The sequence below is a fragment of the Symphodus melops genome (assembly GCF_947650265.1).
Source record: "Symphodus melops genome assembly, chromosome: 2".
Lineage (NCBI taxonomy): Eukaryota > Metazoa > Chordata > Actinopteri > Labriformes > Labridae > Symphodus > Symphodus melops.
The window spans coordinates 17,927,929-18,000,017 of NC_136692.1; the positions used below are offsets into that span (position 1 = coordinate 17,927,929).

Below are 72,089 nucleotides of genomic sequence, written 5' to 3' on the forward strand. Positions count from 1 at the left end.
TTAAGATGAATGATTGAACTCCTCAGTGACTGTTTAAGTTGTTAAAACCCAGATGTTAGGTGGTGGAGTTTCTGGTGTAAATGTCCAATGATGAAAATCGTGAGTGGACTGGATGTTTTAAGGATTTTAGTTCAGATAACAGAACACACATGGCTGACATTTTTCATGTTAATTGTGTTGATTATATTCTGTTCGAAGGTATAAAACATAAATTGCTTTTTGGGTATATTTATAAAATGCTAGAAAAAAGATGCTACCTTCCCTTGAAAGTCCAAGAAATATACGTTTCAGAATTTGCAAACATTATTTCCTTTTCAGCTTAAAACATACACTGAAGAAGAGTCACACTGAGACCTTGTTCACATTGCACCTCCAAATCTTATTTTTTAGCTCATCCAGATTGTATGTGGTTTGATTTTTTTTTTTTTTTTTTTTTTTTTTTTTTTCTTCCCGGTCTGAACACAAAAAGCCACATGAGATCAGATTTTTACAAATCTGATTCAAACCACCTCAAGTGGTTTCGAACAGATCCATGTAAAAAACAAGAGAAAGCAAAGTCAAAATTTATTTTTTACAAACCCATAAAAGGATTAGACAGTTTAGTGTTGCTGTGAACTCTATTCAAATTATTAACATATTTGTTAAAGTGCATTTAAAGATGATTAAAACAAAGTGAGGCTGTTCATGATGATGAAACAGGATAGTCAACTTTAAATTTGAGATTTCTCCTGACGAAATGTGTTAGACTCTGAAAAGCATCTAAACTGCATCAAACTCAATGAGATTCTTTGATGATTTGATGCTCTTCAATAATGCACCAACTTATTGTTGACTTATTTTGTGCTGCAACATTTACAGTTTTTATTTTATGTGATAGTCTAAATTCAGGAGGTTTCCTGCAGTAAGAGCAGCAAAAGCAGGTCTTATTTGTTGGAGGCAGTCTAACCATTGTGGTAACATACAGTATGAGCTAATGTTAGCTATGCTATTTGAAATACAGTTTGATTGTTTTTTTTTTAAGGAGGCTTAATTATGAGCTTTAGCATCACGTCAAGGAAATTTTCATTTTTATATGGTCAGACAAAAAGGATGGATTAGAGGTCACATGTTCAGGCTAAATTTAAAAACTCATGCAACGTGTTATTAGGACACTGTTACGTCCCTTATTTAAGTATCAAATAATGTATTTAAATTAGACAGAACAGTATGATAACTGTAATAAGTCATTTGAGAAATAAATTATTTGATGTGTATTTTAATTATAGTTTGACCCACCGGTTAACATGAAGAGGTAGGGGGAGCTCCTGATGTTTTGGCTTTACTTTTTGGGAGGTTTCATGATGTCCATTTTTTTTTTTTTTTTTTTTTTTTTTCAACAGAACGTAATTAAAAAGTTGTTGATCTAGTGGCACTGCAGAATGCACACTGGACTAAAAGTGGTCTAACTGCACAATGTTGCTCTGAGGCAAACTACAATTTTAGTTTATAAACAAAAGTGTCTCTATGAAATAAGCTTCTTTACATATTCATGCGCATCACAGATATTTTTTAGAAAAAGTTATTTAACTGTAAACATGTTAAAAAGTCAACTTTATCTTACCTTCTGCTAGCAGTGTGTCCTAGCTGGCTATGGTCCCAAAAAGGACGATCCAGACCCCAGACAGAAGGTCAAACCCACGCCCACCTCAAATTTAATTGGTCACAGACTTGTCATCAGAGTTGTTATGTGGTGTTTTATAATAAATAAAACATTTCAAGGGGGCAGTGTGTGAGCCAAAATAGTGGTTTGTTGCCTGAGGGCAACGCCATGCCATGGAGGGTTAACAACCCTAGTTTATTATTCATCATCTTTTTCAATCCCTCTGTAGAATACTTTGACTTATTTCACTAATTTTATGGACATTATCTTTATTAAAAGTGAAAATGTGAAAAAGAGGGGAAAAAAAGTGCTTTTCTTCTTGATTTATCTCAAAACAGAAGTGTAGAAGAGTAACCGGGCATGGCCTTCCTTCTGTATTTCTGTATCATTATCCTCAATTTGTAAGCCACAATTAATATTAGTATATTTAGTTTTAGCCACTACAACACAAATGTTTTTTCTATACCAAAAAATAAGCAAATAAACAAAAACCAAGAGCAAAAACAAAAACAAAAAAAACAAGTTTTTTGAATTTGAAGCAAATTCAAATTTTTATTACTTTGCTTGTTTTTTTTTCTTTTTTGAATGAACAAACCAAATAGCATTACACCGCTATTGGGTCTCTTTTGGCTTCTAGTTGTAGTTTTATACCTAATTTAGTCTCGTAATCTAATTCTTTTAAAATCTAACAAGCTCTGTTAAACCCACTGATTAATAGAAGTTTGAACAACACATTTATTTTGTTCAGGAGTTAGTTAAGACCAACACAATACACACTTGACTTGTATTAATAAAAAGCATGAAAATTAGCACACGATCTTTATTAATGGTTTTAAAGCACAGCACTCAATGTCTTCATGATTATATACATCAGTAACTTTGAATACCATATAAAAATGTCCATATCCCCAAAACTAGCTATGGACTTCTTTGTTTTAATTCACTGCATACAACCCCAATGAATTTTCATTTTTAATTTGCTGTATGAAAACGTTTGAAAAAGTGTAATTTTGTTGAATACAAGACATAAATTCCTCTGGTTCCTTTAGGCTTAATAAGTTTCTCAATGTTCGTGAACATATATATATATATATATATATATATATATATATGTATATATATGTATATATATATATATATATATATATATATGTATATATGTATATATGTGTGTATATATACTGTATATATATATGTATATGTATATATATATATACATCGATGGTGCTGACTCAAACTAATGGATAATGATAAAATATTTTAGTTTTGTGTGGTGATAAGATTAGTTTAGTTTCAAACAATCAAACGTGATCCTTGATTAAGTTTGGAATATGTCCATCTAAAATACCCTGCCAAGGCAGCCCACTCAGTTACACGAGAGCACAATTGTTCCAGTTATTGTTTAACTTCTTAAATCCAACTGCACAATGTTTTTATGAAGTTATTCCTTCTCGATATGATCTTTAGGACAGGTCTAAATAAGGGCATGGAGCCTCAGGGGGTTTGGCCATGGCTCTTCTCTGAAAAATACCACTTCATTCTGACTGCATTCATAGCACATTTCACTCAGAACGAAAAGCAGACCACAGCATCTGTAAGAAAACTTTTTCCATCAAAGCAGGTAGGATTTATACTTGATTTTGTACATACATTAGTTTAAAAAAAAAGAAGAAAAAAAAGGTGGGATTCTTACATTATTTATAATTTAACACATCAAGCAAAAAATCATCATGTCTAGAAAAACTGAGTAAATAAGTTGAATAGGGCTTGATTTATCAGTTTTAATTATGGCATGTGGATTTTAAAATAGCACTCAGCAAATAAAATATTCCAATTTCTAGGTATCATTGAGTTTTTTGTTCTGTTCAGACCCAAGTATGAATAGCAGATAGATGTGAACTCTTGACTTTGCCTCAAAAGTATATATTTTTCTTGCTATACAAAAGTCTAACTTTTTCCTGACTTCTTAAAGTGTTTTTAAAATCTTTTCAACTGAAAGAAGTCTTAAATCGCTATGTTAACTAGCGATTCAAGTTACCAAGCAGGATAATGACGCTGTGAATGTCCCTAAATTTCCCAAGATTGACATGAGTCAGACTGCTGTGAATATTTCCTCTTGGAGGCAACAACTGTATTGTAGCTGTATTGACTTGTTGAGCTTAGTTGTTAATGTTTAACATGTTCAGATGTGTCCTTGTTTTCAAGTGGCTGAATAGTCAAAATGCTCTTTGGCATGATTTAGTTTTGATTTCCTGTCTTTTTTAGTTCTCATTTTTTCCCTAGTGTGTTTCCTTGTATCCTTGTGTCCTTCTGTTGTCTGTACGTTTGTTTCCTGTGTTACTTGTTTTTTAAGGTTCCAAATTTGGTGTTAAGTGTGGTGGTGTTTAGCGGAAATATTTTATTATTAAAATGTTTCAAGGTAATAAGAGACTCTGCAGTAGTATTTTTATAACAAAAAAAAAAGAAAAATGCAAGAATACGTTCCATATTTAAAGATGAATAGTTCATGATTTACAAGGGGAAAAAAGGTACCTCTGTGAGATGAGATAAGATAAACTATGTCAGCTGAGACCCCATCTTGTGAATTTTACAAGTTTTTACGCATACTTAAAACGGCGGTTGCTAAGAAGTGGCTAAATGAGACTACAGTGGTTGTCGGAGACGTTAAACGTCATCCCACCGGGAACTCTCTCACTAATCCTCCTTACAGCCTCTAGTGCTCTTGCTAATATTAGGTTATTAAACAACTTATTAAGCTACAGTTTTGTTAGCTTGTCAAAACTGCTAATTAGATTGATGAAACATAACTGTTGTGACGTCAAAATCAACTGTTCACAGTTTAGTTCTCTAAAGCATAACATTAGCTTTTTACTTCTCTTAGCTGCAGTAACGCTTTAGATTTCATAAAGGTGGTGTTCATATGGAAAGATTATCCAGCTGAACAAAACAGCTACGGATCAGAAACATGTTTGCCACATAACTTATTTTTTGCAAGGATCCAACATCCTATGCAAACATCCCACAGGCGAATTGTTGTTCAAATCCATGGCAAAGTTACTTTTCGGTTGGCCTACAAAAATACGATATCACTTTTCCCGTCTATTTTCCCTGATTATTATCCTTGTTGAAAACAGATGGCTTTTCTCTCCTGGATGGCTGTAATGCTGGCTTTGTTGCTGCCTGTTGAAAACAGTTTGGCTGCGGTGGATCAGAACAAACTTGCAGAAATAGTAGGGGAGATCATAAAAAGGTGAATACTTTATACAGATGTATATTGGATGTCAGAATTTTATCACATTCTCATAATAAAGACATACAGGTGGGACCACCTTAGTTCTCACAAAACACATCAGAACACAGATCTTGACATCTTGAATGGCCAGTACACCCCCCCTTCTCTCTCTCTCTCTCTCTCTCTCTCTCTCTCTCTCTCTCTCTAACCCGAACCCTTACCAGAAATGTCTTCTGATCCATTTATGCACATTGTGTGAGTGATTTGTTGAAATCTAAATCTAACTTTGTGTTCAGCATGTACATTTTTATAAAGTGATGGATTCATTTGAAAACATGTAGACTTCTGTTCTTGAGTTGTTTTATATAATCAACCGTAATCTAGAATGACTGTGATTATGTTACATACACATAATCAAAGTAAGTTTTACTGAAAGAGTTTCATGCATAGAAGGGTGGGACATTGACAGACACACAGTCACCAAGGTTACTGACTCTCAACTACCTGCTGCACGCTGAAAGAGAGAAAAATGCTGCTGTCACAGAAGCAGAGTACTGAGTTGCCACTGCACAAATTGGTCAGTGGATTGGTCCATAGTAAAGTAGCCTTTGTATTCAGATTTCAATTTTTTCGAATATCTTCTAATAAAGAGACTAAACTTGAATTCAAGTAAATATATATGCAGCTGTATTTTTTTGTTAATAATCTCTGTGTGTTATAGTTTGTCCTTCCATCTTTTAATCCCTCTAAACCAGATCAAATGATAAAACATAGCAGTAACACACTGTATTTTTCTGCAGGTACCAACCAAGCTACATGGGTCCAAACGGTAAAATGTAAGTTAAGAAAACAAAATGTAAGTGTATCATAAAGCACTTCAGAATAAAAGATTGCATTTATTTACTCATTTATACAGAAATGCATGCATGGCTGTAGCTCAGTTTGTAGAGTTGGTAATCTCTTAAAATGTCCAATGTGTACATGGGCATGACACTTAACCCCAAGTTGCTCCTACTGCTTTGTGTGGCATATACGTTTATATGTTTTTTCTTTCGCACCAATACACCATGACAAATTCCTCATATATGTAAATGTACTTGGCAATAAAACCGATTTGGATTCTGAGCTGATGTGTCAACAGCTATTTCAACATCAGCTTCTTTGGTAATGTACAATAACTGTACACCCCTTTCTCAGCAGCCCCACAAAGATGGACAATCCTAAAGGAATATGTGACTTGCACATAAGTCTTTGAGTAACACACACTTTACTGTGAAGTGCTGTTTGGGATGATTTTCACAACTTTGCTGTGGCCTTTTTTGTATTAAAGATCTTGTGTATGTGCTCCTTATAGAACTGTGGATTTGTTCTGATGTGGAAATATGTATAGTTTAACTTTATAATTTTAATTACCAATAAAGTGCATGTCAGGTAATTTTATGGCGTAATAAAAAAGTATATAACTAGTAGTGTAACTAATTACGTTCAACAATGAGTAACTAAGTAATGTAATGTAATGCATTACTTTTGTAAAAAGTAACTAGTAATATGTAATGCATTACATTTTTTTTAGTAAATACCCCAACACTGGCTACGGCATATAGTCTGACACAGCACATGAGTGGACCAGAATGGCATATGCCGAGGCATATTCCACTCATATTGGGCATATGCCATGGCACATGAATGAACCAATGGCATGTGCTGGCCTGACAAAGCACATGAGTGGAACAGACTGGTAAGTGTGTTTCGATCTCGGTCATTCTGTCTCAATTTATGTGCAATATGAAGCTATGAGTTAACCAAAGTGTGATTGCATTAGTCTACTAACAACATTGCTTTTATAATATTAATAGAAAATCTGCTTTTTTAATTTTTAATGGCTGAAGGGGTTGCACAATTAATGTTTGAACAAGTTGCAATATTGAAAATGACTGCAAATGTTCAGTCGTCCACACGTTTGTGTTGAGTTAAGTTTAATTAGATTTAAATGTTAGCAGAGGTGCATGAAGCGTCTTACAGGATTTACTTTTCATACAGTGTTGGTAGGTCTGGGGGCTTGACACTGAAGTCAGATGAATAGACTTGATAAAACATTTTTTATGTATTTAGTTTAATTTTGAGGACATAGTATGCTGTTGAAAAAGGTAAATCGCAATATACTTTGCAATATAATGTATCACAGTTCTCATCATCGCCAACCCTGTTTTAGTTGATAAAAAGCATTTGCATTCATATTTAAAGTTTATAATTATACCTGGTTTTGTATTTTTATCTTTGTTCTTTGACAGGAGATATCCCATGTTCAGTGTGGCTGTCAGCATCCCATACAACAAGGAAAGTAAAATGTATGATATCAGTCAAGTCAAGGACTCTGGTGACGATGTGCTGGGAACAATTCTAAAATGTGACGTCTACATCAGCTCCAGGGTGGTTGCAGCCACAGTTCTGAGATGGCCCAACGTTGTGGATCAGTGTCCTAATGAACCTGTGCAGTGGCCGGATGTTCTGAAAAGATGTGGTGGGAGAAAAAATCTGACATGGTTAGAAGTAAAGAACATGTGCTATAAGGAAGTTAAAGATGGTAGAGCTGATCATGTAGAGTACCGAATTCTTCAACACTGCAATGCCTTCAAAAGTTGGAACAAAAATGATTTGTTAGTTTTCTATGTTCTTGCTTCACCATGTGATAAACGATGCACAAGCCAATCGAGTCAATGGAGCATTCTCGAAAGAATTAAGGTGATTCAGAACTGGACTAACTATGCTGTTGTGTTTTCAAATGTATTCAAACCTCGTAATGGGTACAATATACCTGAGAACAACCGAAGAGAAGCCCTTGAGCGGCTTGGTAGGTCAATTGATCTGAACAACATCTTTCGCTGCAGAGGACATAGTACAATGAAGTGTACGAGCTGCTGTTGTAATAATAATACAGTGGCACGCTATTGTTTTTCAGACGACTTGTTGTTCACTTCAGCATAGCAGCATGGACTTCCTCAAACAAAGTGTTGACAGTAATATTGGAAGAGTTCAGGAAAGCAGAGGAGGGGGCAAGGGCAGTAGAAGGCATGGCTGGGGGAACATTTCAAATACTGACAAAGATGACAGTGTAACCTTCTCACACAGTGGCAATGAGGTCAGTAATACAGATGAGAAGGTCATAGCAGAGCAGACTTGGTTTTTCCTTAAACATCCCAAGAAACCTTTATTTTAATCATTTTGAATTCATTTAGTTCTTATTTATTTAGAGATTCATTATTGGTGGTGGTGGTGGGGGGGGGGGGGGAGCGAGGCGGGGGAGCAGACGCGAAACCGGGTCGCCTGCTTGAGGACCACGGGGAACATCCGCACTGCCACTGCGCTACCAGTGGCATAACAACGATCTAAACAATGATTAATGCTTCAAATATTTATGGCAATACGCTTATAAATATGAAAAAAGCAAACTGAAAAAAGTGATCTGTATGTAGAAATTTGACTCTATGTGCATTCAGATTTAATGGCTTTTTAAGCATTGTACTATTGAGGGTTAAATTATCATTAAATAGTGTTATTTCATTAATTTAGGGTTTTAATCATAACTTTTTTTTATGATCTGCCTTTTTCATATTTAAGTGTGTCTCTTTTTTTATATCTGTGTTACAGAGTAGTACAGAAATGGTTTTTGTGTAATCCTTATTTCAGGAGTTTTGTGCAAATGTCAACAAGGCTGTAGGTTAAGATTTCTGGACTCAATTTAGTAAAAATAAAGATGAACATGGATGTTTGAGGCACTTGAAACTCTCTCTCTCTCTCTCTCTCTCTCTCTCTCTCTCTCTATATATATATATATATATATATATATATATATATACACACACACACAAAACACTAAACTTGTCTTACAATCAATCATTACTTATCAAAATCTTGCCCTAACTAAAACTGTGTCGAGATATTGTACCCTAAATGTTTAAAAAAGAAAGTAAAAGCACTAATAAGGGTAGAAAAAGTCAACTTGAGGTCCAAAAATGAGCTGTAGGGTGTCTAATACTGAAAATTGTACTTCCGAACCCCTATTTCTGACAGACACATCTAAGAATAATGAATCATGGTGCGGTGGTGGAAGATTGACGATTTTGGAGATAGATCCTGGCGCTATATTCGTTTTTCTCTGCCTGCAGTTTCTAAAACAGGTACAATCATTTCTGTTTTGTAAAATGCAAGCTGTCTGTTTTTAGTTTAAAATAATATTTGTGATGACAGTGAAATATAACGTCATAAATATGGATACAAATTATTGTTAAATAATTGGTTCCTACTTGTAAAAATTTTTTTTGTCAACGACCTCAAAAAAGCCATAGGGAAAATGTTTTCCCTTTGAATTTGTCTTTGAAAACTTCCATTAAGTTTTGTGTAAAAATGCAGAGTATTACTAACCATATATTACAATTAAAGTTGCTCTAATAGGCTACATATCAGATAGATAGATAGATAGATAGATAGATAGATAGATAGATAGATAGATAGATAGATAGATAGAAAAAACTGGAAAAATCAGCACTATACGACCTCCATACTATGATCAAACTACAATTCCCAGGGTCCTGTTCGAGACCGAACTTCACGTGATATGATCCATGCGCGTCACCTGACCCTAGTTACAAGGAAGAATGGCAGATGTTGAAGCAACCAAATCTTTGAGCGGACTGTTGAATGGGATAGCTCAAAATGTTTATTATAACAACCCTGAGATCACAGAGGAGCTGCTGAAAAATGAATTATTCCCCGAAATGTTGCAGGAGGAGTTCAAGGCGTTACATGAGAAAATGAAAGTCCTCCTAAAGGTAAGAGAACAGCTTCATCGTTGATGTTACAGAGCATGAATATCAGCCTTATAGTTTCTGAAACACTTAGGTTTGTTTATTGGTGCAGTCATAAATATATGCGATTATAACTGGCTATATTGACTCTAGGGTTTAACATTTAGCAGAAGCTAAAGCCAGTGTCTTACTGTGACAGAGCAACAAGAACTGTAAAACCCAATCTGTTAAAATCATCAGTAATCATTAGGCCATTAAAATATATACAACAGTAAGCTTGGATTAACTAATGAAAGGACAAAGCTACATTACCTTACAGTTAAATGCATCCATAACTGCCAAAAGAAAAAATGTAACAAGGAAGTTAGAAGGGAAGGGCGATATTTGTAAATATAAGGGTCGTGCAAAGGTAAAACTGTCGTAAAGAGTACAAAAGATGTAAATAACAGACTAGATGTTGTCAAATTAAAAATTTGTGTCACAACAAGAGGTTGCCGGAAGTGAAGGTTAAATCAACAGTTTGTACAGATGTTTAAAAGTATGAATATGTTTTGCTTAGTTAATGTTTTCAGGTGATGGATCAGATATTCTGTGTTTTGTAGGTAAATCCACAAGACTGTCCTTTATATTAACAATCATGCTAACTGATTTTTTTAAATTAGTTGGACCGTTCCTGTGCCTCTCACCTGTTGTCAGCAGGGGGCAGCACCTGTTATTACTGCAGTTCCAGTATTGTTGCTGTGCTGTGGCCTGCACAGAGAGATCAACGTTCAATCAGACATTTACATTTATTTGCATAGAAAATTCAAAACACATTAGTGGTTCAGGTTTTTAAATGATTTACAAATTGAACCCTTGTAAGTTGGATTTTGTTTCCCATAGATAGCATTCAATTCAGAAAACATCAGCAGATCAACCATAGAAACAGCTTTGTGTTTTTTATATTTAAATAATAAATCCTCTTTGGATTTTGAGTTGTTTTATTTACAGCATGAAAGGTACTCCATTGAACATTTTCAAATTGGTCAATGTCATTTCTGTTTCAGACAAAAGTCAGGAGGGTAGCTAGTTTTTGATTTTCACACACAACACAGAACACAACTATAGAACAAAAGTAAAAAGATGTCTCATGTTTATCATTTTTATACAAATAACTCAGTTGTACAGACATACTGCAGATCGAATATATACTAGACCAGTGGTGTCCAAACTTTTTTTCTTGCGGGCCAAAATTGTCGCGTTAGAATCGCTCACGGGCCACAGGGTTTTTTTGTTTGTTTTTTTTAAATATTGGAAGGAACTTTTTGTATTTTGACCTCTTCAAAAAATAATTTAAATACACAATAACTAATTGCAGTGGGAAACTGTTGTGTTCTAATTTTTTGGAAAGAATAGTCAGGCTTTTATAGGTCTCCCTCGCTAACATGAAGAAAAAAAGAACGAAATATGCCATCTGATGAGGCCTGGGGCCAAAATCTTCTGATTCTTTGATTTGAAGTCAAGGGCCACAAAAAATCCACTCAAGGGCCACAAATGGCCCCCGGGCCGCACTTTGGACACCCCTGTACTAGACTATCTGTGTGATTTTTTAATATGAAACCATTTCTTTGAGGTCTCAGTTACTTATTATACTTGACATATACACACAGCCCCACGAGAACTATCACCAATAATTCTATTCTTTTCCAAAAATTAAAAAAAACACACACAATGCACATTTTTTGTTTAAAGTATGTTTAAAGATGGCTGTAGAATAGCAGCACAGACTATCCTGAAGTAAATACATACATGTAGAGAGAAAAAATGTGTCCACAGAAGAAAAGGAAACTTGATCTTCTGACTTTAAGTGTGTGTTTAAAATGATTGCACATGACATGAATACATTCTTAAGTAATTAGGAAAGGCAACAGATGGCTGGTTTGACAGCAGACCTGCAGAGATCCCGCTTTGTGGTACACATTCTTAGCTGTTCCTCCTCTCTTTCATCACTAAGTCAATTGCAACGGCCGACATGGACCATGCCCAGCTAGAGGCCTTTCTCACTGCGCAGACTAAGAGGCAGGGTGGTGGCGGGGTGACTGCTGAACAGGCTGCAGCCCTCTCTCGTTTCTGGAAGAGTCAACGTGTCCGGGTGAGGGAGAGTCTGGTGGCTCAGAGCCGCTGGGAGCCCGGCCTCAGGGGCCTCTCTTGGAGAGTGGACCTCCAGACTGCAGCAAGCCGGGGGGAAGCAGTGCACAGCGGCCCGGTCGCTCTGATGGAGCTGGAGCTGGGCAGAGCTGGAGAGGTGAGACCAACAGCCAGTGCTTTCTCTGACAGTCCTTCAGATTCATAGTCTCACATGTCAATGATGGAAATGAACAGTACAAACTAAGTCATCTAATGCAGCATTTAGAGTGAGCATCATCCTTTAAAACACACATGCATTAAGACATTTTACAATAAATCGCCATTTTTGTAAAATGTTGCTGAGAATTTCACATCTTGGTTTGCGTCCATCTATAGTTTTTTAAGAGCTGCTAAATGCTGTGATTCATCTCCGTATAGTAGACCTACTAAAACTTGATAATGAACCACACTCAGACAGTTTCTGAAGGTGATTACATGAATACATTATATTATTATCAGTATAAATCATATTTACACCTGACTTGAAAACTCTCTATTTTAAATAATAAATCAGGAATATGACCTACTAGCCAACTAAACGATAAAACGTTATCACCCATGCAAGCACCTAAAATAAGTGTTTGTAAAATCATCGATGATGCTGCAATATGCTGTGTGATAATGTAAATGAAATCTTCCTGAACATGCAGCCTGTGTGACCTTATACTGTTTTGAATGCATTGACATTAACTGGTTGTTGGGAAACATCATTTCAGTGTGTTAGGAGGTCTGTGACCGGATTACTGGTCTGTTTTGGTAAGTTCCTGTCCTATGAGAAGGCTAAATTTAGTCTATCTGGGTCTTGGACGAAAAAAAAAGTTTCAGAGCCAGTGGATACCAGTTATGAGCTTTTATTACTGTTAATGAGTGACCTTGATTTCAAAATCAAATCTATTTGTGCAGAAAAGGAAACCCATCAGAGGTGATGGTTTTACATTTGTAACCACCAGGAAATAATGTGTTCAGGTGCTATAACAAATTATAATAACTTTATTTATAAAGCGCTTTCGTTCAAACTGCTGTACAGGTACTAAAAACAACTAAAAAACATTCACACAATGAAGTTTTTTCTTGCCACGCTAAGACAGATTAAGCTGGGCTCTTGTAATTTAGCAATAACTAAGGTCCTTTACCTGCTTTTTGTAAAGTGTCTCGAGATAGCATCTGTTATGAATTGACACTATACAAATAAAGATTAATTGATTGATTGAATAAAAACAAATCAAGACGTATAGAACAAAGTAAACGACAAGTCTTCCTGGACATTTTGGGGATGGTTTGAGTTGTTGTTATTAGTCTTTCTTCTTTTCGTCTTATCCTGTACCAAATCCAAATGAAAATATTTTCAATCATTAGATGATGCTGGGTATTGCGTAGAGTCTCTATATAAGACCTCAACTTGATTTCCCTTCATGCACCTGGTTGGAATTCTGAAGAAAACCAAACAGTGGAACAGAAACAGGTGCAGATTTGATTGATGAGGTAATGTTAGCTGTGTTAGCATTACGATTAGCAGGCTGACAGAAAGGCATATCCTTCTTCACTTTAAGCAAGTTAACCAGAGCCAGCCATCACCATGAACCTCTGTGCATCACCTCTGTGAACAGTGAGGACAGCATGACAGCCAACATACACCCAATCTACTTGTAATATGTGAACATTTAGTTAGCCAAATAAATAAAAGATCTTTGGGCCCTCTGAGGATTGAGCCACTTTTGGAGACGGCCTCAATTAGCCTCTTGAGGGACTGCAGTTTGAGTTTCCAAGTACCGTAAATTCCGTACTATTGAGCGCACCTGGATATAAGCCGCACCGGCTAAAAATAAGTAAATAAATGTATTTGTACATATATAAGCCGCACTTGATTATAAGCCGCAGGTGTCCACGCTATAACAAGAGCTATTTACACAGACGTAGGCTACCGGTAACATCCGCAAATACTGTAGCGTCAGAGAGCAACACATAACTTGCCGCAACAATCCAACTCTCTCCCCCAGCGTTCTCTCATACAGCCACTCAACACGTTCTCGCTGGTGCATTCACTGACTCTCCACATAATCGGAACTATGAACACATTATCAACTACTGACTTTACAACATGAACCGTTACAATACGAAGCCTAGCCGACGGTGTCTGTAACACGGCTGATGAAAAAGATGACCGTAATATATTTCACAAGAAAAAGTCCATCCATTCACTGCCTCAGAATGACTTCATTACTCACTTCCTCAGTCTCTGTTGTCGCTGTCAGTGTCATCTTAACGTGCAGCAGCTCTGTTAGCTTCTTTGACAGCCAGGTCGATCGCCTTTAACTTGAAAGCTGCATCATATGTATTTCTCCGTGTGTTTTCCATCATGAGGGTGCGTGCATGAAGCGCAAAATGACTGATATTAAGATCCGACGTGACGAAGTCAAATGTTTTTGCGGCACAAGCTCATTGTCCCCCCATAAAAAATCCATGCATTAGCCGCACCGGAGTAGAAGCCGCAGTGCTCGAAGTGTGAGAAAAAAGTAGCGGCTTATAGTCCGGAATTTACGGTAATGCAATCTACAAAAGCCAAGAAAACCCAAAGAAAATGCTCATTTTAACAGCAAAAAAAAAGTCTACAGACTGGTTGAAAAAACAGATCCTGGTATCAATAGCTCAGTTCTTTATTGGGAAACTCTGAACAAGTTTGTTTTAAAACTCGTCCATTTTGAGAGCTTTTCATAAATTTGCATAATTATTAGCATGGTGGAGTTCAGTGACAGGAGGCTTAATGCCCGCATCAGCTCTGTGCTTACATTGGTTAAAAACTTGATGGAGATAGTGTTTCCAATACAGCTCTATTATTATTATTGGGCTTCACAACACCTCCTTAGAATCCAGTGGGTGACATCACAGAGACGACTGTCCCTGTTTTATACAGACTATGCATTGAGTGTAGTCACTGGAATTCACCAGTTTTAGATCTTTTTGTTGTCGTTGCATTAATCCTGTCAAAGTGCATATATATATATATATATATATATACTTTATGTTGCACAGTCTGGCCACTGCTTTCACTGACTGTAAATAGTTTAAGAACTTGATGATGGGAAGAAAATATGTGAATTTTATTTCTGACTGCTGTGGAAGATTAATTGGTCTGAAAATAGTTCAACTCTAATCTGAATGTTTAGAGATGAATGTTGTTATTTCATTTTCTTTGGGTAAATGATTTAAAGATTATTTATTATTTGGTCTGTAAAATGCTATGGACCCAGATGGCCAGAGTTTTATCCTTTTTTTTCTCCATTGTGGTCTGACACAACATCAGGGATTATGTGTGTAGATAGATATTTTGAGCATGTTGACCACTCGTAGTCCTCTGTATATAGCTCAGAGGTGAGCTTCACTCTCTCTGTCTGTAGCTTTAATCAATGCTGCTGAAGTCACCACACTCTTGGGAGGCTGTCCTGTCTTCAGTGCTCATCCTGACTGTCTTTGGGCTGGTTTGTTTATTATCTACCTTTATCGTCTCTCCATCTTGGGTTAAAGACTCTGCAATCCTGCTTTAACCTGTGGAAAAGAACATTTTACCTGCAGCAATTTTTGTGTTTCCATGCCTCCATTGCTTATTGATGAAAACATGGTGAACTGACAATGGTTGTTTTATACCTTCTTTCTTTTTTTAAATAGCTGTAGTTTGAATATTGTCAATGGAAACTCTGTAAGCAGAGGGGGCGTCAGGGTGTGTCATACAAGTTCAAAAGGGAAGAATGATATTTTCTACATTCTGAAACATATATTATAAAATGCATATAGGTTCTTATTTTGGTATCAGAGGAAAACCCTCAATTGAAATCATTATTTTACTATCGCTACTACTTGATATTAAATGTTTTGCTTCCTTTTCCCGATGATATAGTGTTAACAAAAATGACCTGCCCACTCACTGACTGCTGTGAAGATTCACGCAGCTTTCAACGTTTTATCGTTATTTTACAAACCCTCAAATAAGGGACTGTTATTTATCTTTACCTGGTGTAAAATGACTTCTAACTTTCTACATTTCATGTTTACATGTTTGAAAGGATTGACGATGGCCATTCAGCCACACTGGGATTACTGCTGCTGTGAACCCATTTCATGCAGGTGGAATCCAACTACAAGGAAATGTACAGGGATAATATACAAAACAATTCAAATAATAAGATATGAAAAAAAATCTTTTCAGACTTTGAATAGGCATGATGTGCCTGCCTCTGATTCAAATTAGAATGAGATTTATAAAAATCTGCATGTAATGTGATAGTTTCAAGTAATTCTTACTTAATAAAACTTAAATATCTCCTTCTGTTCTCTCTGTTTCTGTCAGGACTCAGAGTTTTTGTGTCTGGAGTTCGACGAGGCCAAAGTGAACCAGGTACTGAAGAAGATGACCAACATCCAGAAGAGCATAGACAGCGTGGTTCAGCGCTCATAAAAAACGGAGTAACATTTTATCACAGTCAGCAGAGAGACAGTGAGGTGTGACTCTGGCTGAGACAACTCAGTCGTTAACTGTGACTTAAGGGGTGTTTCCTTTCTGATTCCTGTTTGTCCTGACTTACAGCATTGAGGCATGTTCGGATCTGCATAAGTCCCGAACTGATCCAACAGACTCGGACAGAATAAACTATACAAGATATAGTTTACATTATTTCAACATGTTTCAGATGTTTGAGGTCTGGGCTGCTCTACAGTTGTGTTATATCTGGGGGATCCTTTACAGTCACTCTCTCTGATGGGATTAATGTTCCTCTCTGTTCATAGCAGCAAAAATACAGTACTTGTATTTCAAGAGAGAGCAAGGGTGACATAAATGACAAACGGACTGAACATTTTTAAGTCAAAACGAAATGCAAGCAGCCTAATGTTTCAGTGTAAACCAGCTATGATGGTATAACTATTAAAAGTATTTTTTTTTGGGGGGGGGGGGATTGTATATAAGTATATATTGCAAACAATTCATGGAATTCAAGAATTAAAATTAATTGATCAGTTTTTTATGTGTAAATCTAGAAGTTGTTTTGATCTATAAAATGTCAAGGAAAATTTTCCCTAAGTAAAAGGTCCATTTTGTTTTGTCTGTAGGACGTCCAAAAACAGGAAGCTTAACTTGATCAAGAAACAATTATACGTCTTTCATCATTCACTCCTTAATAAAAATTACTTTCATTTTTAACTAATAGTTGGTATTTTTTTACACGAGTTGGAGTAAGCTAACTGAAGCTAATATAATTGTACATTTTGATTGCCAGTTTTAGTATTTCAACAGTACTGCAGATGGCTTTTAGATTAAAACTTGACATGCACACAGTTTTTGGTTGGGTCTGTAATCAGAGAGGAGGCTACATTCATTCAAAACTGGGAGATGATGAGATTTCTGGTTCAGGTCACAAATCTTCCTCTGGTGCGGGAGGATTATACAAGCCAACACAAGCCAATGCTTGCACATTGTTGTGATCTCATGTATTGTATACAGCATTCCTTCACAATCGGTGCCATTTGGATCTAAAGCAATGTTGAGATTGAGGCAAACTGCAAAATTTGATGTTTGCCTTGATTTATTTTATTACACATTAAAATACTGGAACACAGTTAATCTTGTTGTTTTACAGCCATACATGCAACAGTAAGTAAATGTCTTGAACCCCATCATGTAAACATGATTTTTGTTATTTGAGAGAGCTAAGTTCAGGGTTTGGGCATCTTTCTGTCTGTTATGAATTGTAATAGTTGTACAGTTGTGTGAACTGTGATTTCAAACATCTGTGAGATGGACAACATCATAAAATCTTATGGTAAACTGCAGAATGTAATTAAATATCTCTTTGTCATAAATAAACGAAATGAATAGGCTTTGAATCCTGTTGATCCTGTTTAAGTCCGCATGAGACGTCGGTTAACAGCTATCAGGCATGTCGAGGCCCAGCAGGGTGGGGAAGTTCTCAAACAGCTTAGATAAAAGCCTCCACATATGAACTAGTAGTACTGAGTTTGTGTTTGTCTTGATTGTAAACTAAACCCAGATTTTGCTTGTGTGCTATAAAATAACTATTATAAAGATAACTGAAGCATGAAAGTGTTTAATTTAATGTTGAATTCTGATTTATTCTCAGTCAATGTGTCTGACACAATCTGAACCGGACAGGCTGCTGAACTAACCAACAGAGCAAAAGATCTAAATCTGTTGTACTTCTAGCCAAAGCAAAATAGACAAAAATGAGGCTGAAAAATGTAACAGTGAGTACTAAGTATAAAAATGTGTTAATTCCTGTTAAGAAAATAAAATCAAGTCATCTGATCAAAGGTAGAACAGCAGCTCCCCTGAATTAACTTATTTTCAATGGATTCTTGTGATCACAAAGATAGATAATTTAAATGCCATTCCAGTTACAAAAATGCACCATATATTTTATAAGAAGCAGAAACCTTTACTTTTTCTTTCTGCAGAGCCTCTTGAATCTATTACAAGAAGCTTCATCAAGTGTTTCGTCTTCTTACAGTAATACATGAATTGGAAAAGACAGGAGTTGTTGCTCTAACGCTGTTTTGTCCTTTTTATTGCGAGTATAAAGAATTGCGTTGCAACAAAAATACAAAAACGATATGTTTGTTAATTTGAAAGAAACGTAATTTGTTTAGTTTTTTAAATGCTATTATGTGTGGCTGTGGTCTATGCCTTGTCTGTAAAGCACTTTGCGGGTGGAGAGAAAAGGGTGTTCATGGGACCAAAATAACACAGTTGAGACGTGTAGAAGTCCCATACTTTGACCTGAGGGAGGAGTCATTGCGCACGCATCATAGGAGAGACGCACACTATAACAGTTGGGACCTTTCTCTACACAGTGAACATACAATATGTTCAGGAGGGTGATTTAAGGACTGATTAGGACTTAGTTTATACAGTTTATATCTAAATAAACTCGCGCGCAGGTGTACAGAAAAAAACGTCACCCAGAGCAGCAGACGAAAGGTGTTGTAGCTCAGGTGAAGTGCTGCAGCAGCTTGATTTCACAAGGACGCCTGGAAGAGTTGATCTGAGAGGTGAGTGTGCAGCAAAATGACCTGACTCAGCTTCAGCCATACACGATCTACTTTTATTCGCACTTAATTTGGACTTCAAAGGTTACTCAACAGACTCTTCTGCTAAACAAATCCAAAAGTTTGACTGTTGACAGGCTACAGAAAAAACGTAACCTGCGGACACTGACCCATTTTGGATGATAAGAACATTTATTCACAAGTTTGAAGTTGTTCAGCTTAAGGTTTTTGAGTAGAGATGCCACTGAACTATCAAAGAAAAATAACTTTCACGACTTGCATCACAAACTAATTCTGCAGTAGTTATAATTCCAGTCATTAGATTCAAGATTTGAATAATTTTGTATATATTTCATAATGTCAAAATACTTACATTACATACATACATTGCACATTACTGTATAGGCCCAATAAATAATTCTGGAGTTGAAGATGTAAGTTAAGTACAAGTGTACCTGAAAAAACCTTGACAGATGAGATGGTTGCTTAAGTAATAATGTTTTTGACCAGGATAATGTCTGTGTAACTAAAAGTTAAGTCAATAGTTGGAACTGCTTATTTATAAAAAAAAAAAAGGTGCAGCAATGTTAAGCTTTATTTACAGAGAAATTCGTTTTGTGTTTTTTTCTTTTTAAATAAGTTTATCTCACATACTGTAAACAAAAACGATCTTTTAATGACAGAAATGATTGCACTTTATTTAAGTGCACAATATTTTGTACATGAAACATAAAACAATCATGAACAGTCAAGTCCTGAAATGTATGAGTAATCTAATGAAAGGATACTGATACAGTACGAATTTCTGTGAATACGTTAAGTTTAGGTAAACTTTTGTAGAGGTGACTTTTATGTCAGCAGGCTACGATCTATTCTGAGAAGACCATATTTAAGGAGAAGCATGTCATATGAAGTATTTCAAAAGCATAATGTATGGCCTCAGATGACAGTAGAATGAGGGATTGTTCTTCAAATAGAGGTTTGACATTCAAAGAGTAAAGGTGATGTGATTCTCCAATTTTTGACACCTGTTGTATTGTATATAATGGCTCCACTATGATCATGAAATTGTCTATCTTTCTTGTTTCTTTTCTTGTCTTGTCTGTTAGATTAGGACTACGGCCATGATGTGCTGCGTTAATATTATCCAGTCTGTTGATAGATTCAGCCTTAGGGACATTTATGGTATTCAACCCATCAGATACAATATGAGAGTATTAAAAAGGAGCTTTTTTCACTCGGGAGCTTTTTTCACTCGCTTCAAGTTAAAAGCTCCTGTGAAGAACTTTAGTTTTTTGTCAATTTGGGCGCTCCCTGTAGACAAAGTTGTACATCTTATTTATTTGCTTATCTTGTCCTGTATATAGGTTGCCGTTTTTGTATGTATTTTTCTTCTATAGTCAAATGTAAATGAAAGTGCGAGATGAGTGATTTCATATTTTTGCTGAAGGGTGAACTGAACAAGTCAATTTTGAATCGGTATGAACAAGAAGGTAAGAGAAGCTCATTCTGTATACAATGAAGGACAGCTCACTTTCTCGGATATCGAGAGTTGCCAAGCACTGTGTCAAGCACTGTGAGAATGCGTTTTCAGGACATTTCCTTGGTAACAAATACACTTGCAAAGCTATTTAGCCCTGATAAAATTTCTTTAAAGGTGAAATAGGCTGTACGCATGCTGTGTTCATTAAAAAAAAAAAAACAATTAAAAAACGGTTGCGACAACTTTTACTTTTGTGCAATCTCTAGCTCATCCTCTCCCACCCTTTCTGCCTCTGCCTCTAACTCCCCCTCTCTTCCTTTGTCTCCGGTTTCTTTGCACCTGTGTGTAAAGACCCTGTTTGTATTGTAAATCAGAGAGTATTCTAAAGTCCCAAACCTTTCAGAATAACTGAAACCACCTCTGTATCGGTAAGGCAAACAGCCTCTTGAGTGAGATGATTTTTATGTATCTCACACCTGTTTGCTCAGAACTGATCCATATGGTATTTTTAAAGTGAATAATGACTGCAAAAAGGGATGATAGTTCTACTGAAAAAGAGTAGTTCAAGGTGGAGAAAAAAATCAAGTAAATGAGAAAAATAGTTATTTTCTAGGACTATGAACTTAATTAAAAAATTAAAATTGTGAACTATGAACAAGACTTTGTTCACTTTTATCTATTAATAAACTGAACTTTGAGCTAGCTCACTTACTGTGAATAATTACTCTTTTTTTTCCAGTGTGACTTAAATCGCCTTGTCTGATACTTACCTTGAGGCAGAGGTTACAAGCATTTACATATATTAAAATAAATATTGGAAATGGGAAATGGTGATGAAATTGGAAATGGTGATGATCTAGTTTGCTTAGGTAGGTAACAAAGGAGCATCAGTTTTCATGTCAATCTGTGTCATCACCAGACATTTTTTACAGTGCGATAAAGTGCTTTTACTCTTTGGAGGAACGAAGGACCCTTGCAGACCGATTCATCTCCAGCCTACCTTAATAGTTTGATTCAGTAAAAGTACCAAAAAGTACTGTTGAGGCCAGAAAGTGTTAAAAAGTCACTCATCTCAAAGTTGTCATGAAATGTCACATTTTGTGCAAATCAAACATTGAATATTGAAGTAGTACTGGCTGTGAACAATAGGAGGTGCTTTGACCAACACCAAGTGATACATGTAGATTTGTTGAAGTACACATTGATGAAACGTTAATGCATTTTACATTTAGATAGAAATAAAAAAATATATTTGACAGTCACTGCATCTTTACACTAGGTGGAGCACTATGAATTAGAAAAAATGCAGTGTGTCGGACAGAATATGGTAATGCTGGCACTGACATTATTTTTCAAATGTGGTGTGAAATACTTGCTTTAGTACATTATTTTTAAAACTTAATCAAAATGGCTGACTTCCTGTTGGGATTACAGTTTGTTTTCAGTTTTGCAGGGGGCGCCACTGAGCCCTTAATACTAGAGATACAGCAGCTACCAGAAACGTAATTAAAAAGGACTCGGAGCACAATAATTATCCAGGAATGTGTTAATCTCTGCAGGCTGTAAAGAAAGCAGGTTTAAAGATGGATTAAGAAAAAAACATTCTGCTCAAAGTCTTTCTGAACATTTGAAAGAAGCTTTCAGACTTCAGAACAGCATGTTGAGTTCAAATGAGGGATCTTCTCTCAGCATAATCTGAAAAACTTGATGTGGTTAAAGTACTTCTGAGTAAAATGACACAGGTGTGCGTGAACATAAATTGACCTTAAAGCTGTCAATTTACACCCACTTTAGCAAACAGACATCAATGTTTGCTCAGGTTGTTTGTCTTTTAATTGAATCTCAAGACATCCAATAACTAATATCCTCTTTTGGATTAAAGGAACAAAGGATTTATTTTTACTATTTTCTGTCCATTATTCGCAATTCTCTACGCTGCTGGGCTCTCTATAGCCTTAGCAAAATGATTTGGGTGCCCCACTGAACTGAAGTTCTTTAGGATTATTTTACGTTTGTTTTTTAACCATTAAATGATGCACATTTTTCAGTATTGTTCATGAAGAAGACTGCTTAAAACTGCAGAGCACCGTTTATCTTTACATGTTGTGTCCAAAGTTTATCCCTGTTATCCTTGAACAGAACTGACGACATTAGATAGCCGTGCTCTGTCCCATAAACATCCTACTGATAAGTACATGACCTGACAGGACCTGGTATGACAGCTATAAACCCTCTTTTTTTATGAATATATGGTCTGGCTCAATGACAGACAGTGTAGGGCAGCCTAATATAAGTAAACATATGCAATATGTGGTAAAAATGTTCAATTACTAAATAATGTTAGGAAGCATAGTAAATGAAAAGGATTTAAGCTACAGCTCGGTTTTATTTCTATCTGCTTTTCTTTATTTCGTTCACATCTATGTCCCTCCTGCATCCAAAGCAACTTTATAATGTATTTATTTTTACCACTAAATTGGCAACACTAAATCTGAGGCTGCCTGACAGCTATCTTGAGCTTTATCTTTCTGTATTAAAATGATGGGAAACCATGGATTTCATCCCCAGGCCTCAATGAAACGAGTAAACAAGTGAAAAACAAAAGTCAGTTTACTTGAAAAATGTAATGTATGTGCTGTGATAAATGCATACTTTTGCCCTTTGTGAGCCCTAAAACAGAACTATGATTTGCAATTTTGCCTGATCAGAGGTGGGAATATGTGGACTGTGCTCAGCAAACGGCTTGTAGCTTCCTTTGCATCACAAGGAACATATTTTCTTATGTTAGTATTGGGGCGTTGTGTGTAGGTGTGTGTGTATTTACAACCCAATATTGACCAACCAAGTCCAAAAAAAAGATCTTCCCCATTGCTATTGTGATGTGTTTATTGCAATATCTTATATCGTAATAACAGTGAAATTGTCATTAATTGTGCAGCCCTAACAGGCAGAAAAATGTTTAGCTCTCTAAAAACGTGACAAATTGATGCTCCTGTTTAATTGATTTGGTCCTTTTTTGGTTAAATTGTCAATGTGTTGAACTCCAGATGGCTGCGGCAGAAACAACATCCTGGTTCTTCTTGAAGACGTCTTTCTCCTGCTCTCAGCTCCTCTATGAGGCCTAGTGAGGTCTGGGAGTCTACCAGGCCAAACTGACCTCATCATCACACCTGTCACAGGTAATACATGAGTGCAAACACATGAAAAGGTGGCCTAATAACAAATAAAACAGTTGACATGCATTCATTTGACTAAGGGAAGACATATTAGAAAAACTATACACCCTTTAAAATGAGAATGTCATTTTAAACAGTTTCAGTTAAGTTACTGCTAAACCTTTTTGCAGGTTTATCTATAGATTCAAACATCACACATTTGTTTCTTGGATTACTGTTTTTAAGATTTTAGTTTAGGCTTTGTGTCTATCGCCATCTTTTTGGGGGGCTATGTAGTGACCATACTTTAAAAAGAGTAGTTCAAGCACGTAGGGGGTTAACAAAGGCTAAGATATTAAAGCTTTACATTCAGTAGCCAAGGTTACAACATTAACTTGCTAACTAGATGGCTAACAGTTGGTTTCCACCACAGATTTGTGGTGGTGACCAACTTCAGTTTTTTTATTTTTTAGATAAATATGCTGAGAGGACTTGTGAAAGGAGGCAACCTTACTCCTTGCTTGCCCACATGTCCCAAACTATGCTACAAGTTCATTACAGGAATCATCACATCAGGTGGGAAAGGCTAACACCAATCCTGACCAAATGCATTGGCTGCCTCAAATACATCAATGAGTCACAAAAAAAGAAACACGAAACAAGCCAGGTATGGTGAACACAGACACATTTACCTGCTAATTAGTTCCAACAAATAAGTACAATAATATTCGATTCTGACTGATCGTAAAAACTGGAGCTCAGACTTCTTGGACTGTCTGTTGGTACAATAAACCATGCAGCAACACAGATAATGTCTTTAACGTTCACATGAAAAGAATATCTGAATGGTTCCAACAACAACAAACACAGCCCAGGTGTGAAATTGAGTCTGATTAGCTCAGGTGACACCTGCCAGACTAACTTTAAGCCTTAATAATAATTTATGTAAGTTTAACAGATGGTTTATACAAAAATTGAATAAATTGATAAATGAGCTACAGTTATTAAAATAGTTTGTTCCAGGCTTAAACGTGTTTATTTCTGCTTTTAAAGTTTGACATTTTACAATGGGGATCTATTGGGATTGTCTTAAGGAACTTCACTTGCTGGCACTTCTAGACTTGGTTTTATATTCAAAACTTAAAGTTGCCACTTGGTCTATGATTGTAAACAGACCCCAATTAATGTTTTAATAGTTATTACGAGCACCATACCAACCTGAGGTACAATTTAACACTGAGTCAGCGTACCTGCTTACCTGCCAAGCTGATCAAAGTACACATTTTACATGAGTTCATGACGACATTTTCTCCGCCACCTTCAGTGAAAGCCAAGTAAACAACATCACACACAATTTCTCCATATCATCAACCTGATGTTGTCAAGATGGCTTTTGCTCTTCTGTGTGCACATTCAATAAGCAATGACCAGCACTGCTGCCAGTAAACTAGTGTCATGTGCACTGCTAAATTGGAAATGTGTGATTCCCATTTGCTGAAGAGGAGGAGGGGATGAGGAGGAATGTTCACGACCCATTTCTGCAGGATTAGAGATTTTTTGTTTTAAAAAATGCAGCCTGCCTGAGCTCTGAAACTGTGGGGGAAAAAAGAAATCAGGGTTGAACTAGCTGTTTTTATGCTTATAAATTTCCCTTTATATCTCTGCTAAGTTGTACTTGGAGGTTATGGTTCTGCATTATTAAGCCTGGGTCTTTACTTGTGTTTTTTTTTTACCTGTGTTCTCCCTGTAGGTGCAAAGGGTGTGGAAATATGCTTTTGTTCCGAAAAAAAGTAAGCATTCTCTGTGTCACGATAACCCTCAACATCTTCATATGCCTCTTGGTTGTAATCTCGTGGAACCCCAGGCGTGACGGAAGTGACCGCCAGAAGATCCGTATCCCATCAAAGAAGTTTTGGCACCGGCAGGTTCTGAGCAAATCTTTCTGGAACCGGGAGCAACAGCGCCTGGACTTTTTTTACAACCCCATCATAAACTCTGTGCTCTCCGAAGGAGACTCTCTCGTCGAGCTGCCTGATTGGCTGAATGATACAGGGCCACTCAATCCTTGTGAGCCAGATACCAGAGTCCCCGTGCAAATCTTGGACTACAACTCCCTGCCACAGCGCTTCCAGGATTTTCTGTTGCATATGCGCTGCAGGAAATACCCCATTCTGATAAACCAGCCACATGTGTGTGATAAGAAACCCTTCCTGCTTCTCGTTGTCAAGTCTCTGATCCCAAACTTTGACCGGCGGCAGGCAATTAGAGAAACATGGGGCCGGGCAGGGGTCTTAGCCAACCAGACTGTGGCTACCATCTTCCTGCTGGGCAACACCTTATCTTCTGACCATTTCCCAGACTTACTTGGGATGCTGCATCATGAGGCGGCGCTCCACAAAGACCTCCTCCAGTGGGACTACAGGGACACCTTCTTTAACCTCACGTTGAAGGAGGTCCTTTTCCTGGAGTGGTTCAGCCAAAACTGTCCCCATGCCCAGTTCATACTAAAGGGGGACGACGATGTATTTGTGAACACTTTACGGATTATTGAGCTCCTGCAAAACATTTCACAGAGCAGAGCTAAGGATCTGTTCATAGGGGACGTAATCAGTAACGCAGGTCCACATAGGAACCGGAAGTTAAAGTATTTTATACCAGAGAGTGTGTTCACAGGGCAATATCCGCCCTACGCAGGAGGAGGAGGTTATCTGTACTCCGGAGAGGTAGCTCTCCAGCTTTATAATGTGTCTCAACAGGTTGTATTGCATCCCATAGATGACGTCTACACTGGGATGTGTCTAAAGAAGCTTGGTTTAGTTCCTGAGAAGCACTCAGGCTTCAGGACGTTTGGCATTGATCAGAAATACAAAGACAACCCCTGTGTGTACCGGAGCCTGATGTTGGTTCACAGCCTGACGCCTCAGGAGATGCTGAGGATATGGTATTGGATTATCCATCCTGAGCTGCACTGCCAGTGAACACCTGGATTCACATTTTATTTAGGTTAAATATAGGTGTTTTCCTGACTCCAAATTAATTCTGATGCAATCAATTCAGTTGAATCAGATTTTGCTGTCAGTCAACAAAATGAAGGTTTTATTGTAATCTGCTGTTTTTTTATCCTTGACCTGTTTAGATATCCCTTGAAAACCTACAAATTGCATCATTGAACAGGACGAAGGGTTTGAGTCTGCTGAGGTCAGGAACTTAAGTTAAAAGAAATAAGCAGCTCATCTTACAAACTTACAACCCTGCCAAAGACTGTAGAGGAAACGCGGATTGTAAACAGGAAAATGCTTCATACAGTGTTTTTAACTGTTTTAATTCACCTGTTACAAAACAAAGTACCTTTTAGAATAATGAACACTGGAGGATGTTCTGAGATTTGTAAAGTTTAAAGTCTGTCCTGTGTTTGAAAGATTATTTTGATGATTTATCAACTGTATTTTATTTTCATCTTGATTCAATGCATCTTTTTTTCTCTTCCTCTTTCTGTATTACTTAAGAAATAGAAAACAGTGGATGAATATGAACTCGGAAACTGGAGTTTTGAAGAGTTTTTGAGTTATTTCTGAAACTTCAGCCCTGTATCTGCACAGTTTGACTAATATGTGCTGAAAAGGAAGAAATGTTCACTTTTTGAAGCTAGTAACAACAGTTGCATTACTCTTTTAAAAGGCACTAGCCTACATTGCTAAAAACAGTAATATAATCATGCGGAAAACAGAATTGCACTGACTGGCTAATATGGTTGTGTTATAGAGTATGACAGCAATATTGTGTTTTAACAGAACTGCTATATAAAACTCAAGTCCATTACCATTAGAAATTGACATCAAATAAGATGTATAGATTTGTCAATAAATACTTGCCCACAGTAAGGGTGAGACAACTACACAATAATGCACTTAATTCTTAGCAGCTTCAGGTATAACAGGTACCATCATACATTAATTACACTTCCAATTTATAAATTCTTCATTTTGTTGTCACAAGAAACAAACAACGAAATTATATTCCTGACACATGTACACTTTTTCATTTTGAATCCTACATTTTTGTCAGTGTGTTTGTGTAACTCAGGCTGAGTTTTACATTCCACTTGAGCTGCTCAGCTATCGAGATAGCAGAATGCACAGGGACAGCCTTTATATTGTATTCATATTGATGTGATATAAGCATCAGCCTGTTACTATTGTCATACAGGCAGCTGTGCCCTAATGCACCTCTTCCCTTTCCAGTGTCACAAATGTGCAGCCTTTTAACTAGACAGGGAAACTCAGCAAGAGTTTGGCTTTTGAACTCCATTAGTCACTTGTTTTCAACTTAGGTTGCTTTTGAAACACACAACAAGCACAAAGTTTACTTTTCGAAACAGTAAATCAGCGTTTTCTTTGCATGAAGGTATTTAACAGAACGAGGAAGGAAAGCTGTTATAAAGTGGTGCTGCCAGCTTCATTTTTCTTTCTCCTTACTCTGCCTATGATGAGCTTACCCTGATATCCTTACACAACCAACTAACAAAGGCAACAACAAGTACAAGACACAGAGTTGGGCAATCATGGAATCACTATGCTAAGTACATTCTACTAAATGATGTGTATCAGACAGGATTGAGAAGTTGGTACAAATGGAGACTGAGTGATAATATTTGGGTATATGCTGCAGCCTATTCTTGCGTATACCTTCCATTAAACCCCATGATGCAGTATACCTTCAAGCTTTAGCTTTGGGATTAGTGTGATTTGCCTGTAGTTAAATCAATCAACTGAGGTTTACAATGCTGTACTCTCCTTTTATTGTCACCATCTTACAACACAAATATTAGGATAACCTCTGATCCAGACCTACATTAATACACTCGCTGTGTAAACAGACTTCCAGCTCCCAATGACACAGTTTCTGTGCAGAACTTCAGAAAACAGGATTTTCTCCTTTGAAAGTGTCCATTAAACTGTAACTGTCATGAATTGTGTCTGTTTTGTTTTTGAAGCTAAAATGAGGTTGAAGCCGGGTTATCAGGGTGCTTTTGTATGTGGGCATGTATATATATATATATATATATATATATAAAATTGAGTATGGCTCACATGAAGCAGATTGAAATTATTTAGAAGCCTTGGCTCAGTGTCCAATTGAAGTTTTGATAAAAATTAAACAACTTTTATTCTAGGTTGATTCTTATGTTATTAAAAGAGACTAAATGAGGAAGATTTTTTTATAACGCTACATCCATCAGATATTCATCAAAAACAGACCTTTTCTACATTAACAGAGATGTAGATGACCTATTGTTGAAATTATCAATATATTTGTTTAATTTGTTATTTTTTACAGCAATATTTAATGTATGTAAAAAAAAAAAAAGGTATATTTTGTGGGGTTTAAGCTAAACAAAGTGTACTATTGAAGATAAAACAGTGACCTCTGGTGGACAAATCTGATACCTACAGCCAGTGAAAAGAAACTCAATCAGTTAATTGATGAAGTTCAGCTGCTCACAGAAAAACGACAACACAGTTTATCTGAACCTGTGACGATTAACTAGACTTTCGCTCTTTAACTCAATTAAAAAAACTTAAACCCACAACATTGTGAAATGCAACAAAAGAAAAACTGTAGCTTTAAAAGCGAGCTGCTCATATTCCTGCTGATTTTTTGGAAACACTGTAATTCCCAGGTAAGAATTTAAAGAACAATAAAATGAGCTGGTATTGTGTTGAAGATTTTGAGTTATAACAATCGTTTGACCATAATTCTTTGATTTCATTGTTGTATTTGTAGATAAACATTGAAGAAGCCAATAACCCTCCAGGTGAGAGTCGAGTCTTATTTTTGACAGTCACGATCAGGATTTAAGAACCGAAATGACAAGTTTATGGCAGATGAAGTGGATTTTGAATAACCAGGGAACATGTTCACTATGTTGAGCTTTATTGGAAAAACATTAAAAGCATTTCTTTAAACACTTATACTTTGAAATCATGTGAATTACATGTGCTTTACTTCTATGACTAACAGAAGTACCTGTTCAATGTATTATCTGGTTTACGTTTGAAAGTTCTGCATTAAGTTCCCTTTTTGTTCATTCTAGTTAGATTAGCAACTGAAAAGAGACGGAATGAATCCGATGCAGAAGTGTACTGTTTATAATGGACAGCAGGGGGCGACCCTAATAAATAAGATACAATAGCAATAGCAACAAACTAGTAAATAATGTGGATATTTACCCTTCTTTTCCTAGTCTGTGGATTGTTGATTTATAATGTTGATGCACAATTGAGTGGGAAGTTTTTTTTTCTTCAGTATAAAATGTTGTTTTATACTTTGTACTTTGTAATTCGCCATGAATATTTATAGGTTTTAAAAACCATCCCTGCATGCCTTTTTTTTTCTTGTGGTCAATGTGTTGAAATGAAACCAACTGCCTGGAAAGTAAAATTATTGATTGAGCTCTTTTGAGGAAAAAGTGGGTATAATGCTGAAAAGTAGCCTGTTATTTATGAAAACCTAAGCGCTGTAAAACCACAAGGGCTTGTCACTGTTTCCTCAGACAGCCCTGAGCCTGAAGGTGGTGCATTCTTTGCCCTGCGGAGCTGCCACCAGCTGCTGCAAGGCAGCAGCGGTGAGTTCTTCTCCCCAGACTACCTCTGCTCCAACCCACCTCTGTGGTGCAACTGGACCATTAAGGTGGATCATGGGAAAAGGATCCATCTGCACCTGGAGGACCTGACCCCCGATGACACCTGCCACCTCAAAGAGGACCAGGTCCACGTGGATGAGCCCATCGGACTCTTAAAGGGTCACAAAGTCCTGCATAAGTGTTGGAAGGAAGCCAAGTTCATGTCATTCTCAAACACACTGTATGTGGTACTGCTGATTGGGGGTCGACCCAGCTCGCCTTACAGGGGCTTCTACGGACGCTACCAGGCGTTTGGACCACCGGTGGTTTACAACCCACTGGAGGAGTTCACACAGAGAAACAGGGAGTTAGGACCGTCTGCTGAAACCAATACATTTGAAATCAACCAAGAACATGTGCAGTCAGACTCACAGGACTATTCTGAAAGAGTCAATCCAGATCAGATATATGATTATAATGATCAACATGCAGACATTACGCCTGAGCTGCCCTTGGAAGAAGAGGAGCAAACAGACAATGAGGTAGTAGTCTCCAATATTATCTTTTTTTTATTATTATTTTTTTTAGCTTTTACTGAATCTATCTATGGTTAAGCCTTTCCTTCACTGCTATGAATGAAAGTATTTTCTTATTTTTCTTTTATTTCATTCTTTATCATTTACTCTTTGGTGAATTACAGCCACATCCATCCATACATCCGTTTACAGCTGAGCCCACAGTGCTGGCATCCACCCAGGAGAGCTCAAGATCTGGACGAGGTGCTGATCGAAACGCTTCAGCCCAGTCTGTGCCAACTGAGTCTACACAGAAGAACCAAGTAAGTCAGAACCACAAGCTTGAGCCCACTCAAACACCAACAGCAATACAGAGGAGTATCGAGGAAGATTCAAAACAGCCAGAAGAAGCTGCAGTCACAGAGCAGGAGAACAGGAAGGAGGTGAGTGAGGCCTTGGACCAGCCCCTCCATCCCTCTGAGGGACCAGAACCAGAGGAGCCTGAGCTCACTCACCCTCACCCAAACATTGTGGAGCAACTGTCTGACCACAGAGGAACCTGTAAGTACATGTGCATCTCAAAAATATAGATTTATATTAGTTTGGAAACCCTTGCAATTTCTTTTCTTTCTTTTTGGGACATCACACGCGTGTCTACATTGCTGTACCCCAAAGCATTTGTCAACATATAAAACATATTTGCAAGTCGTATTTTTTATTAAACATACAATAAATCCCTTACTCACTCTTAAGTTCTTTATGATCGTATGGGTTGGATACCATTCATGATATGCGGACAAAAGTGCTGATTTATTTGATGGGTCAAAGCCAAACTGGGACAACAAAACTCTTCTCTATTTTTAATCTACTGGGCACCAGTTTGCAATCCTCTAATTTTTCATTCTTCACTGAAAACAGAGTGTAAACTGAGGGTAAACTGCTTTTTGAATAACTGATATAAACAACACAATAATAAGGCAGTATTTTGCATAGTCTTTAATATGCTTGTCTTTGTGTTTCTGTCCTGTAGATGACAGTAGAAATCACTCTGAAATAGCACATCTTCCTGGTGGTGAGTCTATTTTTAAGTGCTTGCACTTAACAAGAGCAACAATTGTCTAATCCTTCAGTAAATCCAAATCCAAAGGAAACGCACACATTTGACTAATGGTATTAATTACATGTAAATAGATGGGTTGTTAAGTATTTTTAAAATATCCTTTTGTATTGGTACTCTGACCACACAGATCACCTGTTCGAGGTGGCTGTTGAAGTGAATTTCCAGCAGGACTTGGAGGAGTCTTCGGTGAAGCTTTCGATGTCCCTCCAGCAACCAATAAAGGCTCTAGTAGGTGGATGAAAATCAAGGATAATGCATCAAAGTTGCTGCATTCCATGGGTGAAGTTTTAAGTTTTATTCTTTTTTTTGTTTTTCTGTAGGTCGTCAAGAAGCTGGAGGCACTTCACTCACTGCTGTCTGTCTCTTTTAAAAGAGTGAAAAGGTCGGTGCACAATATCTGTCCTTGAGTATCTTAACCTGTCACCAGATGTCATTAGAGATGCTTGAAAAGAGAAATCATGAATAAAGGTATTTGTGAAATGAGTTTGCCATCCTGCTTTGAATTTGGTTAAATTTGACCTGAAGCAGCATTAGTTTTTCTCCTAAATGTTAGGGTTAAAATTCAACTATAAATCTGTGTTGTATGTGCAGGATAAGTGTTGGGGCGCTGTGTATCCTCTGGCTGCAGATCAGACATGGCCAAGGGGACCTACAGGTGCGGAGGGCGGTCAACTCTCTGCACGAACTCACTACCACACCCATTAACATCAGAGGAAGATCAGAGATAGGAGTCATCATGTCCATGTCCATTGCAGGTATGTCAGATGACTCCACTGAACGAGTATAATCAAGAAACATGGATCTAAAACAAAGGACACTTTGACTAGAGCTTAAGCATAAGAGCTTAAAAATGTTTGCATACAGTATGTATACATTTTAGTTTGAACTAAAGTGTAGTGCATTGTATTCATAGGAAGGGCTCAAAAAGCTGCGTAGTTTTTGTAAGATACTATAGGAACTTTTCTATACAAATATGTGGTCTCTCTGTATTTCTTTAAACATGTGTTTCAGATGTAAATGAGTGTGGGACCCAGCTGGTCTTGTGTGACGTTAATGCAGACTGTAAGAACCACTTTGGTACATATGAATGCCGCTGCAGGCCCGGCTTTAGGGATGCATCCCGCTTTGGAACAGGAGGATCTGTCTGTGCAGATGTCCAGGAAGCAGGTAAGGGTGCTCTGATGTGGAACCGTTGTCATTTTAAAACCTGGGCCTTATTTTTGGGTTTCCTGGGGCCTAAATAACAAAAAGGCACCATGAGTTTTGAATTTCCACAAATAGATTCAGTCAGTGAAACATGGTGTAATGGCTACAACTAAATCTCTGTTGGTTAATTCAAGGTGCAATAATAACAGAGCTTCTTTAACATTTAAACAGGAGGTATCCCGACATAAGATATAAAAACAAAAGGAGTAAAGAAAATAAAAGAAGTAGCTGTTACTTCGCTCTCTTTAAAGCCAATCCTTGCTGTTTGCACAGTGGAGTAGCTAGCTTACGACTGCCACAGTTGTTATTGACTTTCAAAGTTTCAAATGTAACGCAACATGTGTGACACATAATAACCTGTAAAACATAATCAACTCAGGCCTATTTAGACCACTAAATCCATGTTTTGCAATGTAAAATTAGTGTTTTTGTAAATAGACTCTGGTGGCTTTAAAAGGAGGAATGTAACAGCTCTTCTCTGTAGGGATATTATGTTAATAGTACAAGACATTAAAAAAAAATCTGAGCCTAACTATAACTTTTAATTGATTAACTTTAATGAGAAGTAATTTCCCCATAATTGTGTAGCATCCAACACAGACCTTTGCCATTAAGCAGGCTTAAGTAATCTACTGCAGCAAGTCCAAAACTTTTTAAACCTGTTTGCCAGTTTAATCCTAAATTTGTAAAAAGGGGGCCACAGATTTAAAAATACCAGGATAACCTTTTAAATGAGTAGCTGGAGCAGTGTTTTTGTTCACTCTGCTCCCCAGACAGCTGCAGCTTTTTGATGAATTGTAATTAGTTAAAATATCAACCACTGTGGTTAATTTAGACCTGAACAAAATCAAAAATCCGATTTGGGAACATCTTCTGATGCCCTGTTGTCTTTGTGCAGGTTGCAGCTTGGGTCTGTCCTCTGAGACTAAAGCTGTCTACGTGCTCTTCTTCCTGCTCAGCTGCCTCATCCTGTTGCTCTTGACGGCAGCCGGCACGCTTTACCACCGTCACCACCAGGGATCTTTCCTTGTCCGTTGCCACAGCAACATCTCTCATCATGACCCCACCAACAACAACCATCACAATCATGAAGGTGACCCTGACCTGACACCTCTGCCTCCTCCCCCGCCTGCCAGAGGCTTCAGGGAGGGCTGGCCTCAAGTGAAGGAGCGCCTCCCTCCTGTTGACCTGCCGCTCCTGCGGTTCAGCCCACTGCTGCCACCAGACGGCTACACAGAGCCGCAGGAGGCCGGGAGGATGTGAACAGATAGTGGACTAGGAGCTGTGGCTTTTCAGTTTCTAAACTCCACACGTTAAAATCTGTTTACTTTAATTTCTGTTTGCTCTAATACTGTTGGCCACTGCATGTAATCTGTTGAATAAAAAACACAACATAACAGCATTTCCTTTCTGTCTTTGTTATTTTGAATAAGGGACTATGAGGGGGTTTTCTAAGCCAACCACAAATTGCAAAGTGTCACAGTCTGTGCCACACTAAAATTGAACTAGTACTGTATTTTATTGTTGCTCTCTGTCGTTAGTTGTTGTTGTTAGAGTTGATGGTTTTGCAGTGTTTATTTGCATAAGTCTGTAGAGAGTGTATAACCATTTTTTTTAATTAATTGACAATGAAATGCTTTTATATAGGCCTGACTACTTTACTTTTTCTTAACATGAAGTACAGTATTGCCAAATGGTTATAGTCAGTACTAAATAATACAAACCTATTGTTTATGACACAGCAACCAATGTCACAACTACAATACATAATTGGAAAAATGCTGCTGTGTGGAAGTCCAAAAAAATGGATTTGATAGGCTTTGGACTTGAGGCTGGCTGAGGAAGACAGTGAGTCTCCATCAAGACCCACATTTAAATCCCAATGTTCCCAATAGAAACAAGCATGTTTATAAGAAAACAGTTTAGTTGTCAATAGCTTGTTTTTGTTAAAAAAAAGAAGCTATTTTTGCATAATTAGTTGCATTGCAACTAAATAACTACTTCATTTCATTTATTATAACTCAACAGAAATGGGAAGGAATATGTTTTTTTGTTGTTGCTATTTTTGTTGACATTTTCTGCATTAGAAATGCAACATTTAAGTTCAGGAATTTGCCGATTAAACATAAGCACCTGTGTGGCTCAAGGACACTCCAGCAGGGATCTAGGTCTGTTGAAGACCTGTGACCTCTAAGATCCAGGCAAGCCACCCTGTGTGGCTGTGTGCAGGGAGTGACATGTAGTCTGTGCTGGCCCACCTAGTCCAAACCTCTTAAATAGGCTTACAGCAGCTAATCCAGGCGGTGTGCTGTCACATGGGAAGTCTGCTGACCTAACTCTGCTTTATAAAACGCTGCTCATTTTCCAAACTCAATTAACAAGGCTTTTGCTTCAACATGTATAGCGGAGGTCATCAAGTGAAATTCAAAAGGGCCTGTTTCGAGAAGATTTTTACTTAAGCAAAGGTCTGGAAGGTTGTTACTTCTGTTACAACAGTATAATACATTCATACTACACAACAAGGAGCCTATATTGGTATATCTGTAGGTATAGGCCAGAGGTTCTCAAACTTTTTTAGACCATCGACCCCTTACAGTTAACACACTTTTCCAAGGACCCCTCAATATTGTCACGTTGATAAGCATAACTGTATTAATACAATGCATTAATTTACCATGTAGTACTTTGCAACAATAGAATTATGCACATTTATACTTTCCAAGTAGTTTCATAATCTTTTTGTAAATTACTCCGTGGACCCCCAAGCTATGCTTCGTGTACCCCACTTTAAGAATCACTAGTATAGTGTCCGCTTGAGGTTGGCTGCAGAAGCACCGGAAGTCACAAACACAACTATTGAAACATTTTACAGCTGATAACTGTTTAAAATTTTATGAGGGATACATTTTTTTCACAACTAGGGGCAGCTGACCTAATAAGTCATAATTAGGTTCACTGAAAGTTAAGATGAGTCAACATTTCTAGAATGGCGAATGACATTGATGGGACTCCAAAGCCCCAGATTGGTGACGTTGCTCAGGCTTCGTCCATTTACAGTTTGTGGTTCTAAACTAAAATGTGAGATTAATGTGAGTAGCTCATTTCGCTTTTGGGAAAAACTTCACACAGGGAGGAACTTTTTTTTTTTATAGCTTGTTCTTCTTGATTAAATGAAGGCTTAAAGGTTTGCATATATTTACATAATTAGGGGATGGGATGAGTTGACAGACAACTATACGTTGCATTGGAACTGCTTGTCAGGAGTTGTAAGGCCTGCCCCAGCTCCACCTCTTTGTCATTTAGTAGGTTGATCAATTTGTAAAGAGAGAATTTCCGACATTATGAAGGCCATGGTTGAGTTTGTAACATCTTTTGAGAAACCAATGAGTGATGTTGCTGGGACTACCCCCATGGGTTACACGGTCTATGGGTTCAATAGTAGTAGAAGGCACTTTGAAGGGTTGGCATTTCATTTTTCTGGTGCATGAACTTGATTTAACTTCTTTTTAAGGTAGCACAAAATATCATTTAAGTCACAGTAGGTGAATTATGCATGTAACCTGCTGACCAATTTTAAGTATTTGCGTTTTGCTTTATTTTGTCTTGCTCCATCTTCTCATACAAGTATTCTTATTTCTGGCTCTAAGACACAAACATGACCTTCTTTTCAGGTCATTTTGATTTACGTTTGTCAATCACTGTATTGGCAAAAATTTGTACCCCAATTAGTTGAGAGTAATGTTAATATAGTAAGATGCACGTCGACCAATATTTGCAATATTTGTCTTTACAAAACTCTTTTCTTTTCTACTTTAAATGTAAAAATATGTGCACTCTCAAATCCAAAAACACATCAAGGTGGCTTTGTCAAGTTTATACACGTGGTATGAATGAAAGTAAATTTTCTGAATGTTATCAGCTGTTAATTTTAGCTACAGTAGCTACATTTTATTTACAGTCTGTTTTTAGCTATCAAAATTAGCATCCCAACTAATTGTATAGATATTTTTGAATTAAAGAGAAAGAAAACAAAATGACTGAATAAAGTAAAAAACAATAAAGGTATCCTGGTGGGGTCAAGGCTCAGCTTCCTCCCTCTGCTGGCTCCCTAGGGTCAAGGAGGTCGTTCCTCCTCCTCCTCTGATGTTCCCCATTCCACCATCCATGCTGAGCTTCTCCTGCTGGGTAGGCAGCAGCATTTTTTACCCATAATTCTCTCTTCCCCCTGGCTCTTGTTACTGTAGTCACCGATATAGGCAGGTAAATGTGTACATGTTGTGTGGTTTACTTTTTTGTACTGAAAGTCTTGTGATGATGAAAGAACTCTTAAAAGCAAAGAATAAAAAACAACTTACACCATGAATACTGTAATGAGCTAAATACTGTAATGTGTCATCTATTATGACGTGTTCTGCTTAAAATTGTAAAATAACTAATGAACAATCAAACAAACTAACTAACTAACGAACTAACAAAATACAACCAAAATTCATTCTTACTGCATTAAAAGTGCCATTATTTACAACAACAACAACAAAAAACAAACAGGAATGAGAGGCATTTGTGTCATTAAAGTATTTTGTTTAACAAGCATAAATTGAGTGTTTGAGTAGATGACAAACATTTACTGAGACTTTAAGAATATTTCAAAAACAGCGTCAGATTTCCATCAATTTTTTCAGAAGGCTTTAATTACTCCCAGAAGATGATCAAGCAGGGAACCATCTGTCTATTTTTCCACTGTTAATTCAGAGCCTGATCAACTTGTGGAAAAATGTCAGTATCACTCAGAAGATATCTCATAATCAAAAAGGCTGATTTCCGTCAAAAAAATAATTCATTATATGCTCCAATATTGCAAAAGGAGGAACCTTTTTTAAAATTTTCTTCAGTTAAAATACTTCTTTGGACTCTTCAACAACGACTCCCTACTGGGCAGCTGCAGGAGAACCACATACCTTACAACACTTTCTGCAACATGCAGAGGTCCACATTATGCTTGAAGACATGTTTGATGTTTGCCTAAAGGTTCACCATCTCTCTAACAGTACCCTGCACATTGATGTATAATGTGTTGAGAGGACACACCCTTGACACTGAAATAATGATTTACTATGCTAGTGCTATTATTTGGAAGCTTATTAACAGGATCCTTGGTGCATAGCTTTTGATGTTGAATTTACTTAAATGTCCCTTAACCAGGTAAGTTTGCAGTAAGCAGTTGAAATATTATAACATGTTGAAATATTTCAAATATTAAAATCTGCTTGCCCTTCTAACCACTGGGGTACAAATGTTCGTGCACATATGAAGAAAGAGAATCCTTGTATCCCTTACCACACTTGGTTTCCAGCATGAAGGTCTACAATTATCATGTAATCACAATACACACAGTTCAGATTAATCAGTAATCAGCTTAATTGATAACGTGTGGGGTCTTCATACTGTTCCTTACAATTATAAATACATTCCTAATGTGCAGAATGCCTAATTCTTGTCTTATTTCACACACACAATACATTTATCATTATATTGCCTATCAGCCTTTTCTTAAAAGTTCCAATGGGCCCCACAGTCTTGAGGTTTTGCATCACAGGATTGTGGCACTGAACTTTACAGAGATCTGATGGTTGTTGTGAGTCACCTTCAGATTGTCCTTCAGTTCTCTTTGTCCTGTTGTCTCAATGTGAGGCAGCAGCAATGTGTGTCTTGCTGTGTGCAGTCCAAGGCCACCAGGCTCTGCATGTTTCAGACCACAGAAGAAGAAAAGCAGCGATCTGCTCTGTTAGAGCCTCAGTAGACCTGTCTCTAGAGTCAGAGCCTAATGAACCTCTGTTGAACTGCAGCAGCAGGGTAGGTGGTCTTCAGAGGTCTGTTCAAGGTTTGCCAATTATAAAGAACAAACAATAAGTCTCACAGATGAATATATAACGATGAAGTACTAATCTAGATAATAAAATGGTCATGCTGTGGGTGCAAAGCTAACATGCTGGTGTAATGCTGTATTGTGTTCTCAGGGTGGGAATTTTGTAAATTTAGGAAATCTAAGAGATTATCTTTTTTTGATTCTCGATTTATTAAAAACTGAAATGTCAGTTTACATTTCAAAGGGTCATATATCCTGATAAAAAAAACATTACAAAAGTAACTTCTCATAGATTGTTGTCTAGTGAACATTAACTTGAGCCTGGAATTTACAAATATCCCATTGTATCATGTAACACACACTAGCTCATGATCACGTGTTCTAGGAAGTGGTTTAATATTATGCTGAAATGACGGAAAAGTAATAATCAAAGTCCCTCCTCTTCTTTTGTAGCATGTGCTATTTTTCATAGTCCAACAAGTTATGCTGAGCTTCCTTTTAATGCAGCATTGTATTTTGTTTATCTCAGAGAGTCCTGGCTGTTCACTGGTAGGTTTGTATGTGTGTGTTTTGAATGTGTGTTCTTTCTGCTCTCATATTTGTCCAGTTCTGACAAACAGCTGAGGAAACGCTGACCTTGCATCTTCCACTAGGATGAGTGATTCTGTAATCCGATCAGAATTAAATAACTGGGGGCGCTGATGGCCTGGCAGTTATGTTGTGCTCCATGTATGGAGGCTATAGTCCTCTAAGCGGTGGCCCTAGAACAATTCTGACCTGTGGCGTCATTCCTTCATTTCATTCCCCACTCTTTCTCCCTGATGTCCCACTCTATCTACTTCCCTATCTGAATAAAGGCAAGCCCAAAAATAAATCAAAAATGAAACAATTGATCTAATTGTTTAAAAACTGACCTGCATTCTGAAATAGCTGATCTCAGAGTTTAATGAATTATCTTAGAGTTGAATTGCTGATCTCAGTTTCTAATAACTGATTGTCGGGTCATGGGCTTAATTTTATCAGAGGAATCAGATTTAGGATTTCCTGTTGGAATTGACTCCTCTACAATTTATTTTACTATTAGCCAAGTGTGAGAAGTGTGATTGGGTGCTGAGCTGCAGTTCTGTGAAAGAGCCGCTGCTGCTGCTGGGCCTGATAAGGAGACAGTCAGGGATCTATCTGTCTCTCTCTCTCTCTCTCTCTCTCTCTCTCTCTCTCTTACACACATAAACACACACACCTACCACATACACACACATACACACACACATGCACGCACGCACGCACACACACACACACACACACACACACACACACACACACACACGCACACACACACACACACACACTTGGAACTAGAAAGATAAACGAATATCCTAAACGTTCCCTTATTTTTAATCGGGTGCTTACGTTTGTTGTCTATTTGTTTAATAGATTAAAAAAGTAAAACAAATTCTTTAGTTTTCTACCATGAAACTAGTTGTAATGGCTACAACATAATCCCAACACGTCCACTAAAAGTCTGACATCATTACAAAACAACTTTAATATTAATGGACAGACTTTAAATCAGCCCATTTGACCCCAAGTGCAGCCTGTTTCACTGTGGGCTGAATTAGTTATCACCTGGAGAAATCACAAAACTTTTTGTAGCTTTTAGTCATGTAGATTCCAATGTATACTGTTAAATAAAAAAAATAAAAAAAATATGAAAAAATTAATCTAAAATTGACAATATTTTTCACATGTTATTGTTGTTAGTACCTAAATTATCTACATTTCAACAACTATCAAAGGCAGAGAAATCTTTTATTTTATGGTTGTTCTGGAAGATTTTGGCAATGATACTGTAAACATGATGGCTCTTACGTCAAAGATGGATACACAAGTTAGCAGGAACTACTTCTGAAAGCTGCCATACTGTGGCTGCTGTGGTTAAAACGTAATGTTGCTGGATACATTTGCTCGTTGTTTGACATTTTCTCTCTCTCAGGTCTGTTTAGCCCATTCATTTTGACTACAGTCACCTTGGAGTATGTTTTCATCAGGGGTGGGGGAGGAGTGGTACAGAGAGAATCACTCCCATTATTCCCTTCCAGCCTCGACATCATCTTTTTTATTTGTTTTGATATAGGGCCCCATGGCAGCTAAATTTGCATACTGTGCGTTTAAGATTTAATAAACATTCACTTGATCCGTTCATTTATAGATAACAACGTCTTCGTCCTCCAAAAAAGGTTTTACGATAACATGGAAATGTTAATCTTTAGATTGAGCTAGTAGATCAGCTTCAGGGAGGCTCCTCTCTCCAGATTCATCTTTTAGAGACAGAAAGGTGTTTCAAGAGGAAAGTCCTTCTTCGTCTGCCCTCCACCTTTACATCCCATCAACCCCCCTCCTTTTCACCCTCCTGTGCATTCTTAAACAGATGCTGATCAGTAAGGCGACATCTGTTCAACAGAGACCCCAACACCGCCTGTGGGCAGAACTGACAAAAACCTTTAAAATAAAATGAAAAATACAAACTCATCATATCTCTGTGATATTTTTTTCCCCTGTTTTGGTATTTTGTGTTTTGATTCTAAGAAAACTTTTTATCTGTCATCGCAGTAAGTGTCTAAACTGGAACAAATGATGAATATTTCTCTAATTTAGTGGATAAGTGAAATATGTGTCAGGGAGTGTGTAACTGCTTTGCGAGTGTGTAAACTTGCTTTTGGTTTCATCACAGTTACATAATAGACTGAGCTTAAAGCCAGCTATGATGCAAGGAATTTTAAACATATTGAGCTCTACTCTTCGTCACATAAAGCATTTTACCAGAAGCAGAATAACCACATGGAGAAGGTGCAAAAAAACAAACAAACACAGACCTGCATTGAGTAGGGTTCTCCTATAGGGGGCAGTGTGGAGCCTCAGCCCCTCTCTGCCTCTCTCCTAGGGCTTTAATCATTCATCAGGCACAATAAGAGAAGCATTTATAGTCATATCCTTGTAATAAAGGAGCTGTCTCTTTGTCCCTTTTCATTCAACACATTGTCACAACCCAGAGGCTTAATCCTGCAAACTGACGGACAGTTGCATCCTGGGAAAAGAGCCGCATGCCATTGTTTGAGTGAGTCAAATCTGTTAAGCCCTAATTCTTTTGTGGGCATTTGCATACTCGGAAGTATTCTTTTACTGAAGGGCCAAATCCTTCTTGTGTGTGATGTGAGGCATTTTTAGTATCATTTGTGATATATCTACATGCACTATTAGCTCTGCATAATACCCACAAATAATGCAGCTGCATAATCTCACAGATAAGAAGGTTTTTTTTAAGTGTAGCTTTAAAAATGGGATGAAACGCTGCAATTTCAAGCAGATTCAAAAGGCTCAAATGTCATCAGAAATGTCAAGAGCCTCTGCAGAGACAGGATACCAAGACACTTTTATTTTTATCATTGCATCACCCGTCTGATTTATCAAATTCAGCTGGCAGTTGAAAGGCCCGGCTCAGCTCGGAATGGTTGGGTGTAATAGGTCTGGTGTAATGAGAAAGACAGTTACCTTTGACTCACCTGGCCTCTCTCTTTCATTATTATTTCCTGCCTCTTAATATTTATTTTCCTCTCATCTCTCCACCCCTCTGATTATAGCAGGTTTCTCTTCTCTCTATCTTCTGTCAGAGTTTCTCCGTCTCACTGATAAACTGTTATCTGTGTAAGGCGTCAGGAGACCTGTGGTTCACTCCTTCTCATCCTCTGCAGGCCAATTCTCTGTCTCTGTCTGGAGTCCTTTCTGCAAACATTATGATAAGATTGTTGTGGCGAGATGGCAGGAGGAGAATCGTGGTGTGATGGTGTTTTTCTGTTAAAGCAAAACCATGACAAATCTTTACTTTTCCTAAAATATCTACTTGATGTTTACCTAACACATTACATTACAAAGTCCTCTGCAGTTAAACGAAATGATTATTAATAAATGAGGGGTTTAACTTGATAATCATTTATTGACATTTTTTGCAACGTAGGTTTGCGCTGTCAGATGATAAAGGTACAACCTCCAGTGGCTACATGTATGACTTTAAAGAAATGAAGATAAAGTTCTGCTTTTTGGTGAAAGGTTTGAGAAGAAATAAACATCGATTGGCTTTGTATGTATGCAGGTAAAAAAAGTGGGAGTGGAAAGCAAATAAAACATAACAAGATCCTGTTTAATGTAATGCTGGAACCATCAGGATCATATAATGAGGATTTAGCGTTAATAATGTCCATAAACGGCCATGTCATGACGAGCAACGGCAACAACCAAATTTCCCACTGGGATTAATAAAGTATTAATCTCTGATAAACGGACATTTCTGTGCAAGGGAAACTAACAACCAATACTGGTCTGATTTCAGCTGTTACTGGTGTGTTAGTTTTTTTATGTTACCTTTGTCACTTTGAATCTGTTTCTTTTGCACTAAATTTTACCCCTTTGTAATTACCTCTTAATTGTACCTCTTAAGTAGCATGAGCATCATGGTCCTAGAGAATAACTCCCACTATAATAAATATGTTCTTCCTGTACTTGTATATGGTTCAAATGACAATTAAAAAATCTTGACTGGACATGACATTAAATCTGCTTTTTGTCTTTGTCTCTGAAAACCAACTCCATTCTTGTTCCTTAAGTTAGTAGAGTAGTTGAACTGAAAACAAAGGCAGCAGACTGCAGGCATCTGAGGAAGTATCGTAGGTGAAAAACTTGTTCCGACATTGATGTTTTATCTTTTTACACATCAACTGTAGTGACGTCCGATATCTTAAGACTTTCAGTGTGTTTCGAACTTATTCAGAGAAGTAGGTTTCGAAGCTCAGAATTTTCCTTCTAAGCATTTGACATTGTTTGCAGTCTGACTGGAACTTTAAAGACAGGTTAAGAGTTTGTGTTGAGAGAGGAAACATGTGAGTTAAGGATGAAGAATTGGATAGGGACAGTAGGGCCACGTCCCTTGCAATATCCAGCTACCACTGAATTCTCAATAGATGATATCACTAATCAACCCGAGTTATACACTGTGTCCCTGTTCTTCTTGAATGTTTAACTTAATTAATAACTGGCTCCTCTGTGTTGGGCTTGTATGATGTCACACTATGGCAAAGTTGATGCGGATATCTCAATTTGGCTTACATTCGCTGACCAAATGGTAAGGTACGGTTGGCTGTGGAAATGCAAGCAAGTTCAGGGTTTACTGTACCAAACTGTACCCAACTGTGCTGAACCAAACCGGACTGCTTGGTTAAAACAGAGCTTAACACAACACGCACATTGCGCTCTCAAGTCTGCTTATGGTACAGGCTTAATTCGCATACATTATACAAAAACTTGTTGATTAGACATGGTAACCTTGTTTGGCCCTGGCATGTGAAATAAGTCCACTTTTCAGGGACACATTTCTTGAAGGTAACAATAAGGTACACTCATTTTACAGTTATTGGGGAACGAATGAGGAGATAACTGCTAGTTTAACACTAGTTAACATGTAGAAATGGTACACACAATTGTTCATAGTAACAAGTGTTATCTGGAGATGCTTTAAAAAAGAGCATATGGGATAATATGCAGGCAGGATTTGTTCCTTTGTATTCCTTACATTCCTGTTGTCCACACTTCCCTGCCACTGAGGTGGAGGACAGAGCTGCATGAATGAGGAAGGCGGTGGTTGAGGGACAACACGGTCCGATGGTTGTGGCTGGGCATCAGGGATGTCTGGTGGTAGAAGGGCCAGATCACCTCACTGATAGTGATTAACAAAACTCGAGATGTTTTCTTGTGTTTTTATATATTGTTACCTTTTGTTTCTTTTTCATGTTTATGCAGATCTTGTGAAATCTAGGTAATGTGCACTATATGTTGGAAAAAGGGGGGTTAGCAATGCCGCATTGGATCAAAGGAATCAGGGGTTCTTCAACAAAAGGGCACAAAAGTCTATTTGCAAATACGAAAAAGGGATCTCTCCTGATGACAAACAAAGTTTAAGATGTAGACAGGCAGTCTAAAATAAACTAAAAATGTTTTTTTTTCCATTGGTTTGTGTTTGTCTGTTTACATTTGAATTGTGCTTGTTTCTTTTGATTTTATGTGTTTACAGCACTTTGAGTCCAAGACAAGTTAACCCAAAGGGGGAAGAAAGAGTAAAACAGTAAGATATAGAGAAGCTAATGATTACTTAATGGAGAATGAGTAGGGCATCAGACTAGTTACCCAGTACTATTATAGAGTACACAAAAGAAGTAAGTAATAATTATTCCACGATTCATTACTGAGTAATTACTCAGCATGATGCCCCACTTTGTTCTCTATTAAATAATCATTAGTTATGACGTATAATTTTACGAGAAGTTACTCATTATCTACCCATTAATCACGGTTAAGTAATTGGTGGTTCTCATTAATTCTCTTGTAACTATGCACAGTCTTGTGCACCATATCTACATGTAAGCTAATTAACTAGTGGTCTGGTCATCTGTGACCCAGTAACTGTGCACATTCGTGTACCTATTGTAAAGTGTTACAGAGATGTGTTTATGGATATAAAGAACTATAAAATATTCAAGTTTAGTGATGCTACTTTGATGATTTGACTAATGTCTGATATTAAGATGACTAAAAGCTGTCTTGCGCAGGACTTAGAGAAAACTAAGAGGAGTGTAATAATTTGTCAAACGTGTCCTACTTAAGGACAGCTAACGCTGAAATACCTGACAATCTGTGTGAAACCAGAATTAATCTTGAGAATTTAAAGAAAAGCAATGTATAAATACGTAAATTTCACCAACAGTCTGTGTTCATTCACCGACTCTTTGTTTTTCTTATGAAGATGTTTCAGGTTGTTGCACCATTACTCCAAAGTTACTGAGAGAAGATGAAGCCGCTCTGCATCTGTTCTCTGCTGCTGTTTGTCTGTTTGTTTTCTTCTCTCCTTCTGTGTGTTTAAGAGTCAATTTCTGCCAGAGAGGGAGGAAGGGATGTATGAAAAGAGCCATGGCACGAACAGAAAACAAGCCCTCAGAGACGAAGACAAGGAAGAGGGGGAGGAGAAAACACGGCCCATGAATAAGCTGCGATTAAACCAAAAAGACAATCAAACTGCAGAGATGAGAAGAAGAATAGAGAGAAAACACAGACACACACAACAATGAAAGCAAATAAAACAGGGAACACAGTGTGTGTGTATGTGTGTGTGTGTGTGTGTGTGTGTGTGTGTGTGTGTGTGTGCGCGTGTGTGTGTGCGCATGCATGCACTTTGATGATACTAGTGAGGGTGAATTACTCCAAATGCCAGTTCTGGATGTCTCGCATCAAAGTGATAAAAATAACTATTGTTGGGAAAAAAGGAATTGTCTGGTTGTCTCAATTAAATCACATGATATCACTGTTAGCGACAGATGGCAGCTGCATGGTTTAAGCACAATTTTAAACAACACATTTATCCTATCTTCACATTTAGATAAAGAGAATTGGAATATTACAGGAGTACGGCAAGGTTTTTAGATGTTATCTTTAATCATTGAGGCTCAAGACAGATGCAATTGCAAGAAGGTTGTACTCCAACACTATTGAGTCTTATTCTCACTTTACTGATTCTACATTAAATGTAGAATTGTAAACTAGATGTAGAATCAATACTCTGTTTTTTTGTATGGAAAGTGTTATGGTTTCTGCTACAGTAGTCCAAGCAAAAGCAGGAAAATAGTTCAAGTAGTGACATTTGTTCTGGTGGCGGTAGCCTTTTGAGGAACATCCAGTCGCTATTGGAAGCTCAAGTGGGATAGCTTGGTGACATTCAGATTCCAATAGGTGGATTTAGGATTTAGATTTCTAGCCACTTTGTTTCAAATTGTAAATGCTTTAATTAATTTCAATTATTTTTGTAATTACTTTTAAATGTTGTCGTTTTATTGCTTGTTTTTAGTATGCCTGTAATCGGCATTGGAAATGAGGGAAACCTCAAAGTCCTTTTGAGAACAAATAATTTGATTTGAAAGGAATTAAATACCTGAATACTTTTTACACCAACTTAATCTGTAATTTTTTACTGCCAGCCCTCTGGTAAAATGTCTGCATGCAGTACAAGTAAGCTGAGTAGCATACTGTATGTGAACAGGAAAGTCAGGGAGGCAGCTTGTCCTGATATCGTCAAGAAATCTTTATGAACTAAAAAAGAAATATGGAGTTTATTTTGCAGGCATATCAAGCAGGCTTGGCTGGAAGTCGTTAATCGTTGGCCACTGGCTACACTAGATTTGCCAAGAAGATGGAATCAGTTCTTAGAGGCGTTTATATCCTCAGATATTGGTGATCGTCGGCACAACGTTAGCTGACAGGTTCCGAGCTTAACGATTTCGTCGAAATATTCCACATTTAATTAGCTTCGGACATTACAATGACTAAGACTTTAGTTGTGAAAAGGTTGTAGTTTGGTTATGTTAAGGAGTCAGGGTCACTCAATGTTCAATATTTTTATTACATCAGCTTGAAATTATCTCATATATTTATGAAGGCCAAACTAGAGCAAAGCAAAGAGCTGCCATTTATCTAAATTTATAGCTCATGAATAAATTTGTCTGGTCTTTCTCAAGCACTTTGTCTCTCGTGTCCCTCATCTGTCCCTGCTGAGGTGCAGCTCTGAGTCCTCGTCTCTCTGTCTGGTTTTTGTGTTCTGGTTCAACGGCTCTCTAGCGTTCCGATACAGCAGCTTTTATGACACATGAGGACTTTTGAGTGGCCTCTGTGTGGAGGCAGTGGACCTGCTCCTCTTAATTAGCACTTTGTCTCTACGCACAGTGACCTTTCCTCTGCTGCTCTTTTGATAAATTGACTCCCACTTGTCTGCAGTGTGTTTCTGGGATTTACATGACTGCTCCTGTGGGGCTGCAGTTCTTTGTGTAGTCATGGCTCGAAATGATGTTTTTGCACGCAAGTATAAAGCCTTTATCTTACCTTTCTTTCTTGACATAGTTTCTGAAAAATGTACATTTGAAAGGGTAAAAAAGAGCCAATATGTTTTTTGAATGCTAACAGGACACTGTGTTCAGTTAATTTCAAGCACAGAACCGTTTCATACTGTTTATACTTCAACAGAGATGTCCGATTAGAAAAGGATGGGGCAATATTTTTTTTTTAAACTCTTTGGCTTTCTATTTCCTCAAAAGTAAATTTCAACATCAAAATTGCTATTGGAGAGTTGTGCAGAAAGATACTTCAAACTAATCTAAAACTCCTTAAAATTCAAAATAATTTATGATTAATACAAAACATATTTACAGACTGCTTCGGATACCATTTCTACAACACAATAAAAAGTGTTTGTTTTTTTGTTTTAAAAAAGCACATAACTGAAACATGATTTATGTGTGGTTATAACTGATAAATTTGTGCGAAGGAAAATTCAACATTTACCAAAGTTTCAGTGACAAGAAAAAAAGTGCCTTTAAGAGGCAGAAACCTTGAACAGAACCAGACTCATGTTGAGCAGCCATCTGCTGAAACTGTGTTGAGCTTGGAAAGTGGGATAGAGGGAGATGCAGAAAGAGAGAGAAGGATCAGCAAAACAGAGCAACAATGACGATGAAAAAGATTTATAGCAATGTTAGAAACATAATGATAAAAGTATGTGTGGTATTAGCAGTGACAATCATCAGCAGACTGATAATAGACTAATCAGTTTAATATTAGCATCTATCTATATATGATATCTATGATAGTGAAATGAGATTATGTTGAATATAGATCTTTAAGTTGAGCAGGTCTAGGATTGACTTTAATGTTTATGTTAATTGAAGTAGATGTAAGGCTGATATAAACAGTAGTAGCAGCTGGAGTCATTTTTTGTGAACAGACAACTGAATGATTTTTCAACTCGTAAATAAGAATGTGAGCGTAGTTCACTCTGATGACTGGTTCTGTGTAACACTTTTGGAAGTTAAAGTGCAATCTTTCTTTTTCCGGTGCTTAGATTTTGAGCTAGCTGTGTGCACTTTCACACCACTGGCCATTGGAGAATCAGAGATGATTTTTTGCATGAATATAGTCAAAGAGGATTAAATTTGCAGAGACCTTTCAATGTCGACCAGGCAGAGAAACAGTGCATCGTCCTATGAACGTGGGTTGAGTGTAAATGTGTCAGCTACCTTGCTGTGTGTTTCATCGTGTGCAGGGTTTGCATTGAGGCCACAGAAAGGCACCTGTTTCCTCTGAATTAAACATTGGAAAAATCTCTAATGAATATTGCTTCCAATGATAAATGTTGAGTTACTGTCAACGTTGTTCACTATTGTCATTGGAAGTTATTATAACTTAGCTTTATATTCTGATCAGATTTATGTTAAACACTGATGAAATCCATACCTTACGAGGTATGAACACAGAATCTATTTGCTTAAGTGTAAAATCTGTCCATCACAGTAGGATTACAAGGATTAAGATAAACTATGCTGAGCTCCAATCAGGATTACTGGAATCCTGTCATTTCATCATTACCTGTAAAGTACAAAATCATCTGGATCTGGGCAATTTACACATTTAAGGAGTGAATAGTGAGTTGAACTTGTCATAACCTGACAACCATGAAAAAAACATGTAGGAAAACAAATCATTCAAAAATAAATAAAAATGTTACACAATGTCAGTTTTTGTAAATGTGAAGAAAACACAAAATGATAAGGTTCGCATGTAACTGATTTTACTCAACCATTTTCTCAGAAGCTCCTCGACCAGAAACATGGTAGGACTAAAATTAATATTGGAGATGCTTTTGAACAAGAGAAAGTTTCATGACCGTTGCAGAGATGCTGCTAAACCATGGATGTATTATGTGCTAAACACTGAAGCTTCCATGTCATTGACATGACAACCAGCCTGCACATCCACTCTAGGGGGAGACAGCTCTTTGTTATGTATTGAATTTGCATTAATCATTAGATTGCCACATGGTTTCTCTAATGAAATAAAAATCCCCCTTGATTTTCTCTTTTTTTTCTCTAAGTGAAACAATTGAAACATGTAGCCCAATTTTAATTGGGCAATTTATTTGAATGTGAAATGGCAACATTTATGTTTAATATTGCATATGGTCCCTTGACAAATAACAGTTAAAGTAAATTAAAGCTGCATTAAAATCAAAGTCTTCAGGTATTGGATTTTGATTAAATATAAAATACACATCAGGATCATACAGATTCTGGGATTTAACTGGACAAATAAAGGTTAAATAAACACAGAGCATGGCCACCTGGTATAATTGAGATTTGAAATGTTCCCTAACAGAATTGCCAGAATGCACCATTAAATGAGTGACACACATGCGGGGTAAGGGATATACTATTTGTATCTTGCAGACTAACCTATTTTAGCCATATTCAGAGTATACTATATCAGTTTAAGATTATATTCATGACAAGAACAACATTGATCGCATTGGACTTAAACTGAATGGATGGAACACTATATGACATAAATCAAGATAATACGTCCTACTAAAAAACACACTTAACCTCTCCTTCTTTAACATATTTCAAATGAGCTCTCAGACTCATATTCTAAAGATCGACTGCAGCCTGAGGAGGAACAACAATACACACAAATTAGTAAAAACATAGTTGTCTCTGGGACTCTCTCTGCAGACTGGGGGCCTATGCTGGAAATTTTTGCAAGATCACTTACCAGAAAAACAAAAGAGCGAAAGAAAACTTTGGAGCAGGCAGCCACAGCCCTGAGGATTATTCCTCTAATGTTACATGGATTAGCAGCAGCCCAACCTTTGACTCTTGTTAGGGACGACTTGACTTCTGTCTCTGTTCACGGTGGGAAGGGGCCCCATTCATTACTATAGTATGCAGCCATGATTCAGCCTCAGTCAGAGGTGGAAAATAATCTATAGGTATCCTCATGAAGTCTGTATGGGACCTAAGCATAGCAGACATAACAATAGCATGCTGGAAGATACATACATCACTAGTAGGAGAACCTTTAGAACAAATTGTATTAATCTTCTCTGAGTAACCTGTGGTGGCTTTTTAACTGGTCTGAACAAAGAACAAGCACATTATCCAAACAGCACTCTTCAAACATTGTTGTTCTGTAGTCAAGAAGACTCAACTCACAGAAATGTTGTCTGCTGCCTTTTCGCAAAGCCACTTGTTTTAAAAAGTGAGTCCAAAATGACCCTTCAATGTTTCTCAAGATGAATTATTAGAAAGGGTCATCTCTCTTAAATAAACAGAACTCATGTTGATCAGTTGATGTTTGTTGAACAAACTTAAATAAAATGTTCACGTTATAAAATATTTTTTTGTAATGCTCTTTGTGTAAACACAGGATGTAAACCATATGGTCGGAACAGAGTTCTGCTAGCTTGTTTTTTAGTAATAAGGTTAAGATTCCCTGCAAGAACAGCTTTAAGACAACAGAAAGCAGTGCACTGTGAATATTAGTAAAAACAATGAAAATTGTTCATGCTTAAAATCTATTATTCAATGCTCCTCTTTTGCAGGGCAGGACATTAGCAGGGGCTGCACGCTGAGCTGATTTTCACAAGGTTTTTCAGAAGCTAAAGTTACTTACTGTATGTCTAACTCTCTCCAAAACGGATGGATAATTAAAACCTGTGAAAATACAAATTAAAAAAAGTTAACAGTTCTGCAAATGTCCTTACAAACAGAGGTCATCATGAGGGCAGCTAGCTTCTTTCTCGGCACTCAGAAGTTATTTTTGTTGGGTTTTTGTTTTTGAGTGTTTTTGAAAGTCAAAACTAAACTAAATCACTGAAATGGACGCAGCAGTTGAAGTCACGTACAATGTTGGACAAACCTATCTAATGAACAGTCAAATCACCCTGTAAGTTTTTACCGCTTCAGTTGTGCTGATTAACCCAGAGAATTGCACTAATCCCAAATTAAATTCTTATACCAGGGATTAATGACCTTGTAGGCAGATTTAGCTTTTGGAAATACCCTGGCTAGCTGTTTACCTCTGTTTCCAGTGTTTGTACTAAGCTAGGCTAAAATAACAGCTCTGCGATCAACACAGAAACAATACACTTTAAACAATCTTCCTATTTCTGTCACCAAAACGGATTTTCTTTGTTTAAGTTTTTTGAGATACAATTTGAAAAAAAAAATAGAAAAACTTTTATTTTTGTGCTTCAATTATCTTTTGATTATTGACTTTCAGAAGATCAATAATTGAATTGGAAAATGGAAAAATACAAGAATACAACCTAATTTATTTTATTATAGTCTATAAATTAATTCATTAATTAATTTGACTTTTCATTTGCATTATTTTTTACTTAGTATTATCATATTTTGATAAGCTTTTAATGGTAATTGTTGTATCTCATTGCAAGTTTGCAGATTGTGAAGGATTTATCTCATTGATTTTATGTCTTCTTATTTCATCTTTTTTTATTGTTATTTTATAATTTTTTTATTGGTGTGCATTAGTCTCTCAATGGTTTTTCAAACCACTTTTTCGTCAATCACTTTTTCCACACTCTTGTGAAGCACTTTCAACTGCAATTTTATTTCTCTGTAAGCTGCTATAAAATGATTGATTGGTTGATTGAACTAGATGTTTTTGCAAGGGTTTATTAAGTCTTTAATATGCATATGTATCTGACCCCAAAATATAATCAAACAAAAGAAGTTCTGATCACTTTATTTGTAAATGCTAAGCCTTTTCCTTCTTGTCTTCATCAATTTTAAAATGATAAGTCTCTTCAGTCTGCAAGAGACAAAACAGCTTCATGAGTCCTGACCACAGAAGTGGAGTAAAACTACCTCTGAACTTGTATGGGTGTGTTGAGTTCTCATGTTAAGTCCCCAAAGATCTCCCAAATACCCATGCACATGTGTATAGAAACAATTTACAAAGCCTGTGTAATCTTCCTTTTTACTGCCCTCTTAGATTCATCTGTGGGGGATTACTGTACCACTTCTTCTGTGGGGAATCTGCAGAAGGAGGAGGGACAGACAAAATGGCGGAAAATGGAAAACAAATTGTAGCGTAATCTCTGCAGAGAAAGGACGGCAGAGTGAGGAAGTCCCCTGAACCCTCCATCTTTTTTGTGGGGCAAGAAAATCCCGTAATCCTCCATGTTTGATGTCTCAAAGCTAATGGCGTTTATTAGGAGAACCCAAAAGATGCTTTGTCCGCCTTGCGGCTGCTGTTGAGGTTTTGAATGACAGTGCAGGGAGAGATCTGGTAACTTTAGCTTAATCTGGGCTTATCCGGCCCTGATGCATGCACAGGTGTGTGGCCCTTAAGCCCAGGGGAGGCCGGGCTCTCCTGTGCGAGCCAAAGATCAATGCTGCTGCAGGGGCTGAAGACATATAGAGGAACACACACCTTTAACCTGGCAGGCACTAGCCCCATCGTGAACCGCTTTGCCTTTTATCACATTTTAATTAGAGTGCACTGCTTCTTTTATCTACCTGCTCAGGTAGACTGAAACAACCTTTTCCTGCTGAATCAGTTTACATTTCATGAAGAGAGTAATGCAGGTTCAGTTGCATTTTTTCGTCTGGATGGTTTTTGTTTCAGCCAATGTGTTCACCCATGCTTTGGGGTCTTTTCATGCATGTTGACCCATTTTTTGCAGACAGAAGTGACCCTATTGAATCCACTATATTTGGATAAGCAATGATACCATTTGACAGGTCACCATGTTTCTTGTCAATAAACCCGCTCTATATCCTCACCTTCTTAATTATGCTGTATTAAAGAAGACTTGAAACTAGATAATATGATTTTCAACACAAATAAATGTGAGAAATGTTTACATTTCACTCACTGTCATCACTATGTTGCATTTAAGTTGTCAATAAAGACAAAAAGGTAAATATTTAGAGTTATAGCTGTCAATGTCACTGTTGTTAATTTATATTTTCATCATAAGTGTGGAATAGAGCTGGGCACACTGAATGTTAATTGTCATCATTTATTTTTCATTTATTTGAAACATGGAAATGAATATCAATCAAACAATCTTTCTTTGTATAGTGTTCATTCATAAGAGTGTTTGTGTTATCCTAAGACACTTAAAGGTAAAGGACCTTAAACTTTGTCTGTTAACATTAACAAAAGAGCAGGTAAACAGATCATGCTCATCGTTATGTTACAAAAAGCAGGTAAAGGACCTTACTTATTTCTATTTTAAAAAAAGACTATTTGTACATTTAACTTCTGTTAAATTTGTTTTCTGGTAGATTTAGATTTACTTTGAGTCTCAACTCAAGTCAGCTGACCTCATTTGCTCCTGACTTTCTGAAGAGACGAGACTGCTGACCCGTGTTTAACCTTTACTTCAACTGCCACATCTGTATCATGTGTAATGCCTGTGTTTGGAGTGGAAAGAAAGAAAGATTCTGTTTCTAGGCTCTCATTGGCTGAAGCATATACTGTATAAGGTTCTGATTGGTCACATGAGGTGTCACTCCAAAGTTCAGGGTGCATGAGTTTGTGCAGAGAAAACAGCTGAACAATAGTGAAAATCTGTTGAGGACTATTGTTGATGCAACAGGACTGTTTGTGTAACAATATTATAATAGGAGGAGTAGAGTAGAACTTCTGACGGTGATAAAAAATGAATCAGAACTATGTGTTTATTTGTTGGTGAACTGACAGATGCGACGATTGTGCTTTCTTGGATGGTCCTTGAAATGGTTTATATGGTCCGAATCACAAGAATCTGTAGCATGAGTGATGTACACAGAACAGCAGTCTTCACTACGAAAACGTCTCACCCATTGTGAAACTTTGTAATGGAAAATTTAAAGAAAGGCACTACTGTATGTGATGTTTAGATCAATTTGTTTGAAACAAACTCTGTGGCAGCAGAGACAAATAACTAGACACAATCAAGTCTTCATGCCAACTTTCTCTTTTGGTCTTGTAAGTCGTAAAAGGCCTTAGTATCAATATATATATATATATATATATATATATATATATATATATATATACATATATAATGTGTATATAAGGTGTAGTCAGTTAAGCCTTATTAGGTTTAAATATAACATTAACTAGTCGTAAAGACAAAATAAATAAAGGCAGTCATCATTACTAGTCCATTAAAACTAATGTGACTTATCCATACTGTAATATACACAATGTGCACAAAACTGGTGGTAAGCCAAGTTATCTCTGATCTTTCCACTTTATAGATTTTTTTGTCAATATTTGAAAAGAAAACAACAAAAAAAACCAAAACAAAACCCTTCATTTGCACATTGTAGCAGAATCATGAAACACGGGATGGTTGGTGTTTTGACTCAGGTTTTTTTTTTCTGGCCTTTCAACACCAAAAGAGGGGGACGGATCATCCAAGCAAATATTGAGTCAAGTCAAATCAAGTTTATTTGTATAGCACATTTAAAAAATGGCTTCAGCTGACCAAAGTGCTTTTCAGGCACACAAACAGATACTTACCTTGACTAAAAATAGTCAGGGACTTAAATCGAAGTCATCAAATCGAAGTAAGAAACAACCACTTTAATAAAAGAAAGGAGAGAGTCAGGGACTCCTGAGAATCATGAACCACGGGGGGACACATCATCAGTCGTGTACCTTTGAGTAACGAGGTGTTTCGGCCTTTTTGCACTAGACACCCTCATCAAAGGTGGCCAGCTACAGGGTGATCAAACCTAAGCGTGTGTCCCATGCCCAATCATGAGAATTGCCCAGTTGTTTAAATGGTGCAGAATGACATTGCTGCTACCTCTGATCAGCAGAGGCTCCATGACCGAGGACTGCTGACTGTCTTATTGGATTTGAAAGCTGCTCCTTCAATAAAAAAAATGAATTTCCCATAATTCAATAACAGAAATCAAGGCCAGCAGCCCAGTGATCCATAAACACTACGATGATGAGGTCATCTCTCCCTGCACGTTGGCACATGATGCAATATTCGAGTGGAATCTATGCAAGTAAACAGACAAAACATGTTTTTGTGTTAGATTCAAATATTTTTTCTTATTTATTTAGGAAAGATGAGGAGGATCGATAACACAGTGGACTTTTGCTCTGCTTTGTCCAAGGCCACTGACATCTTTTTCCATTTTCACACCTTCAGCTGCCCCTGTTATTTTCACCAATACCCCTTATGATGCATCCAAACCCTACATTTCTTTTCAATTGCTACCATCATCCCTCAAATAACATGCTTCATGCTTTTATTTTCCTGCAGGAGGTATTGTGCCCTCCATGCCCCTGTAGGTCACACTCCCCATGGATTCATATGAAACCCTGATTTATTCCCCCCCCAACACATTTGGCTGTTTGCGTGGACTGAAAGACCTCACATCACTTTCTGACAGGTAGAGGAACATAACAGCTTCGTTAAAGTTTCACTGTTGATGTTTAAGCGTCTGTCTCACCCTTCAGATTCGGTCTTCTGAGATTCATGACTAAAAGCTGCTTTGCACCTTTTTTGGGCAAACAGGACGATCATCACATCCACAGTTTAAAATCATGTGTGTCAGGATGGCCAACAGGGGGCATCAGCACGTAGCTTAATGTGTGTTTGATGTTTCTGAAACAGTCAGAGCTGCTGCTTTAACCTTTCATTTACCAAGGAGACGCTGAAGAAAATAGATCAGCATCACTAAATTTAAACACAAATAAACAGCCTCCCTTCTTAGGCCAGACCATCATTTTTATAGTGAGATCAGAAAAAAGAAGAAAAATAGACACAGATCTGACTTCATTATGTAAGATAACACACAAAAACAGTCAACGTAATAGAAATAAAACATATTAAAATATGGTCAAACTGTGGTGAAACCATATTCAGGAAGTGACACCTATAACAGATAGTGAGCTCCCACCTATTATCAAAGAGGCCAAATCCTTAATAAGCCTGAACATAATGTATACATTTTCCCTCTCTGTACACTTGTCAATGATAGAGAAATGGTCAATCGGTCAACATGTTTATTTGTGATGTAAAGTTGGACATCATACATTGGGGCTCTATGGAAAGTGACTCTCTTTTAGAGACAGCCTAGAAACCTTTGGGAGCTGCAGATTTTAGAGTGCTGTAGAAGGCTCCACTTAGCAGCCCTGAAGTTCACCACTTGGTTTCAAGATATTATTTTTTTTCTATTTTTCCTGAAATCTGCTCTGAATTTACTTTGCACGAGGGTATTAGGGCTTTCACTCTTGCAGAACATTTCCAGAAGGAGCTGTGTGTGTAAACACAGATTTTATTTCCTGTCTTACAGGAATAGTTTCCCGCTTTGAGGAGCATATGTGAACTGCCAAGTCAGGAAAATATCTGGAGGAGTCATCCTGAAATAATCCACATATTTGTAGAAGTGTACACACATATTAAGACAGCTGGACTTTGAATGACACAGTGACTTTTCGGTGGAGCCTTTTTTTCCCAGTGGGTCTACACCACGACTTCCTGTGCATATATTTAAGTGTTTGTTAGTACAGTCAAAAAACAGCAACAACTCATCACTTGAACAAAAACGTTGAGGGTTATTTAGCTCACTTCTTTTTAACCACAACAAAGCAAGTGGGATTTTGTGGCTGGCAGTTTCCTCTCCCTCCTGCTACAGTCCATTCAAATACTGAGCTCACTCAATGATGAGTTGTGTTAATTTGCAGAGACAGATGTCCAGAAAATGTAATGTAATGATTAAACAAACAGAACATTGACATATGTATTTTTTTAGAAACCTTCATGTACAGAAAATAAAATAGATCCTATAAGTGGGCTATCATCTTGAGCTCCCTCTAAATGTGTCAGGGGATGATTTCAAGGGATCCAAGCTTTCCTTTGCTCCCATGTATTTCGAACCATGGTTAGATCCCCATATAGTTATTTTTGCTTTTGAAAGACAAATAAAATCTGTCCTTTAAGGACGGCTGTGACTCAGTGGGTCGAGTCGTTGTCTCCTAATTGGGAAGTTGAGGGTTAGATACCCAGCTCCTGTGAGCAACATGTCCGATGTGTCCTTGGGCATGACACTTAACATCCAATCAGCTCAGGAGCGCCTGCCGGGGCAGCTCACTCAGACGGAGTGTAAACACCTAATTTTACTTTAAGGATCAGTAAAGTAAATCTTCTTCTTCTACTCTCTTCATGAAATGTAAACTTATTGATACTTAAAGTGCCACATTCAGAAAAGACGTTTTTCTGCAAGGTGGACCAAATGTTGGGTTAATGTTATGCGTTTTGGGTGTTTTTATGGGTTTTGACAGTTTTTCTCTGTGATAATTAAACAATGCTCAATGTCAACTGTTTTTGGAGTATTTCTGACTTTTACACTAGTGGGGTGGTGTAGATTTGAAAGTAGACAGACTAAACTGAACTAAGCTACAGCTTTAAACGCTCCAGAGGGTGGCTGCTTGGTTGGTTCCAGTAAATAAGCATCAGGAGAGTCCGGCTTCCAGGTGGATTCTGATCTGGTGTGTCCCAAACAGTCTCAGTGAGGAGTCACCCGGCGTTGTGCTCCTGATGTTTTGTTAATTGCAGTCTTTTGTTCTGACTCAGACTCCCGCTCTGATGCTTTTTGATGTGACTACACTTGTTTCTCTCTCCGTTGAGCCAGTTCTCCAGTCATGCGTGGCTCTCTGTTTTCTCTACTGGCCTTTGATAGCGGCGCTGTAGCGTTAATTGTTTTGTACTGTTTGGCTGCCGATCCCTGTAGGTGGGCTTTATAATCTATACCAACACCAGAGATAGAATTCTGTGATGCCAGGAACCCCTGCAAGGCCAAAATTGATAATTAGGAGACTGAGCGAAAGATGACTTTTATATGTGTTTCTGTTTGATTGGAAGAAGGTGGCTTTAGATTCATGACACGTTTGATAATGGATTTTTTTTGGTATAAGAAAAAAGAAAATAGTCCAATTAACTGTTCCCTTATTTATACCTGATTTGTCTTCTCCCTTTGGATTTTCTCGTGATATATTTTATATTTCTCTGGGTGAGTATTTTGGGCCTCCATGCAAAAGTTGATCATGCTACCAAGTTATTTTCAAAGTTATCTTCTCTGTCAATCAGTTAACTGTTTTCGCTTTGAAAAATGTTCTAAATTAACAATTGAATTCAATGTTGTTTTAGTAACAATCATTTTGTGCTCATTGCATTTGTTGATGCTTCATTAATGGCCAGATAATCATTAAGGTAATGTAGGTCTTGTGAGGAACGAAGCTATGGATTAATCAGCAACTATATGTTTAACTAATCAGTAATAAATGAGTTGCTGTTAATAATGTCTGCATTCACTGAATAATCCCCTCATTACTTATTTTATTATTGTTAGCATTAATTAATGCGCAAATCTTCAGAATGAGGCAAAGCCATAGACTTCAACTGGGAGCTCCAGATGCACACAACACATAAGTCAGGCATCAAAGACGTTTCTGTCCACTGAGAGCATAATATAGTTTTTATACATGACAAAAGCCCTTAGTATCCATAGAGAGCTCTTAATAAAGTTGTCTGACTTTTATTTATAGAATGATGCAGACATATACTTTACAATACTTCCTCTATCGAATTTCTAGTGATTAGAGTTTTGAAATGTCGTGTTTTCAGTCACTGAAATGTGAATTCCTTAACAAGTTGTTTGTACATCAAAGCATAGTTTCCTGAGGATTTTGTTTGTCAGTTCACTTAGTGTCAGAGAAGTCACAGAGTCAGAGGAGGGTCCAGGTGAGCCTCGTCCCCGTGATCACTGACATGTTACAATCACTTTAATTGGGCTCTGTTTGATTTTCACCGACAACAGCCACAGCCCCCCCCCCCCCCCCTCCACCCACACACACACCCAGTTAGTGGCAGAGCAGTGACTTGTCAAAGCTGACAGTGACCTCCTCGCAGTTGGAGGGAGAACGCCTCACAAACTCCTTTGAAGTGTTTGTGACTTGCCTTTAGTCAGATTCTTAAAGAGCTCTTTTTTGTCTTTTTGGACAAGCAGCACAACACATCGACACCTGCTGGCCTCAAAACAACAAGAAGCTTTTCTGAGGAGTAACGATCATGACTTGAAAAAACTACATATATGCGGCTCTGGTAGCATAGTGGTTAGTGCACCATGTGCAAGGGTCACAGTCCTCGAAGCGGGCGACCTGTGGCTCCATTCCCACATGTCAATCTCCACTCTCTCTCTCTATCGCTGCTTTACAAATCTATCCACTGTCCTATCTCTCCAATAAATGCACAAAAGAAGCCCAAAAATAAATAAAAAAACTTCCATATACAACTACAACCAGAGATTTTTTTATTTCTAGAAATTCTTTTTCCCTGCCTCCTCACAGAAAAGTCTGAAAATATGTTGTAATTTGTCTGATTACCAAGCAAAACTATTCTCTCACACATACTTTTGAAAAGGTTAGGACAACCTCTGAAGCCTTCCTGTGCGAATTAAACACTTATTGCCTGAGGGGATTTCACCTTGCACTGAGAGCATAAAAACATTAATAATAAAGACAGCAACAACCATACAGGACAACCTGTTATGAGCATGAAGCTAAAATCATTTAAAATAAATCATGAAAGCATCAAATGATTACCTGTAAGGCATGTGAAATATTAAGTTAAAAAAAAGTGCAGAGTGCCAGGTCCATACTGAATTATCAGAGCTAATTAAGCTGCTGAATGCTCCAGAGCACAAAGGATTTGATGCCTCTTTTAGGGCACGATCACGCGAGGCAATCCGTACCATGCCGAAGCACGTTTCACCCCTAAAGTCCAGTTGGTTTGACCAGAGTGGTCGCTCCATATCATGCTCAAGGCCCTTGCACACTTAGAAGAGGCGTGCTTCAGCATAGTACAGTTTATGCACAAGCATGCTGGTACACAATGTTGACAGCCTTAATTAAGGCAAAGAGTTTTAAAGATGTATCTGTGAAAGTGACTCAAAATAACACAAAGTCATGTTCTCCGTGTTGTTCTCCAATGTGTGGATGCGGACTTGACCATGCGTTTCTTTTCAATGTTAATTCATTCATGGCTGTATCGCATTAAAATTACTCAACATTAGCCTCAAAGTCAGTAAAGTATTTGTCAGGCTCTGCCCTCCCGTTCATTTTTAAATTATTTTTCCCGAGTTCCCCTGGCTTGTAAATTGAGCATGCTTTATAATGACATAACGCCTGCATGTGCTGTACTTCCGCACCACGTACAAGAGGCAGCCGTTCTTAGGTCCAGTTTGTCCTGAAGCACTGTGAGCACAGGCCATGCCGAGTCAGCCACAGTGATCACACTGCACGGATTGCCAATGTGATTGCATCCTTCTCATACTGGGAATTTTGTCCCTGAGCCCTGGACTCAAGACTGCCAACCCTCACCTAAAGATGCGCTGGTCTGAGTATTTCCTTTCACACAGTCCTTACAGCAGCTCTATTCAGACTGCTCCGTTTAGTATATTTAGCCTTGTGAATGTCATGGAGGTGTAACGAGGGGACGAAGCGACCCCCCCTCTGTACCGTCTTTAGAGGTATACTAACAGAGGTGTTACAGGGGTGAGACGGGTCGATGTGGCGCTCCTGCTGCTTCGCTTCACGTTGTGCTTTCACAGTAAAGCAATGTGAATTCACAGACTGTGTAGGCAATATTACACCGTTGCAGAATCATTATGAATGAACAAATACATAATGATGGTTGAGCATACAGCACTGTTGTGGAAAGGCATTCTGAAAAGGGTTAGTGGGAAGTTTTCACATTTGGGGTCAGGAAGAGGACATGATGTAAAAAAGACACTGCTGAAATCCAAGCAACTTAGTCTGACACCAACAGTATTGTAATAAAGTGAAGACGCTCTAAAATATCCTTCATTGATGCTTCACACAAAAGTTCATACACTTTAACAGACTCGTACTGTAATTGGATTTTACATCAATCTTTGTAAAGTATTACTAATGATAATAATAATGATCATTTTATTAATAATGCACTTCACATTTGAGGCATATCTCAAAGTGCTGCAATTTGTAAAAGGAGCATATTAAGTAAAAACAGGCAGAGTTAAAAACATAAGAATAAAAGCAACATCAAAGAGCAGGGATGGTTAAGAAAAGCTCTTTTAAAGAGAAATGCTTTCAATCCTTTTTTAAAGGAGTCGACAGTCTGTGGGGCCCTCAGGTGATCAGAGAGAGCATTCCACAACCGTGGGGCAGCAGAGTGAAAGGCTTTATTCCCCCATAGAGTGGACCTTAGTCCTGGGGGGTTGGAGGCGGTTGGCGTCGGCTGATCGGACGTGTTCTGTGCGAGTTTGTGCAGTGAGTTATTTGAGGTAGGGAGGGGCATTGCTGCGCATTGATGTTTAGTGTATTTTTTCCCCCATGACGAATAAACTTTCACCTTACACAATAATTTAAATTCCAAGATTGTTCAAAAACAACACATCAACAGAGATCTTTGTAAGTGTTAATCAGAATCAGAAGGCAGGAAGTGGTGTTAAAAAGAACTTGCAATCAAATATTTAAAAGGATATGAAAGCTGACCTTATATTAATGCTATGTCTAATTGGTTCTATTTACAGCATCAATTGAAGAGTGGAGAAGAATATTTTGGTCAGCACGAATGAATGAGAAGCGATTTCAGCTTTGGAGTTCGCAATGGCACAGAATGCATAACCAGTTAAGAATTCTGGGTATTGTAGTTCTTTCTTGCTGATGTTTGGAGCCACCGGGATGCAAACTCTCCCTGCTGAGCATCCCTCCTCCCTCTCTGCTTGTAACCCTTTCTCTCCACCTCTCTCTCTCTCTCTCTTTAGCCCTCCTGCAGCCTTGCACCTCTCCAGTCCTGCCGTATCATCGTCTCACACACACGCCACATCATAATTAGGCCGTGTAGCGACTTCCCCGATAACATGTACTGTTTATTTTCTGTCTTAATTCCTTATCAGATGCATCGATCACAGCCCGTTGACTGATCTGGGGAGCTGTCTGGAGAGCAGTGATAAGCCCTGAATGTGTGTGTGTCTCTTTCTGTGTGTTCAGGCTCATTGGGGAGATGTGTGTGTGTGTGTGTGTGTGTGTGTGTGTGTGTGTGTGTGGAGCAGTTTGGGATTATCACCTTATTAGCTCCACAGCCCCACTCTCTTTAAAAAGGCTGACACCTTGATAGCTGAAAACTAAAACCAATAAAACACAAGTATTCAATTAAAATTAAACCATGTCAGGTTTTAGAAAATGTCTTCAAGTGAAGGCCCAGAACATCATTATGTCCAACTTGTGATATGATTCAGTGCAATGTGTTTTGAAGGAGCCTAGGTGTCAAAATGTAATTAGACCTGCAGTCAAATCTGAATACCAAGTCAAATAAAGAAAGTTCTGTTTCAGTGGTTTACACTATTTATTATAAGGATGGAGGGTACTCTGTAATAATAATTAAATAACAATAATAAAATATTAAAATAAATATTGTGAAATCAGGTTCGTATTTAAAAACAAATATACAGACAGCTTTTGAAGAAGTCATATTCAAATTAGAAGTAACATTTGTCGTAGTTTGACTTTAACCATTTATTTTTTTTAGTGACATCATTTTCTAAACCAACAGCTCTCACAGCGGCTTTCTCTCTTATGTCCCACTCTTACACTTTATCGTGTTTAGTGAGAGAACCGAGCTTCAGCTAAACCTATAAAGATTTTAATCTTAGCTATCATGTTAAAATATTTTTATGTTGACTCACAACCATTGTGGGAACATTGTTTGTACATTGTTAAATCAGTGATTGTGTCAGGATTCTGGAGTATTGATCATACTGGGCTCTTTTTTTTGCAGATAAGATGTGACTTAGTATGGTGGCTCTCAACATGCTTTGTCTCATAGAGGTGGTTGACATACTGCTTTTAATGAATTTGCAAATACGAGACATAATTGCTGTGCTTTACAACAAAATAAGATCTCTTCCTAATACAAAACTAAAAACTAAAGGGGATAGAGCATTTGCCATGAGGGCTCCAAGACAGTGGAACGACTTAGAAGATCAGGTCAGATCATGAATCAGTCATCCCATTTTTAGTCCCTTCTTAAAACACACTTTTACCAACGAGCTTATCCTGATTTTAGTTGATTTTTAATTGTTACCTGAATTTCTCTGTTTAGAATTCCTTTAGAAGAATTGTGTCTTACAGTTCTTTTGAACAGATTTTATTCTTCATTTTCCTTGTATATTATTCTATGACCTGCCTCTTTTTACATGTATTTGCACTTTGTAACTTCTTTTTGAAAAGTACTCTATAATTAAATGATTATTATAAATAGATATACAAATGAAAATGATGCCTTTTTTATGGCAAGAGGTTTAAGTTCTCAAACTGTTAACACTGAATACATAACTTACATTAAACCACTTTTCAATCAATTTTTGTGTGAAAAAACATTTTTCCAAATTTGAAACAGAATCCCTAATGATATCTCACTCTGTAAAATTAGATTAATCGAAACTGGTTTAGAAACTCTGTACACCCAAAACCAAAATCTCCTTTAAACTCTAAATAAGGTACACATGTGTGTTTGTAACTCATTTGTTCTACATTATAATCAGAGTAATGTTGACCAATTATGAATCAGTAGGCTTTGGTGTCTGCAGGAAAAAAACTCCTAACACAATTCTCTGAAATGACACAGCTTTAAATGGCGGTAAATATCTCATACATACATATGTTAAAGAGATACTTAATTATATTACGTAATTGTTGTATTTCAGATATTTCAATCTAAGTGTTAAATCTGCTTTATGCCGTGTCACCAATCAAATGCCGAGCACTGTTTAGACTGGAATGCATTGTACATAATTGAGCCAACCTCCATTCAACAAACACACAAACCTGAAAAAGTTTACATTGTTGCTTCTTGCATATCTGCATCATAATGTTGCTATTTTAGTAAATAATACATAATACTTTAGTGCAGGTAAATCACAAGAAAATGAGGTACTTTTTCAGGTTCATATCACAGAAGTAAGCCAGGCTGAAGCCTCTGTGAAACTATTTACAGTTAGACTGAGACTCACTGGAAACAGATAAATGGCTCTTTTTGAGGCTGTTATGAACCAAGGATTACAGCGTTTTGAAGATACGTTATTTTGAGATGGCTCATTCTAAATTGATGCAAACACTTGTGTATGTATACAGAACTCCATGATCTGAGTACTTCATCTGAATATCCGTCATAGTGTTATCCTTGTACAGGGATGATTGCTGGTTCAGTGTAATCACATAGACTTACAAAAAAAAGAGCTTAGTTAAAGTACACAAACATTCATGATGCAAAACAAGAATAAAGAAACTTGTATCCTGTTGTATTTTAGCTTGCAGTGTGTGAACGTTTCAGTTTTTACCCTGTTATTTTACAGTACAAACATTAGTATACGTACATACTATATACAAATAACTGACGCCGCCAAGTCTGGCTGCATATTTACAGTCTCTGTTTGCTTTAGTCATTTGGATAGAGTGAAGTTTGAAGCTGCAGGTCATCAGCAGGTTCTCATCAATATCTGCAACTTCTAAACCATATTACAGGATGGATGCCTGATTTAAAAAGATCTAACAGAACATTATCAGACACAGGTTAAACACCTTCAACCTTGAAAAGTCTCATTTTCACCAAGTGGTTCAGTTTGATTCATCTTGGTACGGCACACATTTTGTGGAGTTTCGGGAAAGATCCTCAAATTATCGATCTGTACTGTCCTAATTTTGGGGACCCTTCTGTTGGGGAGTCAAGTTTATCGATCCAACCCTTGTTGGAAAGAATCGTCACTTAGCTTGTTTTCTTGTTTGTATTTCCCCCCTTCTCTGAAACAAAACTTGATTGCGTTTGTAACAAAGAGCCACATGCCGATGACAAAGTAGCTGAATTGCTGGATGTCTTCCATCGTTGGTCTTTGTTTACTGTGTCGTGCTTTTCTTTGTTGAATTTATTAGCTTATTGGTACACTGTGTCATGTTGCTATGATATCACGCTATTATGTATACTTCCTTTTTATTGAGAATCTGATTTATATTGCTACTTCTACAAGAAGGATTGTGTCATTAACATCTGTTTGGCTTTTCTGAAATTACACCTTCATCCAGGAGGGAGACGGGGGAGGGGGAGGAGAGGAGGGGGTGAATTCTTCCAGCCTTTGGGCTAACGGCTGTGAATGGACTCCCATTAGGACTCTGTTATTGGTTCCCCTCCATTAGCATCTCAACCCATTGTCTGCTCCAACAATGGACACAAACAAAACATTAACATGGAAATGACTGAAATGTACCTAATTAGTTTCTCTGCTGGGATTGTTCAGCAAAATAAAGATGGGGCTAAATTGCTTTTGGAACCGCCTGCATGAGCTCTGACACCCCACAGCAGCAGCTCTGCAGTGCATTCTGGGAAGGCAGTAGAAAATAAACATATTTATTGTTGTGTAAGTGTTTGACATCTCCATTAAGTAATCCACAACAAAGGAAAGCAAGGTGCTAAATCCAAGCTTTTTAACTGTGTCAGGACAAAGCAAAATGATGAGAGAGGAAAGATAACATTACGCAGTTTAAAAGTCAGATCAACAGTCGCTTTTATTAGATTTTAAATCTGTTTTTTAAAACACATTTGTTAGTAAGAATTTCCATGAATTTGTTCATCTTGGTATCTTTGTGAATGTTTCATTTACATCTGTCTACCATCTAAGAGTAACTATAGGTTTGAGTAACTGTAACTATATCTAGGTAAAATATCTCACAGCTCAGAGTTATATTGGGATTGGAGCCGACAATCTGCTGTAGGGTTTGCAAAGAATGAAATGTATATGTATGACATTTACCAGTCAAGGGGATTTCTTCTTTCTGGCCTTATAAAGATGTACCCAAGTGGAAAAGGATTTTGTAGGCTGTATCTTCTTGCAGCATATAAGCAAGTTTGTCAACGAGGAAACTTTGTCAGCCAGTAATTGTCTATGATTGTGTTCTATCGCAGTGTTGTCTGACCTCTGCCAAAATGAATTGTAAAATAATCCACACTGTTTTGTGATTTTATCATTAAACCAGAAACAACAGCAGAAACAACCCTCACCCAACAATATTAGTCAAATAAAGCTTAGTCTGTCAGGGTATGTACTTTTTTGTAACATTAATATCACTTACACACCTTATAACATAAAACATTGATAAAGTACACCAGTGATATCCAGTTTTGGGTTGTGACCCAAAAAAATAATGAGTGTGTAGTTGGGGCCTCTTGTCAAATGTCATTCATCAATGAATTGTCTGTAACTTTACAAATCAAACATTTTTCGTCATTGAGTTGGATCAGTCGTAAGAGGGAGCGAAGAGGGTTTTATAAGAATAAAAAGTAGCATTTTATCGAAAGTACATTACATGAATACACAATTGTGTATCAGATCTTTTCTTTCACTTCTGTCCTCCCAAATGATTCATCTCACGACCCCTCAAATTTATCTTATGACCCTTAAGAGGGGCCCGACCCCCTCTCACAACCGGAATTACTGTCACATGGTTCATTCCTCCGCCCACTAGTTGAATTGCATGTTCTTGTGTCAAATTCTTTTGTGGCATTTACATGCTTGACTAATAACGTTGATTCTGCTGACTGTGTCGCAATAACAAATGGAAAACATAGGATGGCTGCAAATAGGTCATAAAACTTAAAATATAGATGCTTCACCCATAAGATCTATTTATCACCACAGTTCAATGTACTAACCAAAGGTTGTGTCAGTCAATGAGATGTGTCAGTTTAAAAATAAGACTTTCTTTAACATTGGACACAAGAAGTCCAAGTGTCTGCTATATCCGAGCTGCTGCTAACATCAGATCAATAACAAATATACAAGTTAGAAACAGTCAAAAAGCAAGAAAAGCTGATAACTTGAAGAATTAAACAACATGAACCGCTTTCTTTTTTGTTTTTTGCAACTATGTGTAGAAAGTTGACGCGTGTGGAATTATCAAAACATCCATAGTTAATCTTCTGCTTCAAAAGAGGTTAGTATAAGGTTTTAATTGTTCATATAGTAAAAATGTGACAGATTCACAGTCAGAGAGTCAAAGAGCTCACTGAAACCCAATCTTTTTCTCTAAATAGATTACATGTATTACTTTTAAAATTTAGTTTACTAATATTCTGCTTTTCTGAAGATCAATATTATGAGGTAAACTGAAAGTAGCTCATACCACCTGTCTGCTGCTGAGCTGCACTGAAGAACAGGATTAGGCCTTTCAAGGGTTTTAATCTTTAATCCAAAACCAGAATATAGACTACACCTTCAGTGGCTTTTGCTCATAGTAATATAAAATAAAACCCTTGAGTGTCAGAGGCCATTCAAACAAAAGACATTTGTTTTTCGTCCCCAGAGAGCTTAATGTTTGAGTGTGAAGCAACCACACAGATATGAATCCTGCACAAGTCACAAGTGTTTTAAATAAAAAAAGTGCCCTGTACCTCAGCTGATTAAACACTCACAAACAAGTAAAACTGTCTTTGAGAAAAAGTGAATCAAGTGGAATCTCCCCTCTATAAAGTTGTTTTTCTTTCAATTTGAGTTTCTCTTCAGAAACAATGACTGAGTGAAAGCTGCTGTGAAGAGGCAGCTTGAAAACACCACAGAGATAATGGAGCCTGATGGGAAGTTAACAATGAGCGTCCACAGAGTTAAAGTCACTGTTGCAACAAAAGAGGGCGATTACAGAGGTGATGGGACACTGTTTCTCTGTCAGAGTTTATTGTGAAAAGACAACTCACTGCCTCATCACTAATTGGCAGCCTGTTAGCATCCACATGGTAGCTGCTAATAAGGAAGGGCGAAGTGACTAAGAAATAACATATACCGTAGGCTTCTCTTAATATCATGGTTTATGTGTTGTGTTATGTGTTGACCATGGACTATTATGAATGTTGGTATTATTGTTTGATTACTGATGCACTAACTGTCTGGCACTTTTTTTTAATTTCGTTGCACTGGTTACAATGACAATAAAGGATTATTCTATTCTATTCTTTAAAGATAATACTTATATATTTTTATTGTAACAAGCTTTGAAACTATATGCACAGTTCACTATAGACGAAACATACATACATTTCTGTGGCAATGTGCAAGAATGACTCAAAATCACTTGATACCTATTGTGAACAGGTACACAGTAAAAAAAAAAACTCCAAATCACATTCAAGAGCAAACTGATGTTTCAAGACACTCCTGAAGAATCATCAATTTCACACTCAGGAGCTACCAGAAAAGCTCCAAGAGCTCTGTTCTTGCATCTGCTTTTATACTGTGTGTATAGAGTTACGTTTTAAGCTCAATAGATTTCTTAATTCAAGTAAATATTTGTGATTAGTTCCTTTCATGCTGCCAACAACTGTTTGTAATCAGTTTACCTCATGCTTGATTTCATCACCCTTATATAGCCCCTCATAGGGACCGACAAGCAACCACAATGCATCAGCCATAAATATAATTGATCTTTACTTTAAATAAAAATATGGCGAGCATCAAATTGAGACCAGTGTTGTCACATGTGCAGTCCTGGCTAGTAAAAGGAATTCTCCATGTAATTGGGATTGGTTTTTACTTTAAGTTTTGTGGGGTTTTTTTAAGCATATAAAACGCTCCATGTGCCTTCAGTCATCACTGCTCACCGTCTTTTCGTTGCAATATAATATGGAAACATCATTTAAGCTTCTTACAGTGGATGTGAGGAAGAATGAGACAAGGTCTGCTGATTGACTGCTATCTCAGCTGCTCCCCTCTGGCTAAATTTGCACTTTTTTTGTTCCAAGATGGCAGCAACACCTCAAACATTACATCTCGAAGAGAAACAGCTAACACAGTTTAACACAGCGACATCATTTTACTTCATCCCTTGTCATCAAAGCCTTTCCCTCCTCCCCATTCCTCCTCAGGGGAGAGGGTTTTGGGGAATTTCCCAGCCTGCCTCTGTGCTGCTGGCCCAGGGTTAATAGGTGTTCAACCCTCCTATTATCCATGAGCGTTTGTGAATTACCGACCGAGTGATGTTTACCACTGATATCATATATATGCTAATGTGGACCCTTAATTGGAGGGGAGGGGCCGTCGAGCAGGAGGGGGCAGGGTGGCGATCATGTGTAAAATTGATTTGTGAGGGCTGATATTTGATGGGCAGTGGTTGGTTTGTGGGGGGGGGGGGGGGGTCCAGGGTCCAGGCAGGGGGCTGGAGCCTTCAAAACTTTAAGTTCCTCCCTCCCTGAGGTTTCAAGTGTTTCTAAACAAAAAACAGCAAAGGCAGGGAAAAATTTAACAAGCAACGACATTTGAGAGATGAATTGTTCACACTTTATGCAATTCTTTTAATATTTAAAGATTGTTGTTTCTCGCTTGAATAAGTAAATAATGACAAGCAGTTAAATATGTCAATAGATGGTGAAAGACAGGTTTGATGTGTTTCTAAAATGTCCAAATGCAAATAGGGGTTCTGCAAAGTTTTAATATCTCCTGCTAAAAATGCTTTTTTTATAGTGAGTATTACCATGTGACATCTAACATTTCTCTATTCTATTGCTCCCTTTTGCCATTTTCATTTATGATGTTGTGTTACAAGTCCTTTTAACATAAGTTTAATATCTTAAGTTAATGTCAACGTCTGATCCACTAGGAGTTCCCTATGTTCTTTCAAAATAAAAGATTTGTAGCCAAACAAAAAGTATAATTAACTTAAATAAAGGCACAGCATAAACTGTTGAAATTTCAAAATAATGGAATTTCAAACATGCAATGAAAACTGATTCATTTGAAATTCAGGGAATAATTGTGATAAAACTATTTATAGCCCTATTTTAAATGTTTTAGAGTTGTCGCTGATCTCTGGTCTTTTGGTTGTAACTTGCACCTTGCAATTTCTTTATATGCCAGAAGGGGCCACTGCCCTGATTGTAAAAGAAGTCAGATTGTATAGAAGTCTATGAGAAAATTGTCCTACTTCTCAGTTCATCTATTCCTTTGTAAACATTTATAGCAAACCTCATGAGATTCTCATGAATCTCTCTAAATCTAGTCCTATCACAAACGTTTACAAGAAAAATGTAAATCCACTATGCAAAAAAAGTTTCACTGTCCTAATAAGAATATTCCTCTCTCAGCTGTAAAGAACCAAACTAAAAATTTAACCAACACTTCTTGATGTTCGGAGCCCAAACTGTGGTTCTTTAAGTGTAAATCAAGCACACAGAGACAAATATGTTTCCCTTTGATAAGTTGAATTTCCTTCTCTCTGCCAACCGCTGCTCGCTCATTGAGGCTGCAGACGAATGTTTTAAGCCGGCGTACGTGATCCGCATGGCTAAATGCCTGCTGGCTCTGAAACAAACAGCCCAGCAATGCTTTAAGTATATTATCAGCCAAGTTCTTTTAGGAACGTATTGCTAAAGGAGCTTACCATTTAATTAATGTAACTTCAGCAAGATTACACCCGGCCCAGCCGTGTAAGCAGAGGCAGCCTCTTATTGACCTCCACGCAAGAGCTTAAAGACACAAGAATGGCGTTTTTACTCAACTTTGATGGGATAACTCGTATAATCTTTCACAGGGGAACGCAGGAATAAAGTGTTTTAAACATAATACCCTTCAAAGTGTGAGTGGGCCGTGTGTCGCTCGAGTGCAGCACTGACACAGCAATATTTCATCAACACTGACTTTTTAGATTCCCTTTTTAAAAAATCTATTTTAATTTGATGTGATTTAAAGAGAGGAGAATTCCTCATTACTCCTAATTGTGAAATTTTGCAGACAAGGACGATATATATATACTAAAATCATAAAAAGACGTTTTTTTCTGTTGTTATTTCAACTCAAATCTGGTGCAAATCATCTACCTTTGAAGATTCTTATTTACATCATACATTTTTAAACATCTTTTTTTACCTGCTCTTTTTGTCAATTGTCCCGAGATAACATTTGTTGTCATTCACTCAGGAATAAAATAAAAATAGGAATAAAAAAGAAAATGTATTTATTTCAGAAACACGTTAAATTCTCAGTATTGTCGATTCAATATGTTTACTATTTAATTTTTGTGTTCTAACCTCCCATCAACCCAGCCACCCCCCACCCCCCAACACACACACACACACACACACACACACACAAACACCCCGCCACCACCACCACCACCAATGGGTCTTTGGCCTTTTTTTCCTTCTTTTTTTTGGGTTTTGGTGTCGCCCTTTCAAACATTCTTTAACAGTGGGA

The 72,089-nt window shown here is 37.5% G+C and overlaps 4 protein-coding genes across 6 annotated transcripts; all 4 read left to right on the forward strand.

Moving 5' to 3' along the window:
• Nucleotides 1–3,031: 3,031 nt before the first annotated feature.
• Nucleotides 3,032–8,524, forward strand: LOC306819948 (uncharacterized protein; the record flags this gene model as incomplete). Its single annotated transcript, XM_079337574.1, has 5 exons — nt 3,032–3,260; nt 4,774–4,889; nt 5,672–5,707; nt 7,163–7,392; nt 8,520–8,524. The coding sequence occupies exons 1-5, from the start codon at nt 3,075–3,077 to the stop codon at nt 8,522–8,524; spliced, it is 573 nt and encodes a 190-aa protein (XP_079193700.1). The 5' UTR covers nt 3,032–3,074.
• A 959-nt stretch (nt 8,525–9,483) lies between these two features.
• On the forward strand, nt 9,484–16,514 carry commd1 (copper metabolism (Murr1) domain containing 1). Its single transcript, XM_079338016.1, has 3 exons — nt 9,484–9,700; nt 11,670–11,960; nt 16,185–16,514. Exons 1-3 carry the CDS (start codon nt 9,527–9,529, stop codon nt 16,290–16,292), a joined length of 573 nt encoding a protein of 190 aa, XP_079194142.1. The 5' UTR covers nt 9,484–9,526; the 3' UTR covers nt 16,293–16,514.
• A 2,102-nt stretch (nt 16,515–18,616) lies between these two features.
• b3gnt2a (UDP-GlcNAc:betaGal beta-1,3-N-acetylglucosaminyltransferase 2a) lies at nt 18,617–28,499 on the forward strand. Of its 3 annotated transcripts, XM_079338416.1 has the most exons (4): nt 18,617–18,898; nt 23,426–23,557; nt 24,007–24,200; nt 25,284–28,499. In XM_079338416.1, exons 3-4 carry the CDS (start codon nt 24,166–24,168, stop codon nt 26,509–26,511), a joined length of 1,263 nt encoding a protein of 420 aa, XP_079194542.1. In that variant the 5' UTR covers nt 18,617–18,898; nt 23,426–23,557; nt 24,007–24,165; the 3' UTR covers nt 26,512–28,499. The 3 variants fall into 3 exon arrangements, with proteins under 3 accessions (XP_079194542.1, XP_079194541.1, XP_079194543.1); XM_079338415.1 differs by lacking the exon at nt 18,617–18,898 and having other exon boundaries at nt 23,417–23,557; XM_079338417.1 differs by lacking the exons at nt 18,617–18,898; nt 24,007–24,200 and having other exon boundaries at nt 23,417–23,557.
• Nucleotides 28,500–28,990: 491 nt separating this feature from the next.
• Nucleotides 28,991–34,384, forward strand: LOC306820469 (uncharacterized protein). The gene is made up of 10 exons (XM_079338318.1): nt 28,991–29,213; nt 29,318–29,348; nt 30,087–30,697; nt 30,856–31,231; nt 31,701–31,742; nt 31,918–32,018; nt 32,111–32,172; nt 32,382–32,545; nt 32,802–32,957; nt 33,895–34,384. Exons 1-10 carry the CDS (start codon nt 29,133–29,135, stop codon nt 34,257–34,259), a joined length of 1,989 nt encoding a protein of 662 aa, XP_079194444.1. The 5' UTR covers nt 28,991–29,132; the 3' UTR covers nt 34,260–34,384.
• The last annotated feature ends 37,705 nt before the right edge of the window (nt 34,385–72,089 follow it).

Excerpts from the sequence above, each read along its gene's own strand:
- commd1 (XM_079338016.1), top strand. The coding sequence starts at position 9,527 with ATGGCAGATGTTGAAGCAACCAAATCTTTGAGCGGACTGTTGAATGGG. Across the intron at positions 9,701-11,669 it reads AAATGAAAGTCCTCCTAAAG|TCAATTGCAACGGCCGACAT; the intron begins GTAAGAGAACAG and ends TTCATCACTAAG. Across the intron at positions 11,961-16,184 it reads AGCTGGGCAGAGCTGGAGAG|GACTCAGAGTTTTTGTGTCT; the intron begins GTGAGACCAACA and ends TGTTTCTGTCAG.
- b3gnt2a (XM_079338416.1), top strand. The coding sequence starts at position 24,166 with ATGAGTCACAAAAAAAGAAACACGAAACAAGCCAG. Across the intron at positions 24,201-25,283 it reads AGAAACACGAAACAAGCCAG|GTGCAAAGGGTGTGGAAATA; the intron begins GTATGGTGAACA and ends TTCTCCCTGTAG.
- LOC306820469 (XM_079338318.1), top strand. The coding sequence starts at position 29,133 with ATGCAACAAAAGAAAAACTGTAGCTTTAAAAGCGAGCTGCTCATATTC. Across the intron at positions 31,743-31,917 it reads AATAGCACATCTTCCTGGTG|ATCACCTGTTCGAGGTGGCT; the intron begins GTGAGTCTATTT and ends CTGACCACACAG. Across the intron at positions 32,546-32,801 it reads CATGTCCATGTCCATTGCAG|ATGTAAATGAGTGTGGGACC; the intron begins GTATGTCAGATG and ends CATGTGTTTCAG.